The sequence below is a fragment of the Corythoichthys intestinalis genome, chromosome 13, assembly GCF_030265065.1.
Source record: "Corythoichthys intestinalis isolate RoL2023-P3 chromosome 13, ASM3026506v1, whole genome shotgun sequence".
NCBI classification, from domain to species: domain Eukaryota; kingdom Metazoa; phylum Chordata; class Actinopteri; order Syngnathiformes; family Syngnathidae; genus Corythoichthys; species Corythoichthys intestinalis.
The window spans coordinates 20,377,047-20,446,247 of NC_080407.1; the positions used below are offsets into that span (position 1 = coordinate 20,377,047).

Genomic DNA, 69,201 nt, shown 5'->3' on the forward strand with positions numbered 1-69,201 from the left:
AAGCCAAGGCCAGTCTTATCAGGAGTGCAACCCGAATGAAGACGTTGGCGGATCGCCACCGGTCACGCAACCCGATGTACAAGGTGGGTCAAAAGGTATGGCTGTCTACCAAATACCTCCCTCTCAGGGTTGGGAACCGTAAACTGGCTCCCCGGTTCGTTGGCCCCTTCCCGGTCTCAAAGATCATCAACCCAGTGGCTGTGCGGCTGCGACTCCCCAGGACCATGAGGGTTCATCCCACGTTCCATGTTGGCCAGCTCAAACCGGTCTTTGTGAGCCCTCTGGTTCCTCCCACGCCGCCTCCTCCGCCACCACGACTGATTGATGGCGGTCCGGCCTACACTGTGAGGAGACTCCTGAAATCCAGACCACGGGGTCGTGGTTTCCAGTACCTCGTGGATTGGGAGGGCTATGGCCCTGAGGAGCGTTCGTGGGTCCCCTCCTCTCACATCCTGGACCCGGACCTCATTCGGGACTTCCACCGACTCCACCCCGACGCGCCTGGTCCGTCCGGAGTCCGTCCCTAGGGGGGGGGTTCTGTTAGAGCCCCACAGCAGGCCTGTATACCTTTTTCCTTTTTTTTCCCCCTCAGTCATCAGCACTCATTCCACACACCTGTTCTGCACACCTGGTCATTACCACAGCCTCCCTACATAAGCACACACAGCCCTCTGCTCCATTGCGAGTTTGTTAGCCTTCACTGCAACTTACGAGCGTTCCTAGATACCTTGCCTTGCCGGATTTTTGATACACCTTTTGACCTCTTGGATTTTTGCCTCTAGCCTGCTCCTCGTCTGTGCCTCTGCCTCTGCCTATTTTCTGTGACCTGAACCCTGCTACAGGACCGGAGATAGCCGCATCCTGCCTGGGGCCTTCGCCTTGCTCGTCCCCCCCCTGCTCGAACAGCCTTCCGTGCCGCTCCAAGAGCCAAGACCTCTTCCTCTCAAAACCATTGTTAATAAATCTGCTCTGAGCACTGCATTATTGGGTCCGTTTGTTCTCTGAGCCTTGTCAGTTCTCCCCACTGTATATGTATATATATATATATACATATATACGTATTGGCCCCAATATAAGACGGCCCTGATTATAAGACGACCCCTTCGTTTTCAAGACTCAAGTTTGAAAAAAGACTTTTTGAATACCAAATTAATTTTCTATGCAGAAAATAATTACAGTTCATCCGAAACAAATGATTATAACAATATATTTGAGAGAAAGAAACATGTTATTTTGCCTTATTCAAATCTTAATATCTGAACAATTAAATATGTAAACTAAAGTGCAATCACATTCGTAAATGAATGGCTTCTGGTTTTTGAAATGTAAACAAACCAATCTATTGTGATAAAACAACAAAATTGTAATAAATGGATTAACCATCAAAGTGAAGTCTAACTGTAATTGTAGCCTTGAAACAAATCTGAATTAGGAAAAACATTGCAATAAAATATTGCAAACTGGTTAAACTTGAGAGTAGCTGTGATCTGTCATGACAGAACATCGCTTCAACGATATCTGGCGCCATCTAGCGTCGTGAATGCGTATGATGTCTAGACCGCGAATATAAGACGACCCCCTCTTTTTCAGTCTTATTTCAATGCAAAAAACACTGTCTTATATTCGATCCAATACGATATATATACGTATACTGGTATATGTGTTTATATGTATACACATATATATGTATATATATATATATATATATATGTATATATATATATATATATATATAAAATACAATATGTATATATTAGGGCTGTCAAACGATTAACATTTTTAATCGAGTTAATTACAGCTTAAAAATTAATTAATCGTAATTAATCGCAATTAATCGCAATTCAAACCATCTATAAAATATGCCATATTTTTCTGTAAATTATTGTTGGAATGGAAAGATAAGACAAGATGGATATATACATTCAACATACGGTACATAAGGACTGTATTTGTTTATTATAACAATAAATCAACAAGATGGCATTAACATTATTAACATTCTGTTAAAGTGATCCATGGATAGAAAGACTTGTAGTTCTTAAAAAATGAATATTAGTACAAGTTATAGAAATGTTATATTAAAACACCTCTTAATATTTTCGTTTTAATAAAATTTCTAAAATTTTCAATCAAAAAATAAACTAGTAGCCCTATTCTGTCCTCAATGTGTGTGAGTACACAAATTGACAGATAGCGAACATAAGTTCCAAAAAGAAATCAGACGGTGTGGCAAAGTTGCATGGGCTTTACTGAAGTCATCTCTTTTTGACAGGAGCACGTTTCTTGTATTTTTGTAAAACTGAAAATAACAAGGCAATGTGTCAGTAACTTGCATAAATCACAAAATAACATAAAATGTACACACACGTGTCCATTTGAGCAGTAGCACTAGCCAATTAGCTCACAAGCATCTAACAATGTAACTGCATTTCACCATATATGTGAACAAATTCAAATACACAACATCAATAATTATCTAATGCTCATGAATAGAAACAAAGGAGGAATATAACTCACAAGCGATGCATGTATTAGACACAAACAGTGTGATGGGGCTATGAGAACTGCCACTCAATACTGGATGCGGACATTAGCTGGTCTGAAGAGCACTGTCTATTAGTGTGAGTTCGCGTCTACATATAATCACGTCAGAAAAGCGCGCCGAAACCCAAATAATCAGCTGCACTGAATCGCCAGCAGAGGGCGACATTACGCCACATAACAAATGCAAGTCACACCCAAGCGCCAGCAGAGGGCGGAAAAACTCCATAAAACACAATTAACAAGTTGGCCTTTCACTGTGCTGACATTTAAATCTGTCTGAGCGGGCCTAGTGCGTTAATTGCGTCAAATATTTTAACGTGATTAATTAAAAAAATTAATTAACGCCCGTTAACGCGATAATTTTGACAGCCCTAGTATATATATATTAATTGTATTTTTTTTTTATTACTGTCGCATTTTCTCCGAAATGTTAAATGATAAATAATCGATCCAAACAAAGAAAATTGAAAAAAAAAATGTTTAAAAGGGTACATATATGAAAAAGAAAATCTTGACCACTCCTTGATGTCTGCGATTTCTGCATCGCGACCCTTGTTATATTACCATGTTTCACCCATAAATCCCCAAAAAATCCAGCTGTGGCCATTTACAGCTGTGTCTTGACACTCAGTGATACATGCTACATGGAATTTTTGGATCGAAACAAGGTAAGTACGCGATAATATCTCATTAAAGTCATGGCGTCTGTAAATCTGTTCTCGCGTGCTCTCACCTCCAGATCTTTGTTAGGTGTTTGTAAAGTTTTGTGCTGGTATGCTACGTTCCCCCTACATCTTGTGTAACTCCTGGGGGCTATGCCCACCCTGTTCTGAAAACCTAGTGACGCCCCTGCCTGAGTATCATAGCATCTACTTCATAAGTAAGGAAATCCTGCGACCCTCGCGCACAAGCGGGGAAGAAAATAGTTATTTTTATATATTATAAATGATTATTATTTAATCATTATTATTATCATTATATATTGATTTTTAATCGTAGCGCCCAGCTAGGATACATGTACGTAAAGTGCGCAGCGGTTTACCCTATGTAATAATTTTATTGTCGTCGCACCAGTACAGTTAAAATCTTTTTTTTCTTCTCTCCTCTCCCTGATTTCGTCCTAATCCTCTGTCGTATTCTTTGCTTTCACCTTTTCACAACACGAAAATAAATTGTACACGAATAAACAAGAAATAATATTATGGCTACAAAACATCCTCTATTTGAAGACACCAATGGTAGATTTCCTTTCTGGACTCCGCAGTCTAGATCTGCAGCTAACTTTTCCCCAATGGGCACTATATAGACTATTATAGAACTATCATCATAATCATGTTCATTTTCGACCTCCAATTGAATTTTAGAAAATTTCACTGTTTTTGTGTAGTGATAATTCATTTTTGCGCCATGGTAATGTTCATTCCCCCACAAAAAACTCATTTGCGAGCCAGAATTGATTTTTTTATAATTAGTATTTTTGCAATATATTCAAATTTTCCATATTAATTTAATGACAGTATTTTGAATGACTTTGATTTTTTGGAATTTGGCGTCTGCGGTTTCAAATGTTAAATGTGAAAAGCGTAGTTTGAAAGGGAGAGTATGATATAAATAATGCCACTTAACTTTGTGATGAAACGGTGAGCCGTATAATATGGATCCAAGACAAACGAGGAAGTTTGTGTAGAATTTATTACAAAAAAACCATGGCAACAGTGAACCTTTCCATTCCACTAGAGCCTTATTTAATGCGAGCCCTGTAGCAAGCAAGGTGTCAGGTGGTGACCATGTTATGAACAAACAAAAACATTTTCAACACAAAACATATATCATCTGCGAAGTTAAATACAGAAATGATTCCGTGTTTTATTTCTTTAGATATTTATTTTGAACAAAAACGATATACTGAAACTTGACTTGCTACAACAGGCATGAAAATGGGTCAGGGGTTAAAAAGGTGAGAAGGGGTGTGGAGGAAATATGTTCCAGTACACTGTACACCCCAACAAAATATTGAGCTCTGTCGACCCACACTGTGTTTCAGCAGGGCCGTGCAGAGACCGGTGGAGGGGCGGGTGCTCGTAGATCAAAAGGGGCACATGAACAAGTATTTAATACACCTTAAAACAACATAACTTCAATTTTAACCAGCTTTAGATAATAATTGGCTGCGACTGTGACATACTTTAATTGGGAGGGGGCAACAGTGAATAGAAATCAAAACTGTCATCAACACTTTCTGGCTGTGACTCAGTCAGTCTGCCTCTTTTCTTCCTTCAACCTCTGCATCAAAACTTCCTTCCTCAACTTGCTCATCTGAGAACAAACCACATCAGATGGTCACTGAGCCACCAACAGCACAGTTTTCTCAAAACTATTATTTCATTATTATCCATACTTAACAACTCTAGAACCTAATGATTAATAAAGCAATGACATATTATAGAAAAATAACATTGTAATTGTGTTTATAATTGTATTTAATGCCCGACTATCCTTGCAAACTTGTTCTTACCAGGTCTGCTATTCACCCAGCTGATGAGGTATCCACTGCCTTTAGCAGCCTCATCCAACTCCTTTTTTATCCCTCAATTTCCTTTCCCTACGAGGCATGTCTATGTAATGAAATATAAATATTAAAAACAGACTCCCGGTGGCTTTTAGTTTTAAAGCTTTCTTAATTTCTTTCTCTCGATGGAAGTACATTTGTGTTTTTATTATTCAATCAAAAAACAAAGTTACTTCTATCAAAAACAAAGTTGCTTCAATCAAAATACAGTATATACTTTTAATCCCCAAAAAGTCACTTCAATAAAAAAAAAATTGTTTTTGATTGCAAAAATAAATTTGAGACAAAAAAAGCATTTGAAAACTATTTTTCTTGATTGAAACACATTTTTCCATTGAAGTAATGTTGTTTTGCGTTTGGGCCACATTTTGGCTAGGACATTTGTGTCTTTATTATTCAATCAAATAAGTTGCTTCAAACAAAAAAATATATATAAAAAGAAAAACTTTGCACGTGTCAATCACCGTTTAACAAAGCCTGAGAGGGTTTGAGTAGACTCACTATGAAGCATTTAATAAAGCCAAGCATTTTCTTATTACTTTATTCTTGTTTAAAAATGATTCGGTGGGGCAGTAACATGTTTAAAACTGATCATAATTCTTACATTTTGAAGTGCTTGAAAACCATTTATAAACGATACTTTGGTGAAAAAAGTGAAAAAAACATGTCATATATATGTATCTTTTTTCCAATGTAAAATCTGAATAAATGCATTGAACACGCACAAAAAAATGGGGATGGGGGGGGGCGCTACTTCGCGGTTTTCACTTATTGCGACGGGTTCTGGTCCCCATTAGCCGCGAAAAACGAGGGATCCCTGTATTTCTGAAAAGCCTAGCAAGAGTCATTCCCACAACTCGTCGGGCCGGTGTTGTGCCGACACCGGCCGTCAGGTCAAGTCACAGCCGAAAATAACGCGTCTCAGGCGGACGAAGGGAGCGATACGAGGCGCCCCCTTCCATCCGAGAGCATGCCGCTTAATTTGACTCAACAGTGTGTTTCTTCGTCTATATTACCGCTAAATACACAAGCTTGACGCCAATTTAACGGGAGCTATTTTTTTTTTCATGGGAGATTTGGCTAGCTCTGGCAGTGTTCAACGCAAGCTGCAACGAATGGCAGTAACTTTTTTATATCGCAAAATGTGAAAACGATTGAAACCATTACTCACCAAATTCAATCTGCTGGCAAATACAGGCAAGTGTGTATGCTGCGCTCTGGTCTGCCCCGGTGTGGATAAGGCCTGCTTTTTGTTTTCGCAGCTTTGCAATGCAACCAAAGGCTCCCCGAGCACTCTATGTACACGTAAGGAGTGCGCGTGTTTGGAATAATGAAACGCAGCTTGGGCCGATGATTGGTTCTCGTCAGCGAAGCATCTAGAAGGATTTGCTGGCTGTCCAAGTGTCACTTATAAAAAGAACCGATTTCTTAAGTGCTCAGTTTACGTACTAAGTTAATCACATGATGATAATAATAATAATAATTAAATGAAACCTCCCGACCCCTCCCCCTCCCAAAAATAATTTCTCCTCGGATCTATGCAATTCACATAGGTCGCCCTTTTTGACTTCAAAACGGCGAATTTCGCCGAAAGGTGAGAGATTTTCATGCCTGTACAAGAATAAAAACCAAAAAACAATTCTTGTCGTAAGAACACGACTTTACTGTCATAGACCTTTTTTGTTGTTCTTCATTTTTCTTTATTTGGCCATCATACTCTGTCAATCACGAGTAGTAATAGTAATTGTTAAAAAATTATATTTACATTAACCCCCACACAAACGATTCATTCTTGACCCGGTATTTTTTTTCTTATTATTTTTGCAATATTGAACAATGTATTCTAAATTTCCATGTTAATTTAATGACAATATTTATGAATGATTTTGAATTTTTGGAATTTGGGGTCTGCGGTTTCAAATATTAAATGTGGAAAGTGTAGTTTGAATGGGACATTATGATGTAAATGATGCCAGTCGGCAAGAGAACCAAAGGAAAAACGTTGATGGCTAGAAAAGGTAAAACACAAAATGGCAACGTCCAAACAAAAATGCAATCACAAAAATAAAGTGTACAACAAATACGAACGTAACCTCCAACCCTAACCTAACCTGCATGCAAAATCTGACGAAGCTAGCATGGATGACAGGCAGAACAGTCATTGGCAACTACTTCTCACACCAACACACACATGTCTCTTCATCCAATCCTTCCGAGCGGATCTTTGACCACAAACTGAGCAGGAAAAAGGTTTTTCGCCAGTGTGGATTCTTGTGTGTTTTATTAAGTCTGCCAAAGAAGCAAAACTCTTTCCACAAACTGAGCAGGAAAAAGGTTTTTCTCCAGTGTGGGTTCTTGTGTGTTGTTTTAAGTTTTGCTTCTGAGCGAATCTTTGGTCACAAACTGAGCAGGAAAAAGGTTTTTCGCCAGTGTGGGTTCTTTCATGAGTTAGTAAGTTTTGCTTTCGAGAGAATCCTTGACCACAAACTGAGCAGGAAAAAGGTTTTACGCCAGTGTGGGTTCTTGTGTGTTCTTTCAAGTATTGCTTTTGAGGGAATCTTTTACCACAAACTGAGCAGGAAAAAGGTTCTTCCCCAGTGTGGGTTCTTATGTGGACTTTCAAATATTGCTTTTGAGTGAATCTTTGATCACAAACTGAGCAGGGAAAAGGTTTTTCGCCAGTGTGGGTTCTTTCATGAGTTAGTAAGTTTTGCTTTCGAGAGAATCTTTGACCACAAACTGAGCAGGAAAAAGGTTTTTCGCCAGTGTGGGTTCTTGTGTGTTGTTTTAACGTTCTCTTGCGACTGAATCTTTGACCACAAGCTGAGCAGGAAAAAGGTTTTTTGCCAGTGTGAGTTCTTGTGTGTTCTTTTAACGTGCTCTTGCGACTGAATCTTTGACCACAAGCTGAGCAGGCAAAAGGTTTTTCACCAGTGTGCCTCCTCATATGTGTCCGACAAGTGTACTTATTAACAAAGGTTTTCCCACACTGAGAGCATTTGCAGAGTTTGTCATCGGTGTGAGTTTTCTTATGGCCATCATCATTGTAAGGTGAGTGTGATGTGGTGCCACTTCTGTTTGACGGAGCGATGAAAATGTCTGCTTGCAATCCTTCTGTTGAGTTGCTGCTGCTGCCGCTTGGAAGCTCCGCCCCTCTGCCGGCCTCACTCGGACCACCTTCACTTTTGAAGGGCTCACCATTTGACCTAGTGATATGCTCCTCCTCTTTAACGCATGGCAGATCTTCCTCCTCCTTTTTGATTGGAAGTTGCTTCTGTTGACAGGGCTCTGGCTCCTCCTCCTCTTTGATTTTGGGGAGCTCAACATCTTCTTTAATGCCAGGAAATTCTGGCTCGTGCCGCCCAGGAACAAGATATCTTCTCAAACCTGCCAGCACAAGAAAACCATTGATATACTTTATGGACTACCACCGCGTCTGAAACCAGTACATTGATGCATTGGGGTTTCGTGGATTCAGAGCATGGTGCGGTTTAAAAAAGTATTAAAAAAAAGATGTGGTTTAATTTTGAGGCGCAAGAGACATTCTTTCGCATAGAGATGCGTCCGAAAATTATGCGCTAAAAACTATCGGTCAAAAATAGCTATGAGTGCAAATTCAGTTTAAGTGTTTTGAAGGCAAATCGTGTGAAGAACCATAGTTCTCTTGTACTACCGTCATTAAAACAGCGTATTGCAAGCATTATTGAAGCAAAAAGATTCATACTTGCATTCGTGTTCGTATATTTAAAAAAGTGGTCCTCATGTTTACGCATTCGTGTTTGTATTTAGGCATTTATATCTGTAACCACCAAATTCTGACGTCAGATTTTTTTTTGTGAGTGCGTAAATACAACTCTCTTTTCGACGACTAGGAATCTTTTCTGTGGACTAATACAAGTTTACGGTTGCGAATCAAAAGCGTTGAACGCCGTCACGTTGGTCTCGGGGAAAACTAATCGATCCCAAAAACGCCACATAACTATTAACGGTAATATTAACAGCGCATACGCATATTGTGCGTCAGTTAAAAGCAATGAATCACTGGTGAAGTCAAAAACATGCTTGTCTAATATTTATTGGTTGAATATAGACCCTACTCACCTACGTCACAAAATGGGCGTGTCGCTGTTTCCGGCCGCCATATTGTACCTCTTTTTCAGACCTATTCTCATTGTTTTCAATTAGTCGAGCAAGTTATAGAGCAATTCATGGAAGCCCCGGTGTTATCTGACACTGTAAACTCATTGGATCCGTTGCATAAAAGGCGTTACGTGGAAAAGCTTCAGTTTATCCATTCGCCAGATCCGTATTTGATGCCTAAATCGATGTTTTTCGACCCGCTGGCTTCGCCTGACATCTGATATCCTGATATTTACAACTATCTTGTCCACACAAAATCAGCCTATTCTCACGAAAGTTTGAAAAACTTTAAGAGCTTGGAGGCTTATAAATGCTACGTTGCTGGTTGGGTGAAACACGTCCTCGTACACGAAAATTCGGCAGGAATCTTGTGCTCGGAAGGTGAGTTACGAAATTTTCCATTCAAAATCTTTTGTTCTTGCTAACATCCACTGTCAAGTCTAATGTATTTCATGTCATTTGTCAATAGAGCTAGGGCTTTTAATGTTTATATGGTTTAGCGATAGCACTCACTACATACATACGTGTATGTTGTCGGCGATTAGCCTAGCAATGATCTTAATTGTGGTTGTCAGCCCAAAACCCTCTAAATATATATTAAATGCATCTTACCAGATATAAAATGACTACTACATAATCTGTGGTAGTCGTTTGGAGCCCAGTTTTCTCGTCGAATTGCAGCAGTCAATCGCGGTCTCCTCTTCGGGTCTCTCGGAATACGGTAAAAATTCAAGTCTCTCCGTCTATGTTCTCTGTTATTGCAACCGACCGCCACACACGACTTCACCATTTTGATTGTTTAATGTTAACGAGCAGAAAAACACGCCATAATAGGAGGAATTTACGAAGCGCTAATGCATTAACATGACTAGTATCCGGACAACATGGCATGGGGGCGTGGCTGTGACGTCACATGAGTAGGGTCTATAAGCGTTTGATTCCGATTAAATGAAATGATTAGACTAATAACCCAATGACCGTATTTTCGGACTATAAGGCGCACCTGACTATAAGCCGCCACCCATGACAATTTGACACAAAAACGGCGTTTGTTCATAGATAAGCCACACAGGACTATAAACCGCAGTTGTTCTCACTGTTTTATGAGATATTTACACCCAAAAAATCTTAACCAGTAACACTTCACACTGTGCCAATTTTTTCTTCAGTTACTGTTCCGGTTGTTTCATGAATTGCTAGGTATGGTATTTCGTGACACTTCATTTGACAGTGGCGACATAAGACTAACATAAGACCAAGTATGACATGACACTGCTATCACAGATATCATTTCGTGTCATCCAGCAAATGATCTCACTTTTGAATAGATGTAAAAGATCCGAGCTAGACATAAATGGAGTTAGTGACATAATTTGCTGGAAAACACTTAATGACATCTGTCATATGCACTAATTAACGCCCGGGATAGTGTCATGTCATAATTATGACAGTTTTACTGCAGTCTTATGACATGACTGTCAAATAAAGTTTAAATGTTTCCTATTAACCTAATAAAACAACAAATAAGCCGCATTGGACTACAAGTAGTAGTTTCACTCAGCTCTACTTTTTACTATTACTAGAGTAGATTTGTGAAGAAAAAAACACTACAGTTACTCAGCTACTTTGGGCTACACAAGAGTCGTCACATTTTTCCTCTTTATTCTACATATTAGATTTATTTATGTACAGTGCCTTGCAAAAGTATTCGGCCCCGTTGAATCTTGCAACCTTTCGCCACATTTCAGGCTTCAAACAAAGATATGAAATTTAATTTTTTTGTCAAGAATCAACAACAAGTGGGACACAATCGTGAAGTGGAACAACATTTATTGGATAATTTAAACTTTTTTAACAAATAAAAAACTGAAAAGTGGGGCGTGCAATATTATTCGGCCCCTTTACTTTCAGTGCAGCAAACTCACTCCAGAAGTTCAGTGAGGATCTCTGAATGATCCAATGTTGTCCTAAATGACCGATGATGATAAATAGAATCCACCTGTGTGTAATCAAGTCTCCGTATAAATGCACCTGCTCTGTGATAGTCTCAGGGTTCTGTTTAAAGTGCAGAGAGCATTATGAAAACCAAGGAACACACCAGGCAGGTCCGAGATACTGTTGTGGAGAAGTTTAACCCTTTAACACCTAAGCCTATTTTGGCCGAATTTGCATGCATTTGATGTTGCCTTTATATTTCCAAGAAAAAATTGTTCACAATGGCCAAGTTGGGTCCCTTTTTTCAGGACACCTTGAACTTCATGTCCAAACTGTTGTTTTCTTCACTGACCAATTATAATCCACATTTTGGACCCAAAAAGACAAAAAAATCCCAAAATATTTTTTCAAAATTTGTAATGTTGGTGTCCCATTGACAACCAAACATGCTCCACCAACCGTTTTGAAGCTTGATAATATTTATTCAACTTGTTATGATAAACATTCAATAGAAAAAAATAAGATTGAATAGTTTTATGTTTGACTATTCAACACAAACAGCGGGTATGGTCATAGGCGTTTTTGGCTTTTACACATACTATGGTCAAAACAGGTTATATACAGTGCAAAATAGTGAGGAAAAAAAATATATATATCATCTAACACAAAAAGGGTTTGGAGGATATCTCTTTGTGAAGTTAGGTGTTGTACCCATCACCTTATCTAAAGTATACGCAAATGCAATCAAGCTTCTCGAACACACATCTATATAAAAATTGAAAAGATTCATAGTGAAGAAAAAAGTATACAGGACTGTCTCAGGAAATTAGAATATTGTGATAAAGTTCTTTACTCTCTGTAATGCAATTAAAAAAACAAAAATGTCATACATTCTGGATTCATTACACATCAACTGAACTATTTCAAGCCTTTTATTATTTGAATATTGCTGATTTTGGCTTACAGCTTAAGAAACCTCAAAAATCCTATATCAAAAAATTAGAATACTTCCTCAGACCAAGTAAAAAAATAATTTTATAACAGCAAAACTAAATCAAACATTTGTAAATGTCCATTGATGCACTCAGTACTTGGTTGGGAATCTTTTTGCACGGATTACTGCATCAATCCGGCGTGGCATGGAGGTAATCAGCCTGTGGCATTGCTGAGGTGTTATTGATGCCCAGGATGCTTCGATAGCGGCCTTCAGCTCATTTGCATTTGTAGGTCTGGTGTCTTTCATCTTCTTCTTAACTATACCCCACAAATTCTCGATGGGGTTCAGGTCAGGGGAATTAGCAGGCCAATCAAGGACAGTGATGCCATGGTCAGTGCACCAGTTACTGGTGGTTTTGGCACTGTGGGCAGGTGCCAGATCATGCTGGAAAATGAAATCCTCATCTCCATAGAGCTTTTCAGCAGATGGAAGCATGTAGTGCTCTAAAATCTCTTGGTACACAGTTGCATTTACTCTGGACTTGATGAAACACAGTGGACCAACACCAGCAGCTGACATGGCTCCCCAAACCATTGCTGACTGTGGGAACTTCACACTGGATTTCAAGCAACTTGGATTTTGCTCCTCTCCAGCCTTTCTCCAGACTCTGGCGCCTTGACTTCCAAATGAAATGCAAAACTTGCTTTCGTCTGAAAAGAGGACTTTGGACCACTCTGCAACTGTCCAGTGCTTCTTCTCCATAGCCCAAGTCAGACGCTTCTTCCGTTGTCTTGAGTTCAGAAGTGGCTTGACCATGGGAATACGGCTATTGTAGCCCATTTCCCGGACACGTCTGTGAACTGTGGCTTTTGATACCTGGACTCCAGCTTCAGCCCACTTCCCCATACTTGTGATTTAGTTTACTGAACCAAGCTGAGTGTTTTTAAGGCTCAGGAAACCCTCACAGGTGTTTCGAGTTAATTAGATGATTCAGGTGATTAGTTGAATAGCCTACTTGTATACTTTTTCATGATATTCTAATATTTTGAGATAGGATTTTTGAGTTTTCTTAAGCTGTAAGCCAAATTCAGCAATATTAAAATAATAAAAGGCTTGAAATAGTTCAGTTGATGTGTAATGAATCCAGAATGTATGACATTTTTGTTTTTTTAATTGCATTACAGAAAGTAAAGAACTTTATCACAATATTCTAATTATCTGAGACAGTCCTTGTATATAACATTGAAAAAAAAGTATTTCAAAAAATATTGACAAGTAGTTTAGTTCAATTCAAATTTTTTTTTTTGCGCACTCAATAAGTTTGTTTTTGAACAGGTCACTGAGCTGCGTCACATAGAACGTCACACAGCCTACTCTTCTGCAGTTTGAGCGCTGCTGTCACTTCTACTCGCCGAGACGCCGACTAATCCGAGGAAAACGACAAATACAGCTCATCCTATTCTTTGATTTGATGAAAAAATGCATTAGCTTGCGCTAAATTTAGTTTTCGATTCATTCTGCACGTTTCAAAGTCGCTCGCGCAATCCAACCGGTGTTCATGCCTCCTTTTCCTTAGTTGGCGCCTAGCTCGGCAATTTATTAAAAATGTTCACATTCGGTTCGTCCTTCTTGACATCACAACGGATTTTGGGATATGTAGTCTTTTCTGCTGCTTTCGGTTTTGAAAAAGGACAAGAAAGGATGGAAAAATGGAGATAGATACACGGTACATGCAGCGTTTTAATGCATATTTATGAGTGCAATAAAACTATAAAACTCAAATGACATTATCTCCCATTTTTCTAGGTCAATTGACTTCAAATAAAAACTGGTGTGGACATCAACTTCCGCACTTTCAAATGAGACCAACTAGCGGCACATGGGTGACGTAATTACAGCGTGACCAAGCTTCAAAGACGACATGCGTGAACGCGTCGCTGCCGACACGTTCGGTGTTAAAGGGTTAAAGCCGGATTTGGATACAAAAAGATTTCCCAAGCTTTAAACATCTCAAGGAGCACTGTGCAAGCCATCATATTGAAATGGAAGGAGCATCAGACCACTGCAAATCTACCTAGACCCGGCCGTCCTTCCAAACTTTCTTCTCAAACAAGGAGAAAACTGATCAGAGATGCAGCCAAGAGGCCCATGATCACTCTGAATGAACTGCAGAGCTCTACAGCTGAGGTGGGAGAGTCTGTCCATAGGACAACAATCAGTCGTACACTGCACAAATCTGGCCTTTATGGAAGAGTGGCAAGAAGAAAGCCATTTCTCAAAGATATCCTTAGTCGTTGGAGTTGATTTAAACAAATTTTGTGCAGTTTGTCAGTTAGTTGTTAGTTTTAGGGCTCCAGAATGGCTAAGCAAGGGCGAGTCAATGGTGGTCGACTAATTGAACCCCCGCTAACTCAAAGATTAAAGTGCCTGTGACACGAAAAAGCATGTTTATTTCATAATACACGCGGTATTTTATGCCCCTGAATGATATGGACCGCTTGGATGTGTGTGGGAGCAATCGCTATATTTATTTAGTTTTTTGAATCCCGCGCCATCAAAATGAGTGACTTCCGGCTTCGGTCTTGCATTGAGGAGGAGGGCGCTGTGACGTGTACGGTAGAAGACGTTCTCTTCACTATACAGTGTACTGTTGTGGATGAGGACGAAGGATTCAGCTGATTTTGCGGATTAATACTTTTATTTTTTGCATCACGCCCGCCAAACGGCTGCAGAAAAATCATTCTGTATGCGGGAGAGGCGTATGCGCCTTTTTGGAGTTTCAAAAGGTGCGGGAGGTGTGACAGTAAAGGTGAAGTCGACAGTTTTGACCATTATGGAGTCATTTTGCCATGTCGTCTTGAATAAATGGATTTGTATTATTTTATATTCCATTTAACACAAGATTGTTATTTGTCATGACCATGCCATTTATTTAGCAATTGGGGAAAGTACTTGGGTAAAAAGAATATCCTGTAAAAATATTGAAGTAAAGAGACAGAAACAATGACATTTTGCCGCTCTCTTCGTCGCGTTTTCCTCATTGTGAATAGTTCCCCCTCGACGGGCTGACTGGTCCTTCTCAAGCCATTTATATAGCTATTGGGGAAAAATACTTGGATAAAAAGAATATCCTGTAAAAATATTGGGAGTAGAGAGACTGAAACAATGACATTTTGCGGCTCTCTTCGTCGCGTTTTCCTCGTTCTGAACAATTCCCCCTCAATGGGCTGAATAGTAAAACCGATGAGCCCAGTCTACTGCTGACGTCATCCACCTGTTGGGGACGCTAAAGCCCTATAATGGAAGGCGTGGCTAACCGGCAGATTAAAAGACTAATTTCTCGTCATCTGCGCTTTGCTAAATTGTTGTATATAGTCGAATCGTCTCAAAATATGATTCTAATTCACATAATAATGCCATTTAAGACTTTTTTTCTGGTGTCATATGCTCTTTAAGCCTTATGTGAAAAACTAAATTATACGCGATGACATTTTACTGTTATTTTTATGTTGAGGCAGCAAAAGGAAAAAAATTGGTAAAAAGTAACTTATAAGTTACTTTTAAAGTAACTTAGTTACTTTGATAATAAAGTAATCAGTAAAGTAACTAGATTACTTTATTGAGGTGTAATCAGTAATCAGTAATTAAATTACTTTAAGTAATCCGTGACAACACTGTTACTGATACACGAAGATCAGACTGGGTTTATAAAACATACACAAACACAGGATAGCATTAGGAGAGTTCTAAACAATGGAACATGCCTTTTTTCAGAATCAAGAAATGCTGATTATTGGGTGGATGTAGAGAAGGTGTTTGACTCTGTTAGGTGGACCTTTTTATATAAGGTATTCGACAAATTTAAACTTCACAAATCTGTTATTGATATAATCTCAGGAAATTATAATAAACCATCTGCTAGAATAAAAATTAATGGGGACCTCAAGGACTCAATCGCATTACACAGGGGTAACAGACAAGGGTGTAATCTTTCTGCACTTCTCTTAGCGTTATTCATTGAACCGTTAGGTCAATGGATGAGGCAAAGAAAATATATTAAAGGAATTATAATGGCTGGTGAAGAACAAAAACTTGCTTGTTACGCTGACGATTTATTATTGACATTAACTCAACCTACAGAAACATTACCAATAACAATAAAAGCACTAGAAGAATATGGAACCTTTTCTGGTTATAAAATAAATGTAAATAAAACACAGATATTATCTCTGAACTACAATCCTCCCCAGCATATTAAGGAGGAATATAAATGGAATTGGGATGCAGAAACGGTCAAATATTTACTTATTATACTACATCGAGATTTCTCAAAGATGTATGAGGTTAATTACGGACCTTTAAAAGTCAAATTAAAAGCAGATCTCCTAAGATGGAATGCTGTGCCATTTCTAGATCACAATTCAGTGTTTCCCCTAGAATTTTTTGAAGCTGTGGTGGTGGGCTGCATCGGAGTCGGACAGCCTCACCATGTCGTGCCACGGCAAAAAAATTTTTTCATTTATCCCCCCCCCCCCAATAAGAGCCATAACAAAGATATATTTGAAATATTTCATTAGCTAGGCTAATGCCGTAGCTCTCAGCTACGGTACATGTACATAAAATGCGTAGCCGATTACAGCTACGTTACCCTACGTAATAATTAAAGATGCACCGATACCCATACTAGTATCGGCAGGGGGCCCGATCCGGCCCAAAATGGTGGTATCGGTATCGGCGAGTACCAACAAAAACTGCGCCGATACCATTTACCGGTCTGTTATGATAACATTTGACCGCAGCCTTTTTTTTCTCCTGGCGCTCACGACACTTTGTGTTGTGTGATGACACGTGAACACCAAGCAGCTATCGCTATTGGCCTGCTCCAGACCAATGGGAACGGGCCAATAGCCACTCCTGACCAATGACAAGGCCACTATGTCGGCGCCGCCAACATGGCGGCGGTCGGGGGAATATTTCAAAATAGAAATCCCGTCAATTAAAATCAATGGCTGCATGCAAGATTTGTGGCCTGAGAGTTTTGAGATGTGGAGTTAAATCAGCCAGTTTCAATACCTCGAACCTGATAAAACATTTGAAGACGAAACGTGAACGAACACAACGAGTTTGAGCCTGCAAGAGCAGGACTGCTCTCCAGAGGAAGGGCGCAGGACCGGAGCAACAATCTCTGGTCAGTTTACTACGTCTACTTTACTTTTATTGTCTTTTACTGAAAGAAATGCCGCAGTAATTTGGGACCTGTTTCCAAAGTAGGGTTGCCACCTTTTAGAAATAGAAATAAGGGACTCCCAACCCGAAAAAAGGAGGCTAATAGAGAGACGGGATGCTGTGGTCAATTATTATTACTTATAATTGTTAGCGTCCGCAAATGCGGAAACAAGGTTGGACCTCGAAGCGGACAACAAGCGGGGGATAGGTACAAGGGTTTAATTGCAAACAAAAAATTACACGCGATCGCGGGATAGTAGAAATAACAAAAGGAGTCCGTGACAGCAGGTCGACGGAGCTCAATACTACAAACTCGAAGGTGAACTAAGACGATAGGCAGCGAGCCAAAAAGCCAAAATAAAAACACTCAAATACCTGCACAGGGTAGAGGTTACAAACGAGTGCAGCACAATAACAGAAAAAAAAAACCAATGCAGGGGCGTAACAGGCAAATGTAGCGAGACTATAGTGCGAGATGTCAAATGGCGATCAGCAAAGCAAATATCTCGGCAGCCTTCTCTGAGCTCACCCGTGCTTAAATGCTGCGTTGATGAGCCCGCATTGGATTCCGGTGCAACGTCATGAACGCCCCCCACTAACAGCCCAGCAACAAAACACAATCCAACCAGCAGCAGAATGTGACAATAATTTCATGAAAGTTGCACTTTTATATTATATTATATATATAAACGGGGTGGTATCGGTATGGTATCGGTATCGGCCGATACTGCACAGCCAGGTATCGGTATCGGGGCCAAAAAATGGTATCGGTGCAACACTAGTAATAATACAAATTTTTTTCTCGTAGCAATAGTACGACTTACATCTCGTAGTGATTCCAGGGTCGGCAACCCAAAATGTTGAAAGAGCCATATTTGACCAAAAAATAAAAACTGATACAGTACATGTATGTCTGGAGCCGCAAAAAATTTAAAGCCTTGTATAAGCCTTATAATGTTAGCAACACTGGCTGTATGTATCGATACTAGCTATATTAGCCTACCATCGAAATGACTAAGTCGGCTAGAAATACATAATTAGCCTTCATGATTAAGTGTTTATTTTCCCTGCAGTGGATCCTATAGAGAATGATGCACCACGTGACTACTCTGTTGTACGATGCCACTACAAGTTTAAATTCATTACAATATTAATGAATTGAAAGAATGTTTGTGTCATGTTTGTCCTCCTAGAAATCCTATTAAAACAAAGCTCCGGAGCAGTGCTAAAAAGCCGTATGCGGCCCTAGAGCCGCGGGTTGCAGACCACCGTCGGAGTCCTTCTTTCTCCTTTTATTTGGCCCTTTTAAGTACTACATTACCACAACAATAACAGTCCTTCTGTCAATGAACCCATTTCAAGGGGGGGGGGGGGGGGGGGGGGATTCTAATAGCCGTGTAAACATTTTTACTAGATTCGGTGAGAAGGTGAAGTTTTTTTTTCGTTGTCCGTGAACTAAATATCCACACAAACACACATCGAGATACCATTAACTTAGCAAGGAGAGGTATGAGAGTCATTTTTCGAGTGTGCCAGAGCTCGCGAAACTTGAAAAAAAGCGCATTTATCAAAGTATCGTCAACCGTCAGTCAGCCAAAACAGCACAGATGAAGTACACCTGACCCTGTTGTGCCGAAAAATAGCCGCCCCTGTTGTGCCGAAAAATAGCCACTCCGCGTGAAATGTCCCACCTAACGGGAGCGCCCACAACAATCAGCTTTTTCTTACCAATCGGTGGACACGGAAACGACTTTCTAGTACCCTGAATATGTATTATTTTACTCTGCTTGAACCAATAAATCTTGCACTGTGACCGGCGCTCTGAAAATACAGCAAAGCTTTATTTTGAGCCCCGCCTCTGCGCGCAAATTCAGACAAACTTTGCTTTCCGTCCAAGACTGCCGTCCACCGCTCACTTTCGCCAAAAAGTCCGATCCAAACTATATTAATGCCCCGCATATGGGGAAGAAGGCGTGAAGTCTGTATTGGCTTACCCACCTTACTGTGGTAACAATAATAAAGAAAAACAATAACAAAATAACAGCGGGCTGCCACGACATGCGACCGCTGTCTCGCTCGTTCATCCATTCTTACTACTCGTTCCCCTTGCGTCACAGCTCCCCAGGCCGATCGTCTCTTAAGGTGGCCCCGCTTAGTTACAAACATTCCAATACACAATGAATAGGTTTCCGCTGAACTGTTTACACTCGGCTGCCGCTAGTTTGAAACAGCCTTAAAAAATTTAAATAAATAAATAAAATGCATCTCATTTGCAAGGCGTGGCGGCTTTTATTTTGGTGTGGCGGTGCGCCACAATCTGTTGGATGTAGGGGAATCCCTGCAATTCTAGAATCGAATCAATAAGAATGAATGTCCTCCCACAACTGCTGCATTCATTTTTTTATTTAGTATTTGTTTTTAATACCACCAAAACAATTTATGGAGTTGGACAAAATGATATCAAGGTTTATATGGATGGGCAAAACGCCTAGGATAAAATACTCCACATTACAATTGAAGAACGATAGGGGTGGTAGAAACTTTCCTTGTGTTCGTGAATATTTTTTTGCTGCCCAATTGAGACCACTTGTTTGTATGTGCTCTCCGGTTTACACATCAGGGTGGAGAGATCTTGAGGAGAAAACAAGACAAAATATCCCATTGAAAGCTCTGTTGTTTGACGCAAAATTAGAGCAGATAAATAACTTCAAGCAAAAACTTTCCAGTCCTATGTTTGTAGCATTAATCGAAATTATTAAAATAGGTAACTTGGAAAGGGAAACAAACATTTACGGATGGTTCGCCTATGACTCAGAATTCACCCCCAAAAAACGAATAACAGATTCAAATTTTGGATTTCAAAAGGATTAAGAGATTATAAATCATTTACCCACGAAGGGGCACTTCAATCATTTGAAGTTTTAAAACAACAACATGATTTGAGTTCCGGTGACTTTTTCAGGTATTTACAGGTCGGGCACTACATAAATGAAAACATTTTATAAAAACGTGGCAGAAGGTTATTTACAAACATTTATATCTCTAACGAAATCACTTCACCCAACAAGAATACTTTCCAAATTATATAAGTGTACTTGTGAGAAAAGGGGGAGCACACACTATGTGAAGGTGAAATAGGAAAAAGAAGGGAGGATTATTATTCCAGAAGAATAGACGGATACATGTGAAACACAATGTATTACGACTAGGTCACACAGCTGGCGTGAATTTTGTTGGAAGAACACAATGAGGTTTTTTGTTACACCGGTCCAGAAAAACTATCAAGGGATGGGAGATGATGCAGCAGCAGTAAAGCAAACCATTTTCATATACAGTGGTACCTCTACATACGATCACTTCGACACACGATCTTTTCGACATCCGACGTAAAATTTGAGCCGCCATTTGTTTCTACATCCGACGAGTTGCTCGAAATACGACGACATGACAGCACTGCAAACGAACGCACGGTGGATTTTCTTGTGTGAGAAATCAACAGTTTTCAAAAAAAGTTGATACAGTTGGAGAAACAAGGAAAAAAGTGATGCTTACCTTTGAAATGAAGATGCAAGTTATAGAAAAATATGAGCTTGGGGTGCGCGTCCCTGAACTGGCTCAACAATACAGCTCCATGGTCCTCTTCCGACCACCGTTCGCCACTATTTATAAGTTAAGGTGACAATTATTATTGTGGTAACATTGCCAAGGAAATCGCCAGCTTCGTCACGTTTTTATCATTTATTTAAGTACTTATCCAACACAAAACGCCCATTGTCTTAAGCAGTTGACTGCTCTCAAGAAAACGAAAGTATTATCTCTACCGCACCGACCTATCTCACTGAGACGTCGCGGTGCGTTCAGGGACAGTAAAAAGTGTCCGCCATATTAGAATCCGATTCGTTACATTATTTACAGGAATAATTATTAATTCTTCTTATTATTATTATATTATTCTGAATTATTTATTTATAACTTATTCGTTTTTCTATGTTTAATTGCCATTTGTAACAGTGCCAGCAGTATTTATTAAGAATTCAGTGTATGTTTTTAGGCTTTGGAACGAATTAATGGAATTATAATGTATTCCTATGGGAAAATCGTGCTCGCCATACGACCATTTCGACTTACAAACAAGGTCCTGGAACGAATTAAATTTGTATGTAGAGGTACCACTGTATTCTGGGAATATGTGGTTATTCAAAAATACTGGTTGGACTGTGTGGTTATTCAAAAATACTGGTTGGACATTCATCTACATTCTACAAAAGATTTTTAATTTTGATATCTGCATGTCCTTTGTTACCATGTACTTTAGTGAAATAAATGCGCAACAAATTAGCTGTAATGAAAAGCAACTCATCCACATTCTATTGGCTGCAAGCAAAAGAGCATCGACAAGAAAGTGGCTCAAACCTGAAAGACCAACAACAGAGGACTGGATTGACGTCGTTAGAGAGATTTTCATGATGGAGAGGATCTCCTACGCACTAAAACTACAACTGGACATGTTTTACTTGATATGGACAGAATATGTTAAGCCTGTACGAAATGGTTTTGATCAACATATGCTCATAAATAATGATTTCTTTCATGTAAAAAGTATGGCGAAGTAATAGGTTCCCTGCTTCTCAGTTTTGTTTTGTTTTTATTTCATTTTTTGAAAAACTTCATTTTGTTTGCAAAAAAAGAAAAGCAGCAGAAAAGTATAAAATCCATTCGTATTGTATGTTGAAATAACAAAGTGCTTTTCAATAAAAATAGTGAATGTGACAAAAAAATAGTCAAGTCGTTGCAGTGCCGCAAACCTTACGTCGGTTCTCGAGTCTATTGCACAGCTACTAAGAAAGAAAATCCACTATATTAGACTGAAAGACATTTTCATACTAACAAGAAGGTACCATATTTGATTTCTGCCTCATCTAAAGAAAAAAAACAATGCTTCGGATGACCTTTAATGTGAACCAACTCTTCCTCCTCCTTGATGTATGGCGACTCCCCCTTGACGCATAAAGACTCCTGGTGCTCCAGACGATGGGCTTGGCTGACATATATATCTGCAAGACCACGAACAAATGTTATTTCTTCATTTGCAAACTTGTTTCCCCAGAATTGTTTTCTGTTGGAGAAAATTCCTCCTTGCTCATTTTTTTGTTTATTCATGTTTTGTCGTCATCCAATCCAACACAAATGAATTCAAAGCCCCACTTTTCAGTTTATTTGTTAAAAAAGTTTAAATTATCCAATAAATTTTGTACCACTTCACGATTGTGTCCCACCTGTTGTTGATTCTTGACAAAAAAATTAAAATTTTATATCTTTATGTTTGAAGCCTGAAATGTGGCAAAAGGTTGCAAGGTTCAAGGGGGCCGAATACTTTTGCAAGGCACTGTATATTCATTTATTTCAACATTTATTTACTTTACTTTTATTCATTTCATTCTTGCACTCTTGTTCCCCCTGGACTGCATGAAATAATTTTATATTTTACCTTCACCACATGGCATGATGGCTGAGATTCTGCACGAGCTCTCGGGATTTATTAGACTTAGCAGAACACGTTGACGCAGAACATTCGGACCCTGAGCATGTGACTTACAAACCAGGTGGAAAAGCGCTATACAAGTATAACACCATTTACCATTTATTATTGCAAGCAGGCCAGCCTCCACAATGCTACCCATGTTGGGAAGGAAGGAGAATTAGCTTGACTCGATCAACTCAAACTCCATCTATCGAGTTTGATGAGCCAATGACCGATAAAATTATTTCATGCATTACAAGAGAGTACAAGAAAGAAATAAACAAATGTTAAAATAAATGAAAAAATATTGAAACAAATGACTAATCCGACGAGTGATATGTGTATTTTGCCCTCTAGTGGTTGGCCACCATAGGTGTTTGCACACCTATAGACCCTACTCACCTACGTCACAAAATGACGTGTCGCTGTATCCGGCCGCCATATTGTCCGTCATTTTTTAGCCCTATTCTCAATGGTTTCAATTAGTCGTGCAATTTATAGAGCAATTCATGGAAGCCCCGGTGTTATCTGACGCTGTAAACTCATTGGATGCGTTGCATAAAAGGCGTTATGTGGAAAAGCTTCAGTTTATCCATTCGCCAGATCCATATTTGATGCCTAAATCGATGTTTTTCGACCCGCTGTCTTCGCCGTCTGTGCTAGAGCCTAGTTCGGGCCTAAAAAATCCAGCCCGACCCGACACGGCCCGCTGGTATTGAGGCCCGACCCGGCCCGAGCTCGATCACTTAACTAGATTTGCAGGCCCGAGCCCGAAAAACCCGATTTTTTTTTTTTTTTTTTTTTTTTGAGTGACGCGGAAAAAACGCAGCAGCAGCAATTATTTTCATTTCTTCGAGTTGGCAGAAAAAAACGCAAGTTTTCTTAATGTTTAAATAATCTACATATTTTTTTGAGAATTATCAAAGCATTCACACAACGAAATAACGCTGGGAAAGTTTGTTAAACATATTTCTGAGTGTGTGGGATATTGTTTTCACATGGACGCGCCTCTCTGACAAGGAAATGAAAATGAGGGCGGCGCCTCGGCCGTGCGCAAACGGTACAGCGGGAGGACAAGAATAAAAAGCGGCCGGCGCCACGGCGTTCGTGCACACGCACAAGCAGAAGCGCAATACAGAGAGCCTGCTCTCCATTTTTTTTTTTTTTTTTAAATAATTTATTAGTCCGGCATGGCGGCCCGACCCGAACTGACCCGAACGTGAATGCTTAAAATGTGGGCCCGACCAGACCCGAATGTCGGGTCGGGTTCGGGCACAAAATCTAACCTCTAGTCTGTGCCTGACATCTGCTATCCTGATATTTACAACTATCTTGTCCACACAAAATCAGCCTATTCTCACGAAAGTTTGAAAAACTTTAAGAGCTTGGAGGCTTATAAATACTTCTTTGCTGGTTGGGTGAAACAGGTCCTCGTCCACGAACATTCGGCAGGAATCTATCTGGTGCTCGGGAAGGTGAGTTACGAAATTTTCAATTTAAAATCTTTTGTTCTTGCTAACATCCACTGTCAAGTCAAATGTATTTCATGTCATTTGTCAGTGAAACTAGGGCTTTTAATGTTTATATGGTTTAGCGATAGCACTCTCACAACATACATATATAATATGTAATAAATATGAAGTGTGATAGCACTACTCCAGATTGTCCTAAATTGAATTTTTTTTTTGCCTTTTGACCTCAATAGTTAAATTGTAAATTAATTATATGACAACTGTCTTATTATCTCCTTATAATTACATATTTTCAGGTCGTTCATTCACAACGTCTGAGTGTATGTTGTCGGCGATTAGCCTAGCAATGATCTTAATTGTGGTTTTCAGCCCAAAACCCTCTAAATATATATTAAATGCATCTTACCAGATATAAAATGACTACTACATAATCTGTGGTTATCGTTTGGAGCCCAGTTTTCTCGTCGAATTGCAGCAGTCCATCTCGCGCTCCTCTCCGGGTCTCTCGGAATACGGTAGAACTTCAAGTCTCTCCGTCTATCTTCTCTGTTATTGCAACCGACCGCCACACACGCCTTCACCATTTTGATTATTAATTTAACGGGCAGAAAAACACGCCATAATAGGAGGAATTTACGTAGCGGTAATGCGTCAAAAGGACGAGTTGACGGACAATATGGCGCGGGGGCGTGGTGTTGACGTCATGTGAGTAATGTCTATACCAGCCCAGCGACAGTCAATGAAGGGTGTGACGCACCGCCACACCATAATAAAAGCCGCCACGTCTTGCAAATGAGATGGTATTTTTTTCTAGATTTTTAAGATACATTCTAATTAATCATTTTTAATTTGTATAATTTAACATGAAGTCTATCTGAATATATTTAGCTCATTATTTATGCACTATTTGCCAGAAGTTGTCTGAAATAGCACATCAATACAAATTGTTCTTTAACAAGTCTTTATTTTGAAAATCACATCGGTTCTTCTTTTGCAAGCTTGTGCCTGACTACGTCGTCGCAGAGTTGGAAATTGGGAAAAAGATTTACAGAAGGGTATTTCGAGTTAATGAATGTAATTCTGTTTAAAGCCTGTGAAAACGACCATAATATTGACATTGAAGTAGAGCTGAAACGAGTACTCGAGCAACTCGAGTAACTCGAGTTTAAAAACTGATCCGAGTAATTTTATTCACCTCGAGTAATCGTTTATTTTGACAGCTCTAAGCATCACGTTTTGCTCGGACTACTTTTAATGCGGGACAACGCGCTGTCACGTGCGGAGAGGAAAAAGGGGGGGGGGGGGGGGGGGGGGACTTACTGCAGCTGACAGCCGCCACAAACGACGCCGACGTTGCTAAATACTAGCCCGCAGGATGCTACGTTGGTACAGGTAGCGTCTCATGCGTCTCATAGAGATCACATGTATGTTGAACTAGATGCTAAATGACAGACTCGGCCGCGTCTGGGCAGCTTTAGTAAACAGCCGCCATCTTAAAGCAGTACAGCGCTAAGCGCTAATAAAGAGCGCTAAGCGCTAATAAATAAGATTAACGTTACTGTTCTGAAGTAACGTTAGCCCTGCGGAGGGCTAGGTTTCTATTAATTATGACCACTGTCGATGCTTGGCTAACGTGTCTTACATACAGGCTTTAACATAACATAGCATTGTGGAGTGATGAGGGTGTAAAATAAAAACTTAATCATGCCAACTATCAATTTTAGCTCAGTAGTCATTGCTGGATAAAACACCAAGTAGCACTGGTGCTAATGTGCTCCAATACAGCCTGTATCATACATTTATTTTGAACACTGCAAAAACTCAAAATCCTATCAGGACTTGCAGTTTAGACTAACTTAAAACTTAACTAGAACTTAAAAATGGCTTGACACAAAGAGAAATTCAATTGAAAGACGTGGGAAAAAATCCAAACTTTTAAGTGATGTGTGTTATCAAGCATAACGGCATTTTTAGGTAAGATATATATATATATTTTTTTGTAATAAGATCTAAAGTTTTTTGAGTGAAAGCAGTGAATTAGTCTTTTTTTTTTTTTTAATTCTAGTTACATCTGAGATGCAATTGTTGGCTGTTTTCAACAATATACATCGAAAATAAAGACATTGATTGACTGAAAATGGTTCAAAATTAGATGAAATGTCTTGTTTTCTCATGTATATTTATAATTGCTCTTCACCTAAAAATATATTTGTTTTATCCGATTACTCGATTAATCGATAGAATTTTCAGTCGATTACTCGATTACTAAAATATTCGATAGCTGCAGCCCTACATTGAAGTACCAATTAAAGGGTATTATAATACTAACGGGCTGTGAGATATCAATGGAACCGTTATGTGGCAAGATAACAAATATTAATAAAGTTAACAAAAAAATAAGTCACAATCATGAGCAATTAGCGAAAATAGATCGAAAATTACAACCATTTCCGAAAGTATTCCGGAAACAGCCGAATGGGGCGGAGACGTAACAACAAGGAAACAAAAGGTCGAGGCAGGTGCCATCGTTATTTATCGACAAGAGAGTTGCGTTGGTGTTTTATCAAAAAAAATTGCTAAAAATGGTTCAAACCTGTCATGCTATGTGGTGTACAAATAGCCATTTGTCGCAATGTAGTACCCATGAGTTCCCGAACGCAAGAAAAAGAGCTGGACTACGCAGATAACGAGTAAAGTTCGTCCGTGCTAAGAGGGCTAATTTTGCAGACCCAGCCTCCGGCACGGTTTTGTGTGGTGCGCATTTTACACCTGAAAGCTATTCGAACTACAGACATAGGAAATAGGGTTGTACTAGTATAGCGCCTTTTCACCTTTCAAGGCCCTCAAAGCGCTTTACACTATCTCGCCATCCGCTACTGGTGATGCACGAACGTGGGGTTCAGTATCTTGCTCAAGGACACGTAACCCAGTCCATCAGGGCGGAGAATAGAACTGGGGGACAACTCCTTTACCACTGAGCCATTGCTGAAGTGTGCTGAAACCCTAACCCACCCCCTTTTAATCGTCTTCGCTAGCATGTGGGCTTCTCATTTCCAGTAACAAATCTGATGCGCCCATGTTATACGTCATTAACGACAAGGGTGCATAGATATATTAAAAAAAAGACATGCTAGCTCAAATTGATTTCTATGACAACATTCTATCCAGTTTTATTATTATCTCTATATTGTGATTATCTCTATAATCGACCGGAAATACCCCGTCTGCCATCACTGCGGTGTGCCGCCAGCAGCAGGCAGCTCACGTTACTGTTTACATTGACTGACGCTGGGTTCAGGTGTGTAAACACCCCAGTAATGGCGGTCAGCACTAGAGGGCGACGTCCACATATCTCTACTCAGACTAGTCAATAGAGTAGGCAGGCAGAATGGTGTGTCAAGAGGCACAGCCCAGAATGCGGTCGTTAATAAATTATTATTTCAGTGCGACCCAGTAGCATATGTTCCACGGACCGGTACCGGTCCCCGGCCCGTTGGTTGGGGACCACTGTTCTAAAGGACAAGAGGCTTTCGACTTTTGTTCTCGTACTATTAGTTCGACATTTATTGTCGTAGTAATAGTTACTTTTTTCTCATACTATTACTATGAGAATTTTTAAAAATCACATTATCACGTAGGGCTAATGTCGCTGAATAAGCAGCTACGTCCGTTATGTAGCGTGTTGCTGCCTCCGTTAAAATCAATACTGAAGGTATCTTGTGTTTTAGAATCGGTTTTACAAATAAAGAATTCCTTCATATTTTGACTTTGACTATAAAAGGACCACCTATTGCCGATTTCCCTCATGAAAGAGCTGAAGAATTATATTTCCATTTATTCACAATAATTATATATGGACATTGCATTCTCCCTCATGAGACAGTGTATGCCTTCGAGTAGCAGCACATCTGGAAAATATTAGCTAGGGGTTCACAATGCACATTCCAAGGAACTTTACCCACCCCCAAGTGAGGGAGAAAAGGACTCCAACCAGAGAGAGAAACACTTTTGTCTTGCGTCTCGTCCGGGCCATGTCTCGTTTATTCTGTCTGTGTGTCTTTCAGTGTAAATTCTTTGTTCTTTTTCATTTCCGAATTCTATGTCATCATCTCCTGTTCTTTATAAGAATAAAACAACCTGTAACAAGGATAAATCGACTATTTTCCTTCAGAGCCCTCAAATTGCTTTTTCTAATCCAGGAAAATAATGTGTTCCCAGGCAGAATGAAACTTTGCAAACAGATCTTTTGTTATGGTTCTTATAGGGAAAAAAAATACTTTTGTTCATTGAAAAAATTGTCATTTGTAATGAAATGAAACAATTTCGCTGCGGCCTGACTGCCTGATGCAGCCCACCACTCGCACCACAGCTTCAAAAAATCTTAAGGGAAACCCTGCAATGTAAACAGTAACGTGAGCTGTTCTTGGCTGTGTGCTGCGGGGCGAAGACGTCTTTGGACAGCTTTTTTTACGAGGAAAGAGCCAGAAGAGGAGCCTACAACAGGCTCATTCTGCATAATATGTGGCTAAAAGCTGGCAAACGAAGCAACAAAACCGAATGCACGGAGAGCATCATGCCTGCGACCAAGTTGAGTTTTAGGAAAGGCCGCTGTTAAAAAAAAAAAAAGTTGATTCCGCGTAAGGAGAGCTACATTTTCCCTGCACTTAATGTTTGTTTTCAGCTCCTCCGTGTTTATTGTATATTTACCGTCATTTTCTGCCACACATTGCCGGTACAGGAAAATAAGGCCCACATCACACTGGTCCGTAGCGCAAAAAAGCTTGGGAACACTGGTGTACAGTTTACGTATCATCGAAAGTGAACCAACCTTCGAGTCTGCGAAGAACAACCTTTGCGTGCATTATTTTGCACATAGTCGAATCTTGGTGACGTGGGGGCTCCTCTTTTACTCCGTAAAGTTCCTCTTGGAACTTTTCTGCAGTCGGTGTAGTTCTCGCGCACATATTTCTCACTTGTTTTCTGAACGCTAGACGGCGTGCCTTGCAGCTTTGTTAGCGGTTAGCAAGCCAGGCTAAGCTAAAGTAGGCGACAAAACTTCAACGAGTGACTAGACTTGAAGACTGATGTTTGAATCCGTAATGTGGCTAATGCTGGACACGTCGTCAAGACTTCGATTTAGTTAAGTAGCTGAACTAGAGGAAAAACAATTCGTGCACAAAGAAAAACCCGCCCCATCATCTTTTTCATTTCCGACCGACAAGGATTGCATGATGGGAAAGACTGTCTCCAGCCCAATCACAACGTAAAACCCGCCTATTTCAATCATAAAAAACAAAAACAGCCCAAATTACAACTTCTCTTTCAAAATAAAAATGTTTCTCTTGTACAACTCAATCTATATTTTGTTATGATAGGGAGAAAACAATCAACAGTGGGATCGTCGCGTAAACTGCCATGAAAAAAAGGAATAACATAGATGGTTGCGTTTGCATTACATGCAAAGCTACCATCAATGGTCATTGTGAAATGAGCCTCATCAAAAGTAGCGTACCTGTTTCACGTTGGACGATTTTTAAACTTGAAATATAAAGTTAAAAAAAAAAAAAAAAAAAAAGCGGTCTCGTATACGTACGCATCATGCGTCATGACGTTTAGGACGTGAGTGGCTGGGGAAGAGGACTCCGATTGCTTTGGAAAAGTTTTACTTGGAAGAAAATCTACTTTTCGTCTCCACTTGGCCCCACTACGTAAGTCCACTTTTCATCTCTACTTGGCCCCACTACGTAAGGTGATCTATCAAAAGGTGGCAGAAATTTTCGGCCGCGCCAAGAATCCGTTCAATCTCGCTTCTGCTTCGAGTCGTTTGGGTCCACGTTGAAACTTCTAGGCCTGTTTAGCTTAACCTAGCCTAGTTTAACTGCTAACAAAGAGAACGCAAATAACGCACCTGGGATCGACACGTCGCCGAGCCAGCAAACATCAAATCCCAAAATGTCAGGTGAGTAAGTTGACTTTTGACTCAATTCTCTCGAAAATACTATGGGTACATCACAATTCGAATGTTTAAAGACACACAAACCCCATTTGTGGTTTTTAAAGTCGAAAGGAAAAGAAGAGGAAGAATATTCTATATTTACTGATTTTGTTTGTGATCGTTTTACTAATTTGAATGTGATGTTAATTACTTTAATTCAAGGGCGTAAGTTTGGTCTCAATGTCCGTAGTGAAGGAAAAGAGTCGATTATTCCTTGTTACAGGTTGTTTTATTCTTATAACGAACAGGAGATGATGACACGGAATCCAGGAGTAAAAAAGAACAAAGAATTTACACTTAAAGACAGACAAATGGAAAAGACATCATGACCTCCCAGCAACTACCCTTTTTCTTCCTCCCCACCCCCATCTTACTAGCACCAGCTAATAGACTAGTGTTGTATCGGTCGCGAACGATTCGTTCTTTTTGAACGAATTGTTTTGGTGAACGAGACCGAACTAATCATCATCTGCACTGATTCGTTCTATGAAGGTGGTGCTTGTTCGCTGCGTGGGAGGGCGTTGAGCAAGCGGCAGCGTCTTCTGACATCGCACACGACCAATCAGACGCCAGCCTCATCGCGGGCAGGGGAGGGAGCGGAAACAGAATCAGGGCATTTGTCACTCACGTCCACGTGTGGCCAATAAGCAGCCAGCGTGCAGGCAGGGGGGCAAGACTGAGTTTTGTCACTTCCCGTTCAGTGACTCGGTCCTCCGGTTCCTGACCTAGCTTGCTGCTAACTTGATTTTCCAGTAATGACTATGCGGTGAACGAATCAGAAAATGAAAGGAAATGACTTTGTCACATATTTGTTAATGTGGAGCCTATCAAATGCTGCTCAAACAGACAAAAACACCACACAAATCTAGCGAGCATTGTTTAGAGTAGTACTTTTCTCAACAAACTCGTGACTGCCTATGACGACATACTATCAAATTTACAGTAATTTAAAACACGGGTAGCTACGAGGCAAGCAAAAGCTGAGCTGCGGTCGCGTGACGGCAGTGAAACAGGCAGAGAACTGTCACTATATGGAGGCTTCATGGCAGCGATATTTACCTCATATGTGCACAGAAAAAAATATTTAGTATGATCACCATAATACTGATTTGCAATGAAACTGTATATACATGTCAATTTTTTCCCGAGTGTTTTATTTTATTTTTTTCGTGTCAGCGTGTCGGGTGTTGGTTGGTTTGACAAATTATGTCAATCCGTCCATCATGTGCTACTCAAGCGCCCAAAACAACGCACGCAGACACGGGAGATGTCGCAATATGTCTACATTTTTCTTAACAGACTAATGAGAGTAGAAAGGCGACATCGTAAAGAGCTAACAATTATTTCTCGTCAGCATTTGACGATCTGAGATGCGGGGACGACAGGGGAGCTGACCGGATTATTATATTTATTAATACCAGTGCAACAAAACAATATGATCACCATAATACTGATTTGCAATGAAACTGTATATACATGTAATTTTTTTCCGAGTGTTTTTTTTTTTTTTGTCGTGTCAGGTGTTGGTTGGTTTGACAAATTATGTCAATCCGTCCATCATGTGCTACTCAAGCGCCCAAAAACAAAGCACGCGGACACTGGAGATGTCGCAATATGTCTACATTTTTCTTAACAGACTAATGAGAGTAGAAAGGCGACATCGTAAAGAGCAAACAATTATTTCTCGTCAGCATTTGACGATCTGAGATGCGGGGACGACAGGGGAGCTGACCGGATTATTTTATTTATTAATACCAGTGCAAAAATTCAACACGATCATCTTAATACTAAAAAACAAAAATACAACAGAGCGAGATGTAAATATGATGTGTTGGTCGTTCCATATTCAGAAATTAAACTTTCGATGTATTTTTATTTTCGTGACAGCAAACATGCTGTATATGTGATTGTATGTGTGATCAAGAACCTGCTAAAGAAAGTCCGTGCGCCCCCGCCCCCTACTCCCCTCACAAAAGGAAAATGTTTAACCGTGTCCTAAATCGAAATGCAAGCACGAGCCATGACTTTGAGCCCATAGAACTAGGACAGACGACGCGGAAGTTCTCCCTCGCTTTTGCAGCAGCAGGAGGGAGACGAGGCTGTCTGTGAAAGCAGAATGATACCGCCTGTCACTCATTTCTGAAACTACGACGAGTGGTCAATGTGGAAGAGAGGGAGGGACCAACCAATGTCACTTCCCGTTCAGTTATACTGCGAAGCGGTCTTTGGTGATTCGTTCGGCAACGTCACTTCCCGTTCAGTAACCGAACGATTCGTTTGGGCGGGGAGGGAGATGAGGGGGGCGAACGATTCGTTGAACGATTTGTTTGAACGAATCTTTTTACTGAACGAACCGGAATGGATTCGTTTACTCAAGTGAACGACAAATCTCGTCACTATAATAGACCCTACTCACCTACGTCACAAAATGGGCGTGTCGCTGTTTCCGGCCGCCATATTGTACCTCTTTTTCAGACCTATTCTCATTGTTTTCAATTAGTCGAGCAAGTTAGAGCAATTCATGGAAGCCCCGGTGTTATCTGACGCTGTAAACTCATTGGATCCGTTGCATAAAAGGCGTTACGTGGAAAAGCTTCAGTTTATCCATTCGCCAGATCCGTATTTGATGCCTAAATCGATGTTTTTCGACCCGCTGGCTTCGCCTGACATCTGATATCCTGATATTTACAACTATCTTGTCCACACAAAATCAGCCTATTCTCACGAAAGTTTGAAAAACTTTAAGAGCTTGGAGGCTTATAAATGCTACGTTGCTGGTTGGGTGAAACACGTCCTCGTACACGAAAATTCGGCAGGAATCTTGTGCTCGGAAGGTGAGTTACGAAATTTTCAATTCAAAATCTTTTGTTCTTGCTAACATCCACTGTCAAGTCTAATGTATTTCATGTCATTTGTCAATGGAGCTAGGGCTTTTAATGTTTATATGGTTTAGCGATAGCACTCACTACATACATACGTGTATGTTGTCGGCGATTAGCCTAGCAATGATCTTAATTGTGTTTGTCAGCCCAAAACCCTCTAAATATATATTAAATGCATCTTACCAGATATAAAATGACTACTACATAATCTTTGGTAGTCGTTTGGAGCCCAGTTTTCTCGTCGAATTGCAGCAGTCAATCGCGGTCTCCTCTTCGGGTCTCTCGGAATACGGTAAAAATTCAAGTCTCTCCGTCTATCTTCTCTGTTTTTGCAACCGACCGCCACACACGACTTCACCATTTTGATTGTTTAATGTTAACGAGCAGAAAAACACGCCATAATAGGAGGAATTTACGAAGCGCTAATGCATTAACATGACTAGTATCCGGACAACATGGCACGGGGGCGTGGCTGTGACGTCACGTGAGTAGGGTCTATACTTTCCAGATGTGCCACTATAGACCCTACTCACGTGACGTCATAGCCACGCCCCCGCGCCATGTTGTCCGTATACTCGTCATTTTAATGCACTAGCTCTTCGTAAATTCCTCCTATAGATCACCTACGTCACAAAATGGGCGTGTCGCTGTTTCCGGCCGCCATATTGTACCTATTTTTTAGACCTATTCTCATTGTTTTCGAATAGTCGTGCAAGTTATAGAGCAATTCATGGAAGCCCCGGTGTTATCTGATGCTGTAAACTCATTGGATGCGTTGCATAAAAGGCGTTACGTGGAAAAGCTTCAGTTTATCCATTCGCCAGATCCGTATTTGATGCCAAAATCGATGTTTTTCGACCCGCTGCCTTCGCCATCTTTGCCTGACCCTGATATTTACAACTATCTTGTCCACACAAAATCAGCCTATTCTCACGAAAGTTTGAAAAACTTTAAGAGCTTGGAGGCTTATAAATGCTACGTTGCTGGTTGGGTGAAACAGGTCCTCGTACACGAAAATTCGGCAGGAATCTTGTGCTCGGAAGGTGAGTTACGAAATTTTCAATTCAAAATCTTTTGTTCTTGCTAACATCCACTGTCAAATCTAATGTATTTCATGTCATTTGTCAATAGAGCTAGGGCTTTTAATGTTTATATGGTTTAGCGATAGCACTCTCACTACATACTTATATAATACGTAATAAATATGAAGTGCGATAGCACTACTCCAGATTGTCCCTAGTTGAATTTATTTTTTGGCTTTTGACCTCAATAGTGAAATTGTAAATTAATTGTATGACAACTGTCTGATTACCCCCTTATAATTATATATTTTCAGGTAGTTCATTCACAACGTCTGAGTGTATGTTGTCGGCAATTAGCCTAGCAATGATCTTAATTGTGACGTTGTGAATGAACTACCTGAAAATTAGGGCTGTCAAACGATTAAAATTTTTAATCGAGTTAATTACAGCTTATAAATTAATTAATCGTAATTAATCGCAATTAATCGCAATTCAAACCATCTCTAAAATATGCCATATTTTTCTGTAAATTATTGTTGGAATGGAAAGATAAGACACACGACGGATATATACATACAACATACTGTACATAAGTACTCAATTTGTTTATTGTAACAATAAATCCACAAATGGCATTAACATTTTTTCTGTTAAAGTGATCCAAGGATAGAAAGACTTGTAGTTCTTAAACGATAAATGTTATAGTTACAAGTTATAGTAATTTTATCTTAAAACCCCTCTTCATGTTTTCGTTTTCATAAAATTTGTAAAATTTTCAATCAAAAGTAGAGTTAATATAATAATAAGAGGAATAAAAATAACAATAATAAAAATAGAGTGACCAAAGTCTTAAGTTTTACGTGTATTTTGCATAGCTATTTTGATATGGAATGCCATTTCATTTTTCATTGTTGTTTAACTGTGTGTCAGAATAGGGCCTCATTAGTATAGACTGAAGTGCTTTTCTTTTTGTGAACATTATTTTTATGGGGAGAGATAGGAATATTATTTTTGTTGTGCTTTCACTAGACGATTCTTACAGTGGGGAGAACAAGTATTTGATACACTGCCAATGGGGAAAACCCACTGGCAGTGTATCAAATACTTGTTCTCCCCACTGTATGTTTATTGTGAAGGAGTTGCCAATAAACGGCGCGGTCCAGAGAATGCCTGTGTCCACTCGCCTCTACTGTATAACATATATTTGTACATATCTTACCCAAAATACAACAAGAGACACATAATTGCCACTAAAAGAAAAAAAGCTTACCGAAATATGTGTGGAGTACAAATAGCAATTTGCATTGCATTGTGAATACAGCATAAACGTCTCACAACTACTAATTCTCCCACGTTTAGAAGAAATAACATGAGTATGGAACGGCGCTGCCCCCAAGCGGCCGGTGGCATTCTCTTCACTCTTAATGTCCATAAACAGCCTCAGATGATGTAATCTGTTTGAGGCAATATGCGAGATGGTCATTCACCTAAGCGCCAGCAGAGGGCGGCAAAACTCCATAACAACAAGTGAGCGTTTCAGTGTACTGTCATTTAAAGAGCATATGACACCAGAAAAAAAGTCTTAAATGGCATTATTATGTGAATTAGAATCGTATTTTGAGACGATTCGATTATATACAACAATTTAGCAAAGCGCAGATGACGAGAAATTTGTCTTTTAATCTGCCGGTTAGCCACGCCTACCATTATAGGGCTTTAGCGTCCCCAACAGGTGGATGACGTCAGCGGTAGACTGGGCTCATCGGTTTTACTATTTAAGCCCATTGAGGGGGAATTGTTCAGAACGAGGAAAACGCGACGAAGAGAGCCGCAAAATGTCATTGTTTCAGTCTCTCTACTCCAATATTTTTACAGGATATTCTTTTTATCCAACTATTTTTCCCCAATAGCTATATAAATGGCTTGAGAAGGACCAGTCAGCCCGTCGAGGGGGAACTATTCACAACGAGGAAAACGCGACGAAGAGAGCGGCAAAATGTCATTGTTTCTGTCTCTTTACTTCCATATTTTTACAGGATATTTTTTTTATCCAAGTATTTTCCCCAATTGCTAAATAAATGGCATGGTCATGACAAATAACAGTCTTGTGCTGAATGGAATATGAAATAATAAAAATGTATTTATTCAGGACGACATGGCAAAATTACTCCATAATGGTCAAAACTGTCGACTTCACCTTTACTGTCGCACCTCCCGAACGATATTTTATGACACCTAAATCGGACATATGTCATTTCCCTTCCCCGGCTTCGGAGTGACAGCTAGCCGACATGCTAACCCGAACCGAGGGATGTTTCAAAGTCTTCGAAGTGGAAAATCACACGTAACTAGCCTGGATTATTTGACATGACGACCCGGTTGTCGATTGTCTTCGCGGATCGGCAAACCGCCCGGCGGAGAGCAATTTACAGTTCGTTCCCGGGAGGAGGGTGGCTGGAGTTGTTGTGCAGCTAACGTGCTAACAGCTAACTGCTAATGAGCATGAGGAGAGCTTTTTACATGCCTATCAATGATCAAACGTAAGTAGTCCTTTATTTAAAGGAATTTTGTAGTGTTTACTTTGTAATCACTGTATTCATATTTGACATAATACAAAACAAGAGTTTACTCACTTCCTCGTAAGTCCAATGGTCCCACAGTAAATATCCACGGTGAATGGGAACCTTTTGAAACTCCAAAAAGGCGCATACGCCTCTCCCGCACACAGAATGATTTTTCTGCAGCCGTTTGGGTGGCGTGATGCGAAAAATAAACGTATTAATCCGCAAAATCAGCTGAATCCTTCGTCCTCATACACAACAGTATACTGTATAGTGAAGAGGACGTCTTCTACCGTACACGTCACAGCGCCCTCCTCCTCAATGCAAGACCGAAGCCGGAAATCACTCATTTTCATGGCGCGGGATTCAAAAAACTAAATAAATATAGCGATCGCTTCCACACACATCCAAGCGATCCATATCATTCAGGGGCATAAAATACCCCGTGTATTATGAAATAAACATGCTTTTTCGTGTCACAGGCACTTTAAATCTGTCTGAGCGGGACATCTGCGTTAATTGCGTCAAATATTTTAACGTGATTAATTAAAAAGATTAATTAACACCTGTTAACGCGATAATTTTGACAGCCCTACTGAAAATATATAATTATAAGGGGATAATCAGACAGTTGTCATACAATTAATTAACAATTTCACTATTGAGGTCAAAAGCCAAAAAATAAATTCAACTAGGGACAATCTGGAGTAGTGCTATCGCACTTCATATTTATTACATATTTTTATGTATGTAGTGAGAGTGCTATCGCTAAACCATATAAACATTAATACCCCTAGCTCCATTGACAAATGACATGAAATACATTAGACTTGACAGTGGATGTTAGCAAGAACAGAAGATTTTGAATTGAAAATTTCGTAACTCACCTTCCCGAGCACAAGATTCCTGCCGAATTTTCGTGTACGAGGACCTGTTTCACCCAACCAGCAACGTAGCATTTATAAGCTCTTAAAAGTTTTTCAAACCTTCATGAGAATAGGCTGATTTTGTGTGGACAAGATAGTTGTAAATATCAGGGTCAGGCAAAGACGGCGAAGACAGCGGGTCGAAAAACATCGATTTAGGCATCAAATATGGATCTGGCGAATGGATAAACTGAAGCTTTTCCACATAACGCATCCAATGAGTTTACGGCGTCAGATAACACCGGGGCTTCTATAACTTGCACGACTAATTGAAAACAATGAGAATAGGTCTAAAAAATACGGACAATATGGCGGCCAGATACAGCGACACGTCAATTTGTGACGTAGGTGAGTAGGGTCTATTCAATAGGGAATGGGACGTACTACGTCATTGCTTTGACCCGCCTCCATGCTGATAATATGTTTTACTTCCAGTCCGCCAAACTCAACGGGTATTGTAACGTGTGGTAGTGCTAAGCTAATTCCTTCGGTGTATTAGAAAGAAATTATGGTTGTGTATTGTTGTGTTACCGGGTGCAACAGCGTCTCCCACCCACGACAAAAAAGGGCAAGGACTGGACTCACTTTTCACCGTTTTCCTGCATGGAGGACCAAATATCAGATCACGAAGGCACGACGGATGACATGGGTCGCAGCGGTTCGTCGGAAAAGCATTTCTTTTTATCATATTTCTCCTGGAATGAGAGTGTGTTCCCGTCATCTCTATTCTTGTAATTTGAACGATTTATCCACTATTTTGGTTTCAATACGTTTGTTTTTTTTAACCGTTGTGTAACCTGTTGTGTTCCTAGGTAACCTGCGATGAAATGCTGACAACACATCCCGATTGGTCACCGTCTCTCTTCTTGAGTTATTCTGAGGTCAAGCGCACTTGAGCGCACCACATCAGAGCGTTATGAGAGGTTGGAAAGGCGAAGAGTGCACGCTGAAACTTCTGTTTGCTGTGCTATTCCAAACATGAGCCCAAGTGTTGTGAAAAGTCAATAAAATGTGAATATAAAAACATGACTTGAACAAGTTCTTGACAAACTGTAAATTGCTTGTTTACTTCAGCTCTTCATAATAAACAGGTGTAATAATTACAAAGTCAGGTGATTTAATTTTGTTATTCTAAATGGAATATGCATTGACAATGTTTGGACAGTGTTGTAGACAAGAACTGGGACTGATAAGTTGCAATAGATTTATTTCAAGTAATGCAATTTCTCCAATATGATATTTGAATTGACAGTTTAAAATCTTTAAATTAGTGCAAACAAAGCCCACCGTCTGACGGGGGCAGCAAATATTATATAATAAATTATAAGTAATACACAAATACAAGATTACAATAAACGTGTCTTTGTCAAAGCAGTTAAAAAAAAACTATTTACTGGCCTCAGGTAAATTGCCAGACAGAATAAATGTGTGCTTTAAAGTTCTTGCATTTCCATTTTAAGTATTGCAAGTTCTCCAACACAATATTTGAACTGACAGTTTAAAATCCTTTTAGTGCAAAATGGCCCACACTCTGACAGGGGGCAGCAAATGTTATAATACATAATAGAATACATTATTAAAAGCTATATACTATATAAATACAAGATCACAACAAAACCTGTCTTTTTCAAAGCAGTTTTAAAAAAATTCACTGGCCTTAGGTAAATAAAGGTGTATAAATATGTACATTACAGTTCTTGCATTTCTATTTTAGGTATTGCAACTTTTCCAACACTATTTGAATTGACAGTCTAAAGTCTACATTAGAGCAAACAAGAATATATTATAAAGAAATAATAGAATATATACAATATTACAATGAAACGTGTCTTTGTCAAAGTGGTTTAAAAAAATAAAAAAATAAATAAAAATCACTGGCCTTAGTTAAATAGCCAGGCAGAATAAATATGTGCTTTTAAGTTCTTGCATTTTCACAAGTTAAAAGCCCGCAGTCCATTGACAAGAAGGGCAGACCCAGATGGCGTCTGCTGCAGGGGCTTGTTTGAGTCCGACACCAGACAAATGGAACAAATTTCTTTGTCAAATAATCCAAGAAGACAGACGGTGACCAATCGGGATGTGTTGTCAGCATTTCATATGCAGGTTTACCTCGGAACACAACAGGTTACACAACGGTTAAAAAAAACAAAAAAAACGTATTGAAACCAAAACAGTGGATAAATAGTTCAACTTACAAGAGTAGAGATAACGGGAACACCTTCTCATTCCAGCAGAAATATGATAAAAAGAAATGCTTTTCCGACGAACTGTTGCGACCCAAGCCATCTCTCGTGCCTTCGTGATCTGATATTTGATCCTCCATGCAGGAAAACGGTGAAAAGTGAGTCCAGTTTTCCTTGACCTTTTTTGTCGTGGGTGGGAGACGCTGTTGCACCCGGTAACACAACAATACACACCCATAATTTCTTTCTAATACGGCGAAGGAATTAGTTTAGCACTACCTCACGTTACAATCCCTGTTGAGTTTGGCGGACCGGAAGTAAAGCATATTATCAGCATGGAGGCGCGTCCAAACAATGACGTAGTACGTCCCATTCCCTATAGCATACACTGAACAAAGAAGAGCCTGGTAGGATGTAGAATGAAATGTGACTGCTACTACATATGATTATGTGAATAATTGAAAATATAATTCTACAGTAGGAACAATTCCATTTTTTTTAAAATTTCATTCTTGCACTCTCGTTCCCTTTGTAACTGCATGAAATAATCTTTCATTGGCTCATCAAACTCTATGGACGAGATTTAAGTTGCTCAAGTCAAGCTATTTCTCCTTCCTTGCCAACATGGGTAGCATTGTGGAGGCTGGCCCGATGGCAGTAATAAACTAACTTGCTGTGTTTTGTAAGCCAGATGCTCTGTGTCAACGTGATCTGCTAAGACTAACTTGTCCGCTATTAAATCCCGAGAGAGCTCATGCAGAACCTCAGCAATCTCTCCCATGTGGGGAAGCCATGCAGGACAAGGGGAACAAGAGTGCAAGAATGGAGAAAAAAAAAAAAAAGTGAAATAAATAAATAAATAAAGTATATATAAATCAATAAATGTTTTAAGAAATAATAATGGAAATAAGTAATTACATAAAAAGTGAAATATAAAAATATAAATTGAGATAAATATATATAAAAACTGAACGTAAAAGCCATTCATTTGGTGCCCCCCACACACGCACAATATATGGCTTGGGTTCTTTTATGCTTTTATTCATTTTTAAAGTGTTTTATGAGACTGATTTTGTTGATGTCTTCCTGATTTTAATGTGATCTCAAGCACTTTGAATTCATTTGTGTTGAATTCGATGACAACAAAACGTTTCTCACATTTTCTCCAACAGAAAACAACTTTAGGGACACAAGTTTGCAAATAAAGAAATAAGATTTGGACGATGTGTTTGTGGGCTTGCAGATCTATATGTCAGCCAAGCCCATTGTCCTGAGCACCAGGAGTCTGCATTCATCAAGGGTGAGGAGGAAGAGTGTCCATACATCAAAGAGGAGGAAGAGTTGGTTCACATTCAAGGTCATCCCAAGCATTTTTTTTCTTTAGATGAGGCAGAAATCACATATTGTACCTTCTCATAAGTACGGAAATGTCTTTCAGTCTAATATCGTGGCTTTGCTTACTTAGTAGCTGTGCAATAGACTCGTGAAGGTTTGTGCCACGGTATTGACTTGACTATTGTTTACATAGAAATCTTTGAATCTGCAAACAAATTCGCTTCGTTTGAAGTAATTACAGGATGTAGATATATTACGCGCAATTATAAGTATAGAACAGACACACTGAATAGCGCAAACAAGAGTGTAACGCTTTCTCAAACACACTGACGGCATTCATCTGGTCAGTCCAACCACACCGAATCAAGTGGAACATTTAAAAAAAGGCGATGCATCGTGATACTTTGTAGCCCAAAAGTTTATCGATAGGGTCTCACCAAGAATCGAAATATTGTTTCAAGTGTTTCAAACCTGTTTGAAGAAAAAATAAAGGAGCCAACAGGTTGCTACCACAATCTTCCATTAGAATGGGGTTTTGTTGGCTCAATGGCAGTCATTGACCGCTCTGGACAGCCAATTCATTTTGACTGGTTTGGCGCCGTCAATGGCACTGAAACCTGAGGATTCGCGTCCCGTCTTTTTGGGGCATTTACAGGTCACTTCCTGTTCATTCAAGGGCATTTACAGGCTACTTCCTCTTGATTTTGAGTCACTTTCTTTTCATTTAGTCACATTCTCAAGTCACTTTCTTTTCATTAACCCAAAATCAACAGGACGTGACCCTTAAATGCCCCAAAATCAACAGGAAGTGACCCGTAAATCAACAAGAAATGACCCAAAATCCACAATAATTTCTTGTTGATTTTGGGTTAAAATTAACAGGATTTTGGGGCATGTCTGGGTTGCATCCTGTTCATTTTGTGGCCATTCACGGGTCACTTCCTATTGATTTAGGGTTATTGAACCTGTAAGTGTCCCAAAATCAACAGGAAGTGACCCGTAAATGCCCCAAATGGAAAAGGAATTGACTGAAATCAACAGGAAATGACTTGAAATGCTCCAAAATGATCTTATTGCCTAACTCTGGCTGCCACTGATGGCAATAACATTCGTTCGTTCATTGGCTGCCATCCCTCCCACTTCAAACAGATTGGAGGTCTACTAGTGGTAAACTCATTCACAGCAGAAGGATGAAAAAAAAACGTGTTTTTCTGTTTCTTAATGAGTTCCTGACCCATGTATCGATAATTGTTATATCGCCATATCGAGAGCTCATAGTTATCGTGAGCCTTGTATCGCATATCGTATCGTAAGCTACCTAGAGGTTCCCACCCCTATACTCATCTGCTCGAATTGTTCTTGTACTGTGTCTCCAACATGTGGCTCGCAGTCTTGATGAACGTTCGTTCTCGAGCCTTCCGTGTCTTTTGTCCATTAATGTAAAAAAGACACATTGGGGGTTAAAAAATGAAAAAACACGAGAAGGTTCTGCTTCCAGGCCACAATGGATGGGATAGGAGTGGGAACCTCTGGGTACCTCACGATACGATTTGCGATACAAGGCTCACGATAACGAAGATCTCACGAAATGGCGATTGAAGGAAAGGATTCGATTTTTCCTTGTTACAGGTTGTTTTATTCTCATAACGAACAGGAGATGATTCAGGAATAAAAAAAGAACAAAGAATTTACATTTAAAGATAGAGGAGACCAAGAGACGCATACCGGTACAGAGTGTGCCCCCCCCTCCAAGCTCATACCGTTTATAGACCCTACTCACATGACGTCACAACCACGCCTCCGCGCCATGTTGTCTGTCTACTTGTCATGTTAACGCATTACCGCTTCGTAAATTCCTCCTATTAGGGCGTGTTTTTCTGCTCGTTAACATTAATAATCATAATGGTGAAGGCGTGTGTGGCGGTTGGTTGCAGTAACAGAGAAGATAGACGGAGAGAAGATAGACCCAGAGAGGAGAGCGAGATGGACTGCTGCAATTCGACGAGAAAACTGGGCTCCAAACGATTACCACAGATTATGTTGTAGTCATTTTATATCTGGTAAGATGCATTTAATATATATTTGGAGGGTTTTGGGCTGACAACCACAATTAAGATCATTGCGAGGCTAATCGCCGACAACATACAGTTTCAAATTCAAGATGCTTATTTCTTCCATCATCATTACATTTTGAATAATATTTAGCTGGTACCAAGTGAAAGAAGCTGGCCTCATCTACGGATCATCAGTTAAACAGGTGTGTCCAAACCTTTTGCAAAGGGGGCCAGATTTGGTGTGGTAAAAATGCGGGGGGCTACCTTGGCTGATTCACACAGAACAATATATTTAAACAAATTTTAGCAAGCCCTTCTGTGTGTCACATTTACTTTATTTTTTTTTTTCATTCATAATTTCAACAATCTCGCCTTTGTGGCATTCTCTTTCGACACTCGGGCTCTTGTGAAATACTGCTGCTGTGAAATTAAACAGCTTCTAGTTGCTATAATTTCTCGCTGCGTATCTTCCCTGTAATGTTGTACATGTCAGCGTGTCTTGTTCAGTAATATCGCGTCACATCGAACTCTTTAAAAACAGCGACTGTCTCTTTGCAAATGAGGCAGAGACAGTTGTTGCGTGTTTTATTGAAGAAATAGTCCAATATCCACCTATCCTTGAAGCGTCGGCCATCGCAGTCAACTTTTTTTTTTAATTGATTGTCGCCATTTTAGAAAATTGGAAGTAAAGGGTCACACGTGGTAATGTTGCTTAGAGAGCTGCTCTTAAAGTTTTTCAAACTTTTGTGAGAATAGGCTGATTTTGTGTGGACAAGATAGTTGTAGATATCAGGGTAGCAGATGTCAGGCAGAGAGGGCCAAGGCAGCGGGTCGAAAAATATCGGTTTAGGCATCAAAAATGGATCTGGCGAATGGATAGACTGAAGCTTTTCCACATAACGCCTTTTATGCAACGCATCCAATGAGTTTACAGCGTCTGAAAGCGCCGGGGCTTCCATGAATTGCTCAATAAACTGAACGACTAATTGAAACCATTGAGAATAGGGCTAAACAGAGACGGACAATATGGCGGCCGGATACAGCGACACGTCATTCTGTGACGTTGGTGAGTAGGGTCTATACCCTTAACTGGGGGGAGGATAACTTCCTCCCCAGCACATGGTTGGAATGTGCAACCCCCTACCATGATCAGATAACATAGACTGGCCAGAGAACAAAGGAGCCTGTGTGAATGTGGAAGAAAGGCAATGTGGAGAACATATGATTATGTGAATAAATGGAAACATATTTCTACACTATACAACAGTTATCGATGCATCGTTCAGGAAATCATTCTATGATATAACTAATAAACAGAAAAACAATGTATTTTCATCCTTTTGCTGTGAATTGGAATTATAACTAGAAGATCTCCAATCCATTTGAACTAGAGGGGTTCAAATGCCATCCCTCCCACCTTAAATGGATTGGATGTCTATGGCAATGGCAACCAATGAGTTTTACCTCATTTGCTCCCAAAAACGTATAAATACGTTCGGTTTTTAATTGCTTCAGTGTCCCTAAAACTTATATATACGTCTTTTGCGTTTTTTTTTTTTTTTTTTTTTTTTTTTTACAAGACTCATCAATTGGTTCCGATGTGGGTACAATGCACAACGCTCAAAACCTATTTTAAAGCAATAAAACTGGCCACTGGAGGTCAGTAGCGCATTTGGTAAGAACTCATCTCGGGCCAAGAAAGGAAGTAAATAAAAATAGTCAGGAAACGGAAGTTGGAGGGAGCTTGTGAAGACGCGTGAGAATTTGAGAAAAATGTGGAGAACGATCGGGGGGAAAAAAGGCAAACGACACTGGAGGGGTGTTATGAAAAGAAAACGAAACCATCGTCAAAGAAGATTTTAAAAAATCTATCTTGATGGAACAGACCGTGAAGTCCAGAACAGCGTCAGGTTCCACACGCATTCTGCGGAGATTGCGTTACTCCTTTGGCCGAGGTTGAAACCAACAATGAAGCTGATGAAAAAAGTGAGACTGATCTATATCCGGACTCATCAGATTACTGTGGAGTCACCTCATTCAACCGGGAGCAGCCGAGAGCCTTCCCTGTTGTTATGTGCGCAAATAGTTCAATAGTTTAGTTATTCATTCATTTTCCATGCCGCTTACTCCTCACGAGGGTAGCAGAGGTGCTGGAGCCTATCCCAGCTAACTATGGGTAGTAGGCAGGGTACACCCTGAACTGGTTGCCAGCCAATCGCAGGGCACAAGGAGACATACAACCATTCACGCACACACCCATACCTACGGACAATTTAGAGTGTTCAATCAGCCTACCATGCATGTTTTTGGGAGGAGAACATGCAAACTCCACACAGGAAGGCCAAAGCCCGGGATTGAACCCTTGATCTCAGAACTGTGAGGCGGATGTGCTAACCACTCAGCCACCTTGCCGCCGGTTTAGTTTAGTTCTGTGTAAATAAATTGTTACTTTGCGAGCAAAAGCTCTTTGTCTTGTTGTAGAACGAAAACAATATTCAGATGTTTGGGATGTCACATAAGCGGAAAAATACATGTGTTATAGTCAGTTATCTCTGAAATGTATGCTTTCACAAAAAGCTCAATTTCTCCATTTTTTTCATCAGAAATTGGAAAATTGCTCGAGCTAAGCTATTTTCTAATGCTGATTTCTAAAGAATGGAAACGGATATGAACTAAATTTTTATTTCTGCTGAAAGAAGAGAGTCTAATCTTTCTTTTGGTGGGTTCCATGTTTATATAGCAATAGAACAGAATTTTCTGTGGGCCTTGCAAAATCAGTCAAAATCCAATAAAACGGCGGGGAGCAAAGGGCCTTGCTCCAGTGAAAATGGCTGGGAGTGAATGTGTTAATTATGGGACATTATAGGTCATTTGCTGCAATTTTCAGTCGTTTTTTTTAAAGAATTGAAATGTTTATTCGCTGCCACCCTCCCCAGTTCAAACGAATTGGACTTCTACTAGTAATAAACTCCATTAAATTCACAGCAGAATGAAGGGAAAAGCCTGTTCTTCCGTTGATAACTTGTATAGTAAAATATCCTATTTGATGTTTGATAATATTCATAACAAGAAGAACTTACCCTGGAAACCCCCATTTACAGACGTCGCGCAACAGCTCATGTTTCAACCCAGCCATAAAAAGAAGGTAAATAATTATATTTATGTTTAGAAATGTCTCATTTTTAGCTTAGAATCATTAATTGATGTCTAATATTTCGTTTAAAAAAAACACACAAAAAAAACGGCTTAAAAAAAATTATTCACTTGCATATTTTAAACTTTTAAACAACTGACGTCACAATGACAACATGGTGTCTGTAAAAAAAGTCACGGATATCTACCTCATAACCATTACCTAATTGTATTTTTTTTGTTACTGTCGCGTTTTCCCTGATGTGTTAGATGATAAATTATCGAGCCAAAGAAAAATTGGGGAAAAAACAAAAAAAAAGTTTAAAAGGGTAAATAAATGAAAGGCTGTGACCATTCACAGCTGTCTTCATGCGATTTTTGATGTCATTTTAATTTTGAAGACTTGAAAAAAATATCAACAAAATGGAACGTGCATAATGTGCCCCTTGGCAACAGAGTGCAATAAAATGCAGCCTGCATATAAAAAATACATTTTTAAAAATACTTTTTTTTTTTGTTTTTTTTTAATGGATGGATTAAAAAAACATTTTTCAATTGAACAGGATTATTTTAATTTTCACAGCATTTTGCAGTTTGGAACAGCAGCATGAATATAATGTTAAATAAAATAAAAACTAAATAAATGAAATATTTTAAATAAAATTGAAATAAATAGAACATTTAGACTAAACCCATAGCCGACGCTCAAGTTGCTCAACATTAGAACAAGAACCCTTGGTAGTATAGAATTGGACGAAATATGATCTAATTGATTTTATGTAAAACACATACCATTACTACTATTAATATTAATTAAGAGACTGAGAAACGGAGCGGGTGTGTATGTCTCGTATCATTATTTACACATGGACACACACACACATCCTGTCTCAAAACAGAAAGTCGCCAGAGAGAAAAACACATCAGGCTGTATTATGAAAAATGTTATTTTGAACAGATGTTTACAATGGCAGAAGACTTTACAAAAGTAGGCTAATGGTAGAGAGGAAACTAGTTAGCCGTCTTGGCATGCGAACTAGCCATGTTATCTGCCTCGTTAACAACCTTACGTTGTTGTATTTGTTAAAGCATCGCTAGACACACTCAGCACGTTGGAGTGAACTCTCGTATCTGGTGGGAAACATGACAGCATTTACTTACCTTAGATTTTGTGTAAAGTGACGGATGATGGTCACGTAATTGTGAAATCATGTTGGAGATTCTGCTGTCCTTCCTCCTCTAAGCCTCAGCCATCTATTTCTTTTCGGTAGCCGAAGTACTCCCATACTAGCGACTGTTTTTTTTTTTTGGGGGGGGGGGGGGGGGGTGTCAGACAGACACGTGACAGAGCCACAACCGGAGGGGTGAGCGCTGCCGCTCTAAGCTAAGGATTTCTTGCTGCATTTATGGGACATCGAAAATAGCTAAAACCGTACTTCGGTTTTTGTGGCCAAAAAAAACGGACTCAGACACTTTGGTTTTAACAGTAGACAAGGAAGGTCTCTCTCGCTTTATTGTGGCTAAGACTTTTATACCGTGACTTGGCTCACAAGCATTTCGTAACAACAACAAAAGCAGTGTACATCTGGACTTCTTTTGGCAAAATCGAAGGGTCCACTTGAGGTCTTTTGGCAGGTCATGCTGACCCATTGGTGATACAAAAACAGGACATTCTGAGAACTACTGTTATCGCACTTCTCAGAATCGCCGGGTGTATGTGCCTGAATGCATGCACCGACCGTTGTGCAAGATACAGGTTACACAAGAAGAGAGCCATATATGGAATTATGCACCCACAACACAATATGATGGAAAATTTTAGCTGTTCTGAAACTAACGTTTTCATACCCGATGAATCTTGAAACCGATAACTGGCACATGCCTAAAAAGATGAAAATGAGCTGAATTCACTAAAATGGAATAATTTATGAACTGAAGGAGGACTGTGATTGGTCCACTCAGACTGTTGTTTCCGGTTCAGCCTGAAATTACCGTTGTTTACAAACATTCTTGCGCTACACTCAAAAACGGACCAAGCCGACGAGAAGATCATCGAAGAGGTCCGCAAGTACGACCACCTGTCGTACACCATTCAAAGCATTATAAAGATTGCCAAATGGCGAGCAATTCGTGGAAGGAGATTGCTGAAAATACAGGGCTGCAGCTCGGCGAATGCATAAAAAAATGGAAAAACCTTCAAGGCAAGTACGCTTGTTCGAAAGCGAATGGCCACACGAAGCGGTGACCCAGCCAGCCAAAAACTACCAGCTTTTTATCACTTTGTCGTATTTTTGGTTGGTGCACTTTATCATTTATTTTGTACATATGTTTGCTGCGAGTCTGTGACTTATTTACATTTACACTTCAAGTATACAAGAATTAAGCACAGGTTTGGTGTCAAAAGAGTTGTTTTGAGGTTTAATTTTCAACAACAGACAGTTTACACACTTGATACATCGTCACCGATTGAGAGTGCCCCGGTACTCTAATGATAATGTGTTTACCATCAAGGCTTCCAACGCAGTTTGGGAAGTTCCGTAGCCGCCAGAAATCTGCTATGGCTTCCCACTTGCTGGTTGTAGGACATGGCAAAAAATCGGGCTGGAGGGCTGTCCACAATGCTTTGCAGACCTCAGACAAAGCGCTGGACACAGTGCTTGACGCCAGTTTAAAGCTAGCCGCCACTGCTTGCTGGCATCCACCCGTGGCTAGAATTCGTAATGTGACTGCCAGTCTCTGTGCGGCATCAACAGTCGGACAGACCACCTCCGCACCGGTCTTCTGCGTCTCCTGCGCCTCGACATTTGTATGATCAACATTGATGAGCTGAAGAGCCACAATCAAGCGTTCCGTCTCCACTGCTATTGTTGTCTAACCGGACGAAAACTAAAGGAATTCGACAAGTCCCCCAAAACCGTACAAATACAACGCCACACCCCTCTTGTGGCTTGGCGGTGAATTACAGATTAACGCGTTCCCTTGACGCAGAACTTCGAATGCTCATTGACGACGTAGGGTTTACGCTGCACTACTCCGTCACCGTAACGCAGGAGCATAAATTAGGCTTTATAACGGTATTTTGCCGCACTATCAAATAAAGTGTCATCAAATAACATCACTGGCAATTAATGAAACAGCTGGTACAGTACCTGAAGAAATGGCGCAAACATGAATTTTGATTGTCATTTATATCTGTAGCGCTGCAAGGCGGCATGTTGAACGACCACAGGTTGGACAAATACCCCATAATAAATAAATACCCCATAATATTGGGAGGATAGCTGTGGTTTATAGTCCAGTGCGGCTTATCTATGAACAAATGCCGTTTTTCTGTGTCAAATTTGGTGGGTGGCGACCTATAGTCAGGTATTTGGGTTGAGTCAAATCATTTAAAAATATTTTATAAACATGCAAGTACACTGACATACACAGGCATAGTGCAGTGACAATAGAGAACATAGTCACAATCAAATGCTTAAATTCATCCAATAAATATTGGTCAAACACGTTATTGACTTTACCAGTGATTCATTGCTTCCAACTGACAGCTTAGCTCCGCGCTCAACATTGCAGTGAGCCAGTTTTGTTGTTTCAGCGCAAGCGCCGTTAGAGGATTGATTAGTGTTCCTCGAGACTGACGTAACGTCATTTCAACGCTTTTGATTCGGAGCCATAAACTTGAAATAGTCCACAGAAAGGATTCCTAGTCTTCAAAAAGAGAGTTGTATTCACGCATCCGCGAAAAAAAATCAGACGTCAGAATTTGGTTGTTTCGGATACAAATGCCTAATACGAACACCAGTGCGTAAATATGAGTACACAGCTTCCATGGGGCGTTTTAATGACGTAATCACAAGAGGACTTTATACGATTCGATGCTAAAGTTACGATGTTTAAAGCATTTCAACCGAAATTGTGTTTTAACTATTTTTGGCCGATAGTTTTCGGCGCCAAATTTTTGTACGCATCTTTACGTGAAACAATTTCTCTTGAGCCTCAAAATGAAACCGCATATTTTTTTTCCTCACTCTTTTTTTTTTTAATTCTTTTTTTTTATGAATACTTTTTAAAACCGTGCCCTGCACTGAGTTCGCAAAATCGCGATGGATTACTGTAGTCGTCTTCAAGTTTTGCACAAAGGAAAGATGCGGTGGTTGTCCATAAAATATATCAATGGTTTGCATGTGTCTTGCAGGTTTTAGAAAATATCTTGGTGCTGAGCGGCAGGAGCCTGAATTTCCTGGCGTTAAAGAGGATGTTGACCTCCCCCAAATCAAAGAGGAGGAGCCAGAGGCCTGTCAACAGAAGGAGAGCGAAAAGCAAGTTCCGATCAAAAAGGAGGAGGAGGAGCTGCCATATTTTAAAGAGAGGGAAGGTCTCACCAGGTGGACTGATGAGCCCTTGAAGAGTGAAGATGGTCCGAGAGAGGCAGGCACAGGGGCGCAGCCTCCAAGCAGCAGCAGCAGCAGCAGCGATACAACAGAAGGATTGCAAGCAGACATTTGCATTGCTCCATCAGACAGAAATGGCACCACGTCACACTCACCTTACAATGACGACAAACTCCGCAAATGCTCTCGGTGTGGGAAAGCCTTTGCGAATAAGAAAACTTGTTGCATGCAAATGAGGAGCCACACTGGCAAAAAACCTTTTTCCTGCTCAAGTTGTGGTAAAAGTTTCAGTCACAAGAACACCTTAGAAATGCACACAAGAACCCACACTGGCGAAAAAGCTTTTTCTTGCTCAGTTTGTGGTAAAAGTTTCAGTCACAAGAACACCTTAGAAGTACATACAAGAACCCACACTGGTGAAAAACCTTTTTCCTGCTCTGTTTGTGGTAAAAGTTTCAGTCACAAGAACACCTTACAAGTACACACAAGAACCCACACTGGCGAAAAACCTTTTTCTTGCTCAGTTTGTAGTCAAAGATTTGCTCAGAGGCCTCACTTAACACTGCACGCAAGAACCCACACTGGTGAAAAACCTTTTTCCTGCTCTGTTTGTGGTAAAAGTTTCAGTCACAAGAACACCTTACAAGTACACACAAGAACCCACACTGGCGAAAAACCTTTTGCCTGCTCAGTTTGTAATCAAAGATTTGCTCGGAGGCCTCACGTAACACGGCACACAAGAATCCACACTGGCGAAAAACCTTTTTCCTGCTCTGTTTGTGATCAAAGATTCGCTCAAAAGGAAAACTTGAAAGTCCACATAAGAACCCACACTGGCGAAAAAACCTTTTCCTGTTCAGTTTGCGGTCAAAGATTCAGTTGCAGGAGCACCTTAAGACAACATATAAGCATCCACTCCGGTGAAAAGCCCTTTTCCTGTTCTGTTTGTGGTCAAAGATTCACTCAAAAGGAAAACTTGAAAATGCACACAAGAACCCACACTGGCGAAAAACCATTCGCCTGTTCAGTTTGTGGACAAAGAGTCACTGTAAAGGCAGCTGTGACAGTACACATAAGAACCCACACTGGCGAAAAACCTTTCTCCTGTTCAGTTTGTGGTCAAAGATTCAGTCAGTTGAGACATTTAAACGGACACACAAGAAACCACACTGGAGAAAAACCTTATTTCTGCTCAGTTTGTGGTCAAAGATTCACTCACAAGAGCAGCTTAAAAACACAAGAATCCACACTGGCGAAAAATATTTTTCCTGCTCAGTTTGTGGTCAAAGATTCGCTTGTAAGGATCAGATAAAGAAACACGTGTGTGTTGGTGTGAAAAGCTGTGGCCAATGACTGTTTTGCCTGTCATCCATGGTGGCTTTATCAGATTTTGCATGCAGGACAATTGTATTCCGTAGAGCTCCCTTAAATCCTGTTACGGATTGGCATTTTTAGTGCTTTATCCAATCGTCGTATGGTGTGCATCCACCTTATTGCCTCAACCTCACCTGATTGAACTCTCTCGAGTGGCATTATTTATATAGTACTCTCCCCTCTAAATAATGTCGTTAAATAAAGGAAAATTAGGATATATTGTTCAGTGTTGCAAAATGTCTCAGAAATTAGTTTTTATGGGTGGGAATAATGTACATATAATTTAAAAAATTACGGTATTATTACCGTAACTTCTGGACTATTGGGTGCACCTGATTGTAAGCCTCACTGTTACGGATGGGGAATAATTTATGCTTTTGTTCAGGTATGTTTGTTTTCCCTTAGTACTGGTTTATGTTAGTTTTCACCTGTATTTTTCGTTTGCAGTAGTTTCCAGTCTAGAGCTGTCCCGACTAGTCGACGTTGTCGACGTCATCGATAACGTAAATGCGTCGACGGGCAAAACATACCGTCGACGGGTAATGACGGGTTAAACATTACATGCGGATAAAGTTTAGAATGGCGGGCGCTCGCGATGCAAGCGGTTGTTACTAACACCCCCAAGTGGGCCGCTGTTATTTCAATGTGACCGGCATTGTCAGATTGAGCAAAGCGCGCACTGCGAGCGTAGCGCGGAGTTCAGTGGCTGCAGCCCATACTTTTTTGTTTTGGTCAATAAAAGTATCCAGAAAGAGCCATCCGACGCCTCTCGGTGTTTTTATGCACGCCGCCGCCTTCCTGAGGAGGAAATGGGCCGAACCGACGACAATGAGCCAAGTGAATCACCGGTTCACTCCTTACTACGGCGAAGAGTTGAAAACACCGCCAATTAGCAAAAAGGGCAGAATTGGTGACACGTGAAAGTGGCATAAAGCCAAAAAAGCGGACCAGAATAGCCAGAGCCTGGAATAATTTCAAGGAAAATATGGAGGGTGCCATTGTGTGTACTCTTTGCTAAACTGAGCTCGCATACCACGGTAGCCCGTCGGCTATGAATGAACACTTGAAGCGCCGTCACCCAAGTATAATTTTCGAAGACAACAAGAAACAACAAGCCAGCGGATTGTAAGTCCATACAACTTTCTAACGACTTTTTAAAATGGAAGTTACCATTATGTGCGTCGTATCAACGTGCATTTTTATTTAATAAAATAATTAATGTATATGTAATATAATTATATAATATAATATTATTTAAAATTATTGAATGTATTAAGATCATGGAAGCTCCCACTTGGGGAAAATATATACATACATCCTGTATATACATAATATAATAAAAATATATATGGAAACAGCGCTGACCTGCTTACTAAAATCCATGACTGCACTAATGTTAGTTACTTTATATTATAAAGTATCATTGTGTATATACATATAGTAGTATACCATAAAATTAATACTATATATTTAATTTTGTTACTGTGAGTATGTGTGCCTCTCATTCAAAATAGTTGTGGTAATATTTCAGTGTGCCCTCTATCTATTTTCAGGTTAAAACAAACAAAAGTTGAACAGTTTTTCCCCTCCCCCCAAAATGCGGAATGCACACCAGAAAAAGCATCTGAACTCACACAAAGTATTCTGAAAATGGTTGTCCGGGACATTGCAATTCATTTTAACATTTAGAACAATATAGACAATGACATGCCACAAAATGAGTAAGAATTGTTTTGACTCCTGTTAAAGAGGTGAAGTCTCAGTGTTTCCGTTTACTTTTTTCTTTGCACTAGTTAATGCCAGCATCATTTGACCTCATTGTTTGTGATTTATTATTATTATTATTAAATTGATTTGTTATTTATTTATACGTTAATAATTTAGGTGTTCCAAAATGTTTTTTGTGAATTAATAAGCTTCAACAAAAATTTCATGATTAAAGTAGTAAAAAAAAATTTTTTTTTTTAATTATTAGATTAGTCGACTAATCGTAAAAATAGTCTGCTGACTAATCGGGAGGAAATTAGTCGTTCGGGACAGCCCTACCACCTGTGTGATCAGGGAGGGCCTCCACAGCTGGAACCACTTTGCCATCAGTCAATTATCCAATCATCTGTTCGTCCTTCTACTATATAAGTTGAACTGTCTGCTCTGTTCAAGGGAGGTGGTGGCAGCTCTCCATTTGGTTGTGTTGGTTTGTTGAAGCTTGTTATATGTTTGACTTTGGTTCTGTTTATGAAGTTTACTATCTGCCACTGGGTTATTAATCTTTTTGTCTTTTTATCCTTAGGTTGGCACAGAGGTAGGGACTTTAGGTATACACCTGCAGGTATACATTGTGTCTTCCACCTCACGTAGGTGCTAACTCTGTATTAGTCAATTAGATAGAGCGGCAACACCACCCATGTATTTTGGGGCACTTCAAGTGCCTGTCACATTAGGGATTTAGTTTTTTTGGGGGGGGGTGCGAGATTTAGTGGGAGTTAGGGTTTTGGACCTGTTTATTTGATGTTTGCTGCATAGTGCAGGGGTTGGGTAAATGTTTGTGTGCTCTGTGTCCATTGCCTATAGTTTTTTTTCTGTAAAATAAACTGTTTAATTTGCAATTCTGGTTGTCATTGCTTCCTCCTTTCACACCTGCCGTCTTTTACCCTCGCGGCCTCTACCCATCAGGGGTAAACGTAACACTCACCCAGTACATTTTTAAATAAAACATTTTGTACATTCCTAAGCCTCTCCTGTCCATAAGCCGCACATGTAGTAACATGAGACATTTAAGAAGAAATAATTTTCAAAATTAAAAAAAAAACTTTATTTCCAAAGAGTGCCAGGAACACTGCAGTAACACAGCACTTCATGGCAATTGCATAGCAGCAACACAGCACTAACTGGGCTGGTTTTTAAAAAAAAAATAAAAAATAAAAGGTTAGCCATCGTCATCTTCCTCCTGTGCACTGAAACAATATAAGTCTTCCTCCTCAATGCCAGATATGAATAAGCTCAGATACACTTTGTTACGCATCTTCTCAGTCGCTTTCGTTGTCGCTTTCAACGTCTCTAATCATGAGGCAAATTCACTCCTGAGCTTGTGCCGTCCTCTTCGTGACGCAGCAGACCGGATTTTCGAAACCTGTTGGTGATGGTGGATTTTTGTCACACTGCTCCACGCTGTCAAGATCCACTGGCAGACTTGTGCAAAAGTTGCTCTTCACATGCGGCCAGTTTTGGTAAACGATTTCTCAGCGCCGTTCACCAAGGCTCCCATTAAAGTGCATGTGACACGAAAAAGCATGTTCATTTCATAATACACGCGGTATTTTATGCCTCTGAATGATATGGACCGCTTGGATGTGTGTGGAAGCGATCGCTATTTTTATTTAGTTTTTTGAATCCCGCGCCATGAAAATGAGTGACTTCCGGCTTCGGTCTTGCATTGAGGAGGAGGGCGCTGTGACGTGTACGGTAGAAGACGTCCTCTCCACGCTACAGTGTACTGTTGTGTATGAGGACGAAGGATTCAGCTGATTTTGCGGATTAATACGTTTATTTTTCGCATCACGCCAACCAAACGGCTGCAGAAAAATCATTCTGTATGAGGGAGAGGCATATGCGCCTTTTTGGAGTTTCAAAAGGTTCCCATTAACCGTGGATATTTACTGTGGGACCATTGGACTTACGAGGAAGTGAGTAAACATCTTTTTTTGTATTATGTCAAATACAGCGATTACAAAGTAAACACTACAAACTTCCTTTAAATAAAGGACTACTTACATTTGATCATTGATAGGCATGTAAAAAGCTCTCCTAATGCTCATTAGCACCAGCACGTTAGCTGCACAACAACTCCAGCCACCCTCCACCGGGGAACGAACTGTAAATTGCTCTCCGCCGGGCGGTTTGTCGATCCGCGAAGACAATCGACAACCGGGTCGTCATGTCAAATAATCCATGCTAGTTATGTGTGATTTTCCGCTTCGAAGACTTTGAAACATCACTCGGTTCGGGTTAGCATGTCGGCTAGCTGTCACGCCTTCTGGTTTGTTTACATTCTCCGAAGCCGGGAAGGAAAATGACATATGTCCGATTTAGGTGTCATAAAATATCGTTCGGGAGGTGCGACAGTAAAGGTGAAGTCGACAGTGTTGACCATTATGGAGTAATTTTGCCATGTCGTCCTGAATAAATGTATTTTTATTATTTCATATTCCATTCAGCACAAGACTGTTATTTGTCATGACCATGCCATTTATTTAGCAATTGGGGAAAATAATTGGATAAAAAGAATATCCTGTAAAAATATTGAAGTAAAGAGACAGAAACAATGACATTTTGCCACTCTTTTCATCGCGTTTTCCTCGTTGTGAATAGTTCCCCCTCGACGGGCTGACTGGTCCTTCTCAAGCCATTTATATAGCTATTGGGGAAAAATACTTGGATAAAAAGAATATCCTGTAAAAATATTGGCGTAGAGAGACTGAAACAATGACATTTTGCGGCCCTCTTAGTCGCGTTTTCCTCGTTCTGAATAGTTCCCCCTCGACGGGCTGACTGGTCCTTCTCAAGCCATTTATATAGGTATTGGGGAAAAATACTTGGATAAAAAGAATATCCTGTAAAAATATTGGAGTAGAGAGACTGAAACAATGACATTTTGCGGCTCTCTTTGTCACGTTTTCCTCGTTCTGAATAATTCCCCCTCAATGGGCTGAATAGTAAAATTGATGAGCCCAGTCTACCGCTGACGTCATCCACCTGTTGGGGACGCTAAAGCCCTATAATGGTAGGCGTGGCTAACCGGCAGATTAAAAGACTAATTTCTCGTCATCTGTGCTTTGCTAAATTGTTGTATATAGTTGAATCGTCTCAAAATATTATTGTAATTCACATAATAATGCCATTTAAGACTTTTTTTCTCTTGTCGTATGCTCTTTAAACTCTTCTTGATGGCTGCTTTTGCAGCAGCTGTTTCCTTCTTGATCAGTCAGCTTGATTGCTTTTAACTTAAAAGCGGTGTCCTCTGCATTTCTTCTAGCATTTTCCATGATGCGGGTCTGCTAATTTTACTCATGCACACTTGCGAGGGTCTGTTACTTTTATTCATGCACAAAGTACAAAGTTAAATTACCGGTAATTGTCCAAACTAATGTCTTCCTCGACACACATTGACTAATCTGAGGAGTGATTGTGTATGTCGCCCTCAAGTGGAGGCCGCCATAGATGGAGTGTTGAAATGCCTAAGTAGCAGCTCAGTGTCATTCAATGCAGACTTGATTTCATGTGCGTTTTCAAGTAATGCAACACGGGTGTGGATGGATTGATGATGTTCAACACTGACCTCCAGTTACAGATGAAGGGATGTTATCATTGATTTTAGTCATTAGTTTGGTTATGAAAATAAGAACATGCAATTTCTAAAACTTTGATTTCATGCTGTTCTTTGTTGAAACATTTATTACATGTGATTAAAGTTTTTTTTTTCCTTTCATGATTGATCGATCCCCTATGCCATATCCCACGAATATGCATCACCTTGTTGTTCCTCAATTTCCATTTCCAATCCTCCTTCAGGTTCCTCCTGGTTTAACAGAGGTGGTAAATTACCAGCAGAAATAGCTACTATTTCATCAAATTGTACCCCACCACGGATTACATTACTTCCAATTTTAAAAACCTTCAATGTCCTAATAGCTTTCTCAACATGGATTCTGACATTTGCTAAGCGAGGTGTTTGTGTTAGTTCACGCTCAGGAAGTTCTTTCCAGCCACGTGTGAAGGCGGGAATCGCCAAAGTCACTACAGGAGGCAAATAATCTGTTATAGTGTACCCATGGTCCCCTAAAACTTGATCACCAGGAAGCTGGTTGCTTATAAGACGGCTGTTCTTTTTGATACAAGTGTCACTGTACACACCTTGAACAGTAAATATTAATCCAATTAGTAAATAAGTCAACCCAACAATACATCGTCAAATGCCCTTTCCCACTGGGCCAGATTTAAAAAACAAAAACGAAAGATTTAAAATCTCCAGATATTTTCCCCCCTATTTAAGGACCAAATGTGAAGTAATTTCATGAAATGCCTAATAGGGTCACAATTAAAGTAATTAAACATTGTCCAACAAATAAAGCATGAAAAACTAATTTATATGTTGTATATTTGACAAAAGAATCGTGTTTCCAAAGTTTGAACCTGAAAGGGGACGAACCCAGAAGTGATACGTCACACCGGGAACAGCGATGGCAGCTCTCTGGACGGCTGCCATACAAAGCCCTTCAAACAATAATTCAAACAGCGATATAAGCGATAGATCGAGCGCAAGTGAGGAGATCCAGATTTCTGAAGAGTTAGAGGAACAAGAGGAGGTTGGAATTTTATGTTGGACCTTACATGTATTAGCTAGACGCTAATCAGGATGCAAACAATGTGCCCAGATGACCTGACATGGGATGGAGACAAGACCCATCGAGATTACAAGATTGGTAAGATATAGGCTGTTATTATTTTTATGAAGATTCAGGCATTTGGACATAATTTTATGTTTTTGTCAATCTGATGAGATTGTTTAAAAAAAATAATAATTTGACTTTATGTTCAAGCAGTTAGCCTGCTTCTTGGTACTTGAGTATTCTTTTCAGCAAATATTCTTTTTACCTGTACTTGAGAGATTTTTTTTTTTTTTTTCCTTTTTTTTTTTTTTTTTTTTTTTTTTTTACTTTTGTACAGTATTCCATCCATACACTTGTGTATTTTGAATCAAATGTTTTCATAAACAACAGAATTATTGATTGGTATAGCAATACACTTGTTCAATAAAATTTCTGCTCATGGTGTCATCGCTCAGTATTTTACTTATTATTTTTTAATTTCAGGTGTACTTGTGGTAATTGCCAGCAAATGCCTACAGCAGTTGAATGTGTTTGCTGTCATGAAATTGAAGAAGTAGTGGCTGTACTTCGACAAGGAGAGGAGCACTTCAATCAGGTGCTGGACTGCATCACCGACCATCCTGGACTCAATGCTGTGTGCCTAGACATATATGGATTACAGGTGGCATGGATTACCTACAAGCAGCAGTACAAAGGTAAGGCATTTGACGGGCAGTGTCAGCATGTGCAGCAGGGCATATTTTCCACCACCAGGAGAAGTGGAGTCAGCTGTATTCAAACGGATTCGTGTTTCTCAGGGAAATGTTCCAGAACTGTGATTTGGACTGGTTTTACAGTGGTTAATGTGGACATTGTGTCTATCAAAACAAAATACTGTAATAAAAATAAACAAATGAGGACAACTGAACACAGGGAATGTGATTCTTTATTTCCTGAGGAATCTAGTATGGTGCAAGGCAATAACAATTGACTTGTCCGGTCTGTTCACTGCTGCTGTAAGAAATTGTGGGTCGACTAACACATCACCAGTTCTGTACTTATTTGGAATGTCAATCAGTTTCATCACCTCTGACAGGCAGTCATTCACAGTCTACAAAAAAGAAAACATATTGGGATGATAAATATTTGGACGACATGTGGGTTATACTCCGTATGTAATGCATCTGACTGGAATTATTTTTGTTTCATAATGAAGGTAAAAGATACCGTCATCGCACACACCATATAATTGTTTGCATTAGTCTAACACATTCATCTGGCTATTGTCTGGGCGGACTCCACTACATGCCCTTTGACACAGTGGTTTGAATCACCTTATCCGGGCTAATGAGGGGGAGATGAGAAAAATGGTGCAGTTTCTCGTGGGCACCGTCTAACTGTTTGCATTACTCTAACACACGTAATATAATTAATCAGGAAATAGTATAATTTTCATTTTCACGGTAGGACTACACTCCTAATATAAAATAAATAGCACACCATAGTTTAATAAGAAGAAATAGAAGAGATACGCAATGCCGTCTTATCACAGACGCCCAACGCGGGCGTCACAAACAAGATTGACGCACCAACTCTTGCAACCAGCTCTCCCAGCAAACTCCAAGGACAAAGCGCTTTGTCCTAAAACAAGTACAGCCAGCCCGGACAGCAAAGTTGATAGCGGGCGTCCCATCCGCGCACGGATCTAAGCCGCCCAAAACCGGCCACAGAGAGGAAGACCCAAAAGCAACGCCCAGACACACCTTGGGACATGCCTTCAACACGGCCCGCTTCAGCAAAGACTTTAAAAAGACTGGACACTGAGATAACACAGATTTTTGCTGCTCGGAAACATGTATCCTTGTTTTGGATCCAGAATTGTCCCTCCGTCGTCTGTTTTTTCCTTGTTTTATACCATTGTCGACGAATAAATTGTCAACCTGTTTTCGGTGAGTGTTCTTCAAACTTTTGAAACGTGGAGTCAGTACAAAGGGTTAAAATAATAAGAGAACGCGCGAGATTCCGCCCGCCCGGCGGGCGCACGCAAGGCAGCTTCAGCCGAGCGGCACTTGTTTTGGCTGTCGCTGTCCCGAGTGCGTCTTGGCCAGGGGGGGGGGGGGGGGGTTGAATTTCAACAATAACCTACCATAAGTTGCATGCACCAATATCTTAGAGAATATCCACCACTCTTATGTTTGGGATAAACGATACAGTAGGAGTGAATTCCTTCCTTCGTCACTTTCTGTGGTCTCCTAGCATTTTCATTATAATGCATAGCAGCGACAATGATTCTGGAATTGAATAAAAAATGCTTTATTAAAAAAAATTGTCAAATTGTTATGAAATAACTTTATATCTCAAAGTTCGCCCGTCTGCGTGGCTGTCGCGCGCCCGGTGGGGCTGGCGTGCTGCTGGATGTGGTAGGGCGTGCTCGGGTTGGGGGTCCTGGTGCAGGGATTGGCGATGCGGCGCCATAGGGTTGGTCGCTAACGGGCTTACACTCATAAGAGATTCACACGATTACTGGGTTCTAGATCACAGAACTGATTTGTGTACACTCTACCCCTTTCAATCACTTGGCTTATAGGCTTATAGACACCCCCACCCCCATCCCCCTCTTTCACTGGCCAATAGGCCCCCACATGGTGTAAACCGGAAATACATCTCGCTGACGATAGCATCAGCATATTAGTGACTAGTCTAGTTGTTCAATGTATTTCTTGTTTTGTTTGTGTATGTGTTTCTTTTCTTTCTTCTTTTGTATTTCTTTTCTTCTGTCCCCCCATAATCCCTTCCTGTTCGCTGTTTTGTCATAATAAAAAGGTATTTTGAATGATCACAATGGGAGTATGTCAGACTCTCAATGTGAAACATTAAAACTGTTCAGACTATCCGGGCACTTAGACTTCCATTCTCTGTGTCAAACAGCTGAACAGGACAGCTTTAAAAAAAAAAAAAAAAAAAAAAAAAATTCTCCCAATTCTCTTCTGGATCATCCAAATGCTCGCTAGCGAACCGTAGACGGGCATGGACGTGTACTTTCTTCAGCAGGGGGACACGTCTGGCAGTGCAGGATTTGAGTCCCTGGCGGCGCATTGTGTTACTTTGTTACTGTGGTCCCAGCTCTCTGTAGGTCATTCATGAGGTCCCCCCGTGTGGATTTAGGATTTTTGCTCACCGTTCTTGTTATCATTTTAACGCCACGGGGTGAGGTCTTGCATGGAGCCCCAGATCGAGGGAGATTATCAGTGGTCTTGTATGTCTTCCATTTTCTAATAATTGCTCCCACAGTTGATTTCTTTACATCAAGCGTTTTACCTATTGCTGATTCAGTCTTCCCAGCCTGGTGCAGGTCTACAAGTTTGTCTCTGGTGTCCTTTGATAGCTGTTTGGTCTTGGCCATAGTGGAGTTTGGAGTGTGACTGACTGATTTTGTGGACAGGTGTCTTTTACACCGATAATGAGTTAAAACAGGTGCCATTAATACAGGTTACGAATGGAGCCTCATTAGAAGTTAGACCTCTTTGACAGCAAGAAATCTTGCTTGTTTGTAGGTGACCAAATACTTATTTTCCACTCTAATTTGGAAATAAATTCTTTAAAAATCAAACAATGTGATTTTATTTTTTTCCCCCACATTCTGTCTCTCATAGTTGAGGTTTACCCATGTTGACAATTACAGGCCTCTCTAATCTTTTCAAGTAGGAGAACTTGCACAATTGGTGTTTGACTAAATACTTATTTGCCCCACTGTATGTACAGTATTGGCCAAAAGTTTGGAGACACCTCAGAGGTGGATACTTTGAAGAATGTAGAATACAAAACCTGTTTTCAGTTATTTCACGTTTTTTTTGCCATTCCACATGTTCGTTCATAGTTTTGATGTCTTCAGTAGGGTTGTTCCGATCATGTTTTTTTGCTCCCGATCCTATCCCGATCGTTTCAGTTTGAGTATTTGCCGATCCCGATATTTCCCGATCGATTGCTTTTTTTTTTTGCTCCCGATTCAATTCCAATCATTCCCGATAATGTTTCCCGATCATATACATTTTGGCAGTGCATTAAGAAAAAAAAATGAATACAACTCAGACGAATATATACATTCAATATACTGTACATAAGTACTGTATTTGTTTATTTTGACAATAAATCCTCAAGATGGCATTTATATTATTAACATTCTTTCTGTGAGAGGGATCCACAGATAGAAAGACTTGTGACTTTGTATATTGTGACTAAATATTGCCATCTAGTGTATTTGTTGAGCTTTCAGTAAATGATACTGTAGCCATGCCCCAATGCATGATGGGAAGTGGAACCATGACTGTGCGTAGTGCTACTAATTGCTATATCTTCTCTGCGTTGGGAAATAAAATAAGGTGTTAAGAAATAGAGCAATTGCTACCTTGCTTCCCCACATTGCTTCCCATGATATATCTAATCGTAGGGAGAGGGTTTGTAAGACTTTAACCAATTGAAATCAACCTCCAAAGGCTGCCAAAATACACTCTACTCATTTTACGCTGCCTTTTATCTCTCTATATGGGTAAAATGGCACAATTACAGATTGAGCGCGACAATGCGTGAGTGGGTCATGCAACGCATGCATTAATTGCGTTAAATATTTTAACGTGATACATTATTCAAAAAACTTATTACCACCGTTAACGGGATACATTTGATAACCCTAACTTAAGCCTAAACTCAAGACTCTGGATGAGTGTAACATAATATGTCTGTAACGTTAAATACAATTAGAAAACGATTTAATTAAAAAAAAAAAAAAAAAAAATTAAAAAAGGCATGGCCGATATTTTTTTGCCGATTCCAATACTTTGAAAATGACGTGATCGGACCCGATCGATCGGGACATCTCTAGTCTTCAGTGAGAATTTACAATAGTAGTGAAAAAATATAAAACGCAAAAATGATGAAGTTTGTCCAAACTTTTGACTTTCATGTCAGAGTCTTCAACATGTTTCTCCCCCCAGTCCTACAAATGTAAAACTCCGCCAAACTCTAACTATAAAATGTACATAATTACACATATTACAAAGGCTAGTTACAAACTGTAGAAGTGCTGGCTGTCTCGTTACCTGTCGGCTTTGTTTTGAGTTTTTATCGCGTTGTGCTGTAATTCCAAGTGCTTCCTTGTTGAATTGGATGTTGAGTTTTTAAGCGGTCGACAGTCTTTCTGAGCCAGCGCAGAGTTTACAACGCACGGAGATATTTTTCTCATCTTTACTGGACAGAAATGTGAAGTAATGGCTCTATTTCCATTGAGCAAATGCATCCGTTTGTGTTATATTCTGACAAGGTAGCCAGGTTGTGTTGTTGACCGCCGTGGCAGACGGCGCACACACAGCATGGGAATACACGTGACCCATTTGTTTTTCCAATGAGAAAACGTGAGATGTGATGTTACTCCCAAAGTCAAGAGCAGTATTTTCTATTGAAATGCTCTTCGTACATGACTATTCTTCGTTCTACATACAGTATGAGGCAACAACAAAATAGTAACGCACAGGCACTGAGGAAGCTAACTTTAATCAGATTATTGGCTTGGAAAAATGAACGTGTTAGATTAATCGTTACTGAAAGAAAGTAATCAGATTACAGTAACACGTTACTTAGTAATGCGTTACTGACAACACTGTAAATGGATGAATGTTGTGTGCGCGTTGTTTTTTCTTGGTTGTCAGGTGAGGTTGACTGAGATAGCTGGCTGTCTAAATCGGAGGGCAAATCTTGCGGTGAAAGATTCAGCCCACTCTCCTGTAAGAAAAAAAACATTCAGGCCGAAATTTGTGTAATCAATTAAGCAGATGTAAAATGTTTACCACATTAGCGTGAAGCCCTATATAATACACCCCTACATTTAAAAAAAAAAAAAAAAGATTTTGAAGTGGGAATTTCAGGGTACAGGTGTTAATCAAAATATTAGAATATCATGAAAAAATTCATGTCACTGATCCTATTCAAAAACTGAAACTTTTGTATTATATTCATTTATTACACAGAGTGATGCGTATCAAGTGATTACTTATTTTGATTATAACTTTGAAATAATAAAAACTACAATTGAGTATCTCAGAATTTTAAAATATTGTGAAAAGGTTTGATATGAAAGACACTTTACTGAACTTAAAACACCTGCAAATACCTTTAAATGGTCCCTCAGTCTAGTTCTGTAGGCTATGTAACCATGGGGAAGATGCAGGCATGGCTGCTGTCCATAAGACAACTATTGACCCGTTGCATAAGAAGAGCAAGACACAAAATGTAATTGCCAGAAAGGCTGCCTGTTCACAGAGCTCTGTGTCCAGGGACATCAATAGCCAAGCGAAGGGACGTAAAAGATGTGGTAGAAAAATGTGGACAAACAATAGGAATATCCTCACCTTGGAGAGGCTTATTAGACAAAGCCGTTCTAAAATGTGGGGGAGATTCACAAAGAGTGCACTGCAGCTGGAGTTAGTGCTTGAAGTACCATCACACACAGAAGTACGACGGAATATTAGAACGACTGAATATTAGGGCCAAATAAAGAGGGGAAAAAGAACTATGAGATTCAAGCCGTACTGTTACTACGACCAAAAAAACAAAACAAAAAAAAAGTCGGACCATGACAATGAGAATAAAAATATTGTTATGTAGGGGCAATGTAGCTGAATAAACTGCTTGCTTTACAATAGTGCTTCACCTCCATTGAAAACCACAATATTGAAGCATCTTGTCTTTTAGAATCGGTTTTGCAAAAGAGGAAATCCTTAATATTATGGCTCATGTACAGACTAGGCGCTCCGCATACGCATAATACGCATTGTAAAAAATCCTAAAAAATAGTAATTGTAATAATAACAACAATATATAGTATCTAAAATAAAACTTTGTAAAGCCTGATAAATGCAAGTAATACAAATATAAGTAACATAGGCTCATTATTTACACAAAAAAGAATCTCCTGTGCGGCCCTCTCGTCGGTCTACCGTTGGTGCCCCCCCCAATTCCGGAGTGGTTTGCTCCATTATGCTTCAGTCTCAAATTTGGCAGAAGTTTATTCTTGAAAGGAAATGTCATCGAAAAGACAACAAGAGTCGGGGGCAGAAAAAAGGAAGAGGAAAAAGCAGCAAGATGATGCCCGCGCATCACTTGCAGGTAAGAATGTTTTGTTTTTTGTTTTTTTAAACAATTGTGTATTTATTATCAACTACGTTTACATGACTAAAACAATCTGATAACTGGGAATAACCAGGTAATGACAATATTAAGATTTGACGCATTTACGTGCACTTCAGTGATGTGATAATCAGGAAAAACCTGGTTTACATGTTAAGTCAATAGTTCGATTTATTTCCAAGTACATGATGTAAACCTCTTGGTCTCAGCATAGGCCTTCCTCCATGTCTACCAAAAACCCATGCTTGCTTGAAGTTGTCCCACTGAACCTCTTCAAATGCGAGTGTGGCGATTGCGTTACACAAGCTCGCTAACTGCAGAGTAGGCCCATAGGCTGAAAGCGAATCAGTTTGGCGTCCCTAAGGCCTCTCTAGCGACATCTGTTTTTCCATTTGTACACATGCTCAGAGATGTAAAATAGCGGTGTTTATCAGATAAAGGATAGCGGCTCATGCTCTTTACATGACCACTTGAATAATCTGGTAACTCCAGAAATCGGGTTATGATCGGTTTATTCGTGTGCACAACCAAAAAAAAAAAAAAAAAAAAACACTCCAAAACGCTGTGGTGGAAATTATGTGACTTGCAAATTCATTGCACAATGAAAATTAAATGGAATGTTACGAGACATACCGTTAGTGGTTTTATGCAACGACTATGTTGATACTGAAATTTTTCCATTAGTAAGAAGCCGTTGTCATTTTCGAGAGGTTCAGAGGCCAAGAGCGACATCTACTGGTGAAACTAATTAGAAAAAAAACAATCTTAAAGTTATGTAGATTTCCCCTTTCATATTCATTGTTTCCACATGTCAGATATTGTTCATTTCTATCATTGGGGGGTGGGGGGGGGGGGGGGGGGCGGCACCGCAAAGCATTTATGCCTACGGCACCAAAATAGCTAGCGCCGGCCCTTCTCATGTACATAAAATTATAATCAATAGAAGTATTTATACTAGTTATAATTACTATTCTGCATCTCCTGAGACGATATTTTAGAATCTGCTTCATAGATGAGGAACTCTTCTATCTTTTGGCTCATCTCCATCAAATTATAATGAATACATGTATTAATACTAATGCTTTGTCCTAGCGCCCAACACTACTTAAATTGTGTAGCGTCTCATTCAGTTACATTATCCCTATGTAACAATATTACATAGCATTTTTTCTTAACACTTAACAAATCATGCTATAACCTAATTTACATTACAGACACAACGGTAGCGGCTACAGTATGAGGTGTCCATATCCATGCTGCTGTTTTGACATCGATAATGTTGACAGTGTGAATACACACCTTGTATGTTTTCATGCGCGTAATATCCACGCATGTCTTGATCGCAACAACCGTTCCAAGTCGTCCTCCATGTCGTCCTGCTTCAACTTCCAAAACTCTGACCTGGAGGCACAATTAGCTTCCAAGATGTTTTTTTTTTTTGTGTGTGTGTGCGCGCTTCAATGTTAACTTTTTTTTCCCCCAACATTTTTTTTTTTTATTGCTTCGATATAAAATGTTTTTTTTTTTTTTTTTACTTTGACTTCTACGACGGAGGATTAGGGCCAATCGTAGACTTCTAATTTTTATTTTATTTTTTTAATTCAGTGTTTTTTTTATCCTGATTTAACGGGAAAAAAATCTTTCCTGTCCCTTAACGGGCACTTTTTTTTTATGTCAACTTTTTTTTTCCCCTTTATTTTTTCTTCCATGTCCCATTGGGGGCGCCGTAATTCTATGCTATACTTATAATAATAACAGTTCATGTAGATTAAGTTGTGCTGAAACAAAAAATGTTTACCAAATACAAAATAAATAAATCTATAAATACCATTATTTTTTAAAAAAATCTGACATCGTAAGCAGTTACAATTTCAACTAATACTAGGATTATTAAAAGTACATTTAAATGCAGCGGACTGAATAAAAACAAGGTATTAATAATGAATTAAAATGAACAAGTGACAATATATTCTAATTTTCCATATTTATTTGATGACAGTATTTTGAATGAATTTGGTGTCTGCCGTTTCAAATATTAAATGTGAAAATTGTAGTTTGAAAGGGAGAGTATGAGATAAATAATGCCACTTTGTAATGAAACGGCGAGCAGGGTAATATAGATTCAACACAGACGAGGAAGTTTGTGTAGAATTTATTACAAAAAAACCAAGGGAGCACGCCAGAACACTTGGGGAAAAAAATACATACAAAAAGAGGCACGAACATAGTCAACGAGAGAACCAAGGGAAAGGCGTCGATAGCCAGAAAAGGCAAAAAACAAGGTAGATACGTACAGTAACACAAAGTGAGCAAAAGTCTGACACTCGCACAAACAGGAGTGTTTTTCTTTTATTTCCGCTTCAGGCATGACAGATCCAAAACATATAGCATTCATAAGTGTTTACACATAATTCAACCCGAAAAGAAAAGGGCAGACGGGAGAAGCCGAAGCTTATTGAATCCCGCCCCCAGTATACAGTGGGGCAAGTAAGTATTTAGTCAACCACTTGAAAATATTAGAGAGGCCTGTAATTGTCAACATGGGTAAACCTCAACCATGAGAGACAGAATGTGGAAAAAAAAAAAACAGAAAATCACAGTTTGATTTTTAAAGAATTTATTTGCAAATCATGGTGGAAAATAAGTATTTGTTCCAAACCAAATGCTCAATTCAATACTTTCTTATGTACCCTTTGTAGGCAATAACGGAGGCCAAACGTTTTCTGTAACTCTTCACAAGCTTTTCACACAATATTGCTGGTATTTTGGCCCATTCCTGCATGCAGTTCTCCACTAGAGCAGTGATATTTTGGGGCTGTCGTTGGGCAACGCAGACTTTCAAGTCCCTCCTCACCCTGTGGCGTCAATATGATAACAAGAACGGTGAGCAAAAATCCCAGAACCACACAGGGGGACCGAGTGAATGACCTACAGAGAGCTGGGACCACAGTAACAAAGGCTACTATCAGTAACACAATGTGCTGCCAGGGACTCAAGTCCTGCACTGTCAGACGTGTCCCCCTGCTGAAGAAAATACACGTCCAGGCCATGACACATTCTCCCGGTCCTCTTCTGGATCAACCAAATGCTCTCTAGCGAACCGCAGACGGGCTTGGACGTGTACTTTCCTCAGCAGGGGGATACGTCTGGCAGTGCAGGATTTGAGTCCCTGGCGGCGCATTGTGTTACTGATAGTAGCCTTTGTTACTGTGGTACCAGCTCTCTGTAGGTCATTCACTCGGCCCCCCTGTGTGGTTCTGGGATTTTTGCTCACCGTTCTTGTTATCATTTTGACGCCACGGGGTGAGGAGGGAGTAGAAAGTCCGTGTTGCCGACCGACAGCACCAAAACATCACTGCTCTAGAGGAGATCTGCATGGAGGAATGGGCCAAAATACCAGCAACAGTGTGTGAAAAGCTTGTGAAGAGTTACAGAAAACGTTTGGCCTCCGTTATTGC

General features: G+C 39.9%; 2 protein-coding genes across 4 annotated transcripts; one reads left to right on the top strand and one right to left on the bottom strand.

The window, feature by feature from the left end:
• Positions 1-6,648: 6,648 nt before the first annotated feature.
• LOC130927869 (zinc finger protein OZF-like) lies at positions 6,649-37,043 on the bottom strand. Of its 2 annotated transcripts, none has more exons than XM_057853968.1 (3): positions 36,877-37,043; positions 22,301-22,405; positions 6,649-8,500 (listed from the first exon to the last, which is right to left on the bottom strand). In XM_057853968.1, the coding sequence occupies exons 1-3, from the start codon at positions 36,950-36,952 to the stop codon at positions 7,272-7,274; spliced, it is 1,410 nt and encodes a 469-aa protein (XP_057709951.1). In that variant the 5' UTR covers positions 36,953-37,043; the 3' UTR covers positions 6,649-7,271. The 2 variants fall into 2 exon arrangements, with proteins under 2 accessions (XP_057709951.1, XP_057709950.1); XM_057853967.1 differs by lacking the exon at positions 36,877-37,043 and adding an exon at positions 29,173-29,523.
• Positions 29,981-54,075, top strand: LOC130927866 (gastrula zinc finger protein XlCGF57.1-like). Of its 2 annotated transcripts, XR_009066532.1 has the most exons (4): positions 29,981-30,303; positions 41,157-41,270; positions 50,630-53,324; positions 53,753-54,075. XR_009066532.1 is itself a non-coding variant. In XM_057853961.1 (3 exons), exons 1-3 carry the CDS (start codon positions 30,297-30,299, stop codon positions 52,135-52,137), a joined length of 1,629 nt encoding a protein of 542 aa, XP_057709944.1. In that variant the 5' UTR covers positions 29,981-30,296; the 3' UTR covers positions 52,138-53,477. The 2 variants fall into 2 exon arrangements, 1 of the variants encoding a protein (XP_057709944.1); XM_057853961.1 differs by lacking the exon at positions 53,753-54,075 and having other exon boundaries at positions 50,630-53,477.
• The last annotated feature ends 15,126 nt before the right edge of the window (positions 54,076-69,201 follow it).

Coding starts and splice junctions, on each gene's coding strand:
- LOC130927869 (XM_057853967.1), bottom strand. CDS start 29,308: ATGTGCGCGAGAACTACACCGACTGCAGAAAAGTTCCAAGAGGAACTT. Junction 22,406..29,172: donor TGTTCTTCGCAGACTCGAAG/GTTGGTTCACTT, acceptor GTGGTCTTGCAG/ATATATATGTCAGCCAAGCC. Junction 8,501..22,300: donor AGAGTTGGTTCACATTAAAG/GTCATCCGAAGC, acceptor TTGTGCTGGCAG/GTTTGAGAAGATATCTTGTT.
- LOC130927866 (XM_057853961.1), top strand. Junction 41,271..50,629: donor AGAGTTGGTTCACATTCAAG/GTCATCCCAAGC, acceptor TGTGTCTTGCAG/GTTTTAGAAAATATCTTGGT.